The sequence below is a fragment of the Coffea arabica genome, chromosome 1c (assembly GCF_036785885.1).
Source record: "Coffea arabica cultivar ET-39 chromosome 1c, Coffea Arabica ET-39 HiFi, whole genome shotgun sequence".
Lineage (NCBI taxonomy): Eukaryota > Viridiplantae > Streptophyta > Magnoliopsida > Gentianales > Rubiaceae > Coffea > Coffea arabica.
The window spans coordinates 57489454-57552677 of NC_092310.1; the positions used below are offsets into that span (position 1 = coordinate 57489454).

At 38.5% G+C, this 63224-nt stretch overlaps 7 protein-coding genes across 13 annotated transcripts in view; 2 read left to right on the top strand and 5 right to left on the bottom strand.

The window, feature by feature from the left end:
• Nucleotides 1–2088: 2088 nt before the first annotated feature.
• On the top strand, nt 2089–4780 carry LOC113714177 (uncharacterized). The gene is made up of 5 exons (XM_027237974.2): nt 2089–2388; nt 3145–3231; nt 4132–4220; nt 4349–4399; nt 4525–4780. Exons 1-5 carry the CDS (start codon nt 2247–2249, stop codon nt 4552–4554), a joined length of 399 nt encoding a protein of 132 aa, XP_027093775.1. The 5' UTR covers nt 2089–2246; the 3' UTR covers nt 4555–4780.
• A 946-nt stretch (nt 4781–5726) lies between these two features.
• LOC113696134 (transcription factor PIF1-like) lies at nt 5727–12145 on the bottom strand. 3 transcript variants are annotated; one of them, XR_011841360.1, is made up of 9 exons: nt 11315–12129; nt 10315–11152; nt 9073–9171; nt 8923–8988; nt 8749–8814; nt 7001–7393; nt 6649–6721; nt 6246–6383; nt 5727–6014 (listed from the first exon to the last, which is right to left on the bottom strand). XR_011841360.1 is itself a non-coding variant. In XM_072081657.1 (8 exons), the coding sequence occupies exons 1-8, from the start codon at nt 11416–11418 to the stop codon at nt 6379–6381; spliced, it is 1644 nt and encodes a 547-aa protein (XP_071937758.1). In that variant the 5' UTR covers nt 11419–12130; the 3' UTR covers nt 6176–6378. The 3 variants fall into 3 exon arrangements, 2 of the variants coding, with proteins under 2 accessions (XP_071937758.1, XP_071937755.1); XM_072081657.1 differs by lacking the exon at nt 5727–6014 and having other exon boundaries at nt 6176–6383; nt 11315–12130; XM_072081654.1 differs by lacking the exon at nt 5727–6014 and having other exon boundaries at nt 6317–6721; nt 11315–12145.
• A 6187-nt stretch (nt 12146–18332) lies between these two features.
• On the bottom strand, nt 18333–23730 carry LOC113714194 (chaperonin CPN60-2, mitochondrial-like). 3 transcript variants are annotated; one of them, XM_072081661.1, is made up of 18 exons: nt 23562–23730; nt 23429–23453; nt 23168–23299; nt 22650–22809; nt 22382–22557; nt 22178–22273; nt 21430–21534; nt 21233–21319; nt 21066–21155; nt 20901–20981; nt 20701–20769; nt 20391–20468; nt 20192–20287; nt 19933–20032; nt 19754–19857; nt 18988–19093; nt 18812–18890; nt 18333–18712 (listed from the first exon to the last, which is right to left on the bottom strand). In XM_072081661.1, the coding sequence occupies exons 1-18, from the start codon at nt 23597–23599 to the stop codon at nt 18616–18618; spliced, it is 1719 nt and encodes a 572-aa protein (XP_071937762.1). In that variant the 5' UTR covers nt 23600–23730; the 3' UTR covers nt 18333–18615. The 3 variants fall into 3 exon arrangements, with proteins under 3 accessions (XP_071937762.1, XP_071937766.1, XP_071937764.1); XM_072081665.1 differs by lacking the exons at nt 18333–18712; nt 18812–18890; nt 18988–19093 and adding an exon at nt 19143–19256; XM_072081663.1 differs by lacking the exons at nt 18333–18712; nt 18812–18890; nt 18988–19093 and adding an exon at nt 19215–19276.
• A 3859-nt stretch (nt 23731–27589) lies between these two features.
• LOC113714201 (CLIP-associated protein-like) lies at nt 27590–39247 on the bottom strand. 2 transcript variants are annotated; one of them, XM_027237994.2, is made up of 21 exons: nt 38577–39247; nt 37411–37566; nt 37218–37280; nt 36966–37034; nt 36626–36791; nt 36316–36477; nt 35354–35451; nt 34646–34720; nt 34500–34568; nt 34320–34405; nt 34113–34230; nt 33823–33921; nt 33331–33670; nt 31362–33157; nt 31122–31223; nt 30115–30219; nt 29896–29970; nt 29755–29823; nt 29587–29655; nt 28592–28693; nt 27590–27986 (listed from the first exon to the last, which is right to left on the bottom strand). In XM_027237994.2, exons 1-21 carry the CDS (start codon nt 38907–38909, stop codon nt 27825–27827), a joined length of 4314 nt encoding a protein of 1437 aa, XP_027093795.2. In that variant the 5' UTR covers nt 38910–39247; the 3' UTR covers nt 27590–27824. The 2 variants fall into 2 exon arrangements, with proteins under 2 accessions (XP_027093795.2, XP_071937767.1); XM_072081666.1 differs by lacking the exon at nt 29755–29823 and having other exon boundaries at nt 38577–39192.
• A 5990-nt stretch (nt 39248–45237) lies between these two features.
• On the bottom strand, nt 45238–47626 carry LOC113714214 (GDSL esterase/lipase At4g28780). The gene is made up of 5 exons (XM_027238008.2): nt 47250–47626; nt 47011–47138; nt 46387–46629; nt 45840–46092; nt 45238–45660 (listed from the first exon to the last, which is right to left on the bottom strand). Exons 1-5 carry the CDS (start codon nt 47497–47499, stop codon nt 45428–45430), a joined length of 1107 nt encoding a protein of 368 aa, XP_027093809.2. The 5' UTR covers nt 47500–47626; the 3' UTR covers nt 45238–45427.
• A 9024-nt stretch (nt 47627–56650) lies between these two features.
• LOC113714219 (tetraspanin-18-like) lies at nt 56651–60420 on the top strand. Its single transcript, XM_027238013.2, has 6 exons — nt 56651–57074; nt 57401–57500; nt 58156–58236; nt 58318–58422; nt 59225–59425; nt 60104–60420. Exons 1-6 carry the CDS (start codon nt 56761–56763, stop codon nt 60179–60181), a joined length of 879 nt encoding a protein of 292 aa, XP_027093814.2. The 5' UTR covers nt 56651–56760; the 3' UTR covers nt 60182–60420.
• Nucleotides 60421–62952: 2532 nt separating this feature from the next.
• Nucleotides 62953–63224, bottom strand: part of LOC113714230 (uncharacterized) — a 5990-nt gene continuing 5718 nt past the window's right edge. For both annotated transcript variants that reach the window (XM_027238021.2, XM_072081677.1), the window contains exon 6: nt 62953–63224. This exon is cut by the window's right edge and continues 694 nt beyond it. In XM_027238021.2, coding sequence (XP_027093822.2) covers nt 63188–63224 — 37 coding nt within the window. In that variant the 3' untranslated portion in view covers nt 62953–63187.

Genomic DNA, 63224 nt, shown 5'->3' on the forward strand with positions numbered 1-63224 from the left:
TTTTTTTTTTTTTAAAGATGGTTCTTACTATTTGGTGCGTGCACAACAAGTATACACACACACACAGATCCACTACTAAAGGGTGTAAAGCTTTATAAATACTACTCTTGAATTGTAATAAAATTTAACAGGAGAAATTTACTCTTTCACAAAAACATCCAACCCACTTCTTACTTGGTACTCTTAGAATACCAAATTATCAAAGTCATAAGAGCTAAGTCATAGAAACAATTGGAGTTTTTTAAGGGAAATTCTTACAATGATGAGAGAGAGAGAGGCTCGAAAATTGAACCAAAAACTCTTTCCCTAGGTTATCTTTGAGGGGTGTTGGGGGTTGGGTAGATAAGTCTCCTGAGTCGTCGTCAAAAGTTGCCGGCTTTTGACGATTGATCTGGGGCTTTAGGTTTGTTTAACTTAGCTCTTGAGGTTTCTCAAGAAGGTGAAAGAAAAAAAAAGGTTATCTTTGAGGCGGAGTAAAGTGAAGGCTCCCTACCAGCTCTATCAAGTGATCTACCTAGGAAGTATGTTGCTATCACCCCGCTAAACTAGGCCTGCAAGGTGCGTTAGAGGCCATCTTCCAATATTGAAAATGAGAAATTTAATTAAGAGAAAATTAAAAAGGAAAATTTGCCGTAGGATGGAATGCAATAGGGGATGGAGCATATAGGCCTTATGGCCAATATCCTGTGGCATATGTGGAAAGCAAAAAATGAAAGAGTGTTCAAGGAAGAAGAAGAGAAACAATTGTTGCAAGTGATACAAAAGGCAATGCAAGAATGGATGGAACACTTGACAACTGTGGAAGGGAATAGGAGTTTGAGCATTTTAGAGACTGCTGGAGTTTCAGACGAGCCAGGACTAAACATCAATGTAGGAGGAAGTACATCAATGCGGAAGTAGCTATAGCTAACAGGAAAGAAGGGCAGGAGGTAGGGATTGGAGTGATTGCAACTGATATCACTAGCCAAGAGAAAGTTGTATGGGCCATGAGAGAAAGGAGTGCTAGACATTGCCTACTGGATTATGCAGAAGCATTGAAACTAGCAATGGCGAGAGCAAGAGCACGACATTTGTCACATATAAGGGTCGGAATCATGGACCAACAATTGCTAAGACAACTAAACTCAGGAAGAGTCAAAGATATCAGATTGTTTGCTCAGGTGGAGGAGATCAATAGCCTAAGTTCAATGTTTATGCACCGCTCATTTTATCTGCTCCAAGATGAACTGAATAGATAGAAGTAGACAGATTAGTTCACATGCTGTATGCATTCCATTGGATGAGAAACGCTGGTTTCATTAGTGTCTTTGTACAGGATGTATAGCGTAGTTGGGCCTTTGCCCATATTTTTGTAATGTTACTTTGGCTAATCAATATACAATCTCCTAACGTTTTCAATCCAAAAAAAAAAAAAAAAGGAGTGCAGATAAAACACTATCAATTGCCTAAGACTTCCTCCGTCCCATTATTATTATTATGTTTTCACTTTATTGATATTTCAAAATAAGAGCCACCATTTAAAATTTAAGATATGCTTTCCAATCTTGCTATTTGAAAAAAAAATAACTTTTTAAAATTCCAATATACATCTATCCAGAGAATATTTTGAATTCAAAAGATACATATATATAAATTCACTAATATCACTTCATCTTGACATAATAATTACCATGTTTTCATATAAAATTGAATTTCTGAAAAACGACTCTAATATTGGGCCCAAAGGAGTACAAAGTTTTGAGAATTAAATGAGGCTTAGCTTCCCAACGGGTGCAAAAGCACTTGTTTGGTCCGATAGTAGCTCAGTCTCCTCCGAATTCTTCTTGACTCATTTGAGCCCACCCCTTTCTCTTTAGTATAGAATCGGAGTAAGATTAGAATAGAAAAGCTATTGTATAAAGAGAGAGAGAGAGAATGAGGCTTAGCTTCCGTAAAAAAGGTAAATAGTAAAAGAGTGAAAAAAAATTAGAAAGTGTGATGGGCTCAACAATGATCTGGTAAACCGGGCCTTGCAACAGCTGGAAAAAGGTGCCAGTGTTTGGGCTTGGCTAGAAGGCTAAAGCAAAGAAAGCCCGACAGTATTTACAAGCCTTTCTCCCCGAGTCTCCAGTTGTCTTCCCTGCAAAAATCAACCGGGAAAAGCTTACAGAATGTACTTTTTTGTGCCCATCAGAACCGATCGGGAAGCAAAAGCACTCTGATATTCGGAGACCGTTGAGGGGAAGTCTATAGCCACATATAGCCAAATGGGACCAAAAATTTGTCAAGTGTGCGACGATGCACAATCAAAATACAAGTGCCCAAGGTGTCTGGTTCCCTACTGTTCTTTGGTCTGTTTCAAGAAGCACAAAGAAATTCCGTGTTCAAAGCCTGAATCTTCTTCTCAAGGTACGTCCCCTCGTGAGTGCAATTTTAACTCCATGTTTCTCCCGACCTCATTTGTAACTTAATGTTACCGTCATGATTGTACAGCACTAGGTTAACTGCCACGGCTACTAGCATTTGTAAACCCCAAAATCACAACTTTATGCTTCTTGCTAAAAATTACTCTTGGTAGACGTCATCTATGCTGTTTTGTGATTTGGGCTCTTTGTAGTTATCTTGTTATCAAGTATCTGGTTATAGCAGCTGGGAACACTTCTTCTTTTTTAATTTCCCCTTTCCAACCAGGTAGATTTATTCTTCAGACATTCGTTGAATTCTCTAGCATTACATCTACAGCTGCGAGCATGCCAAGAATTTAGGCGCTTTCGGCTGAAGTTTTTTTTTTTTTGAAGCAGTTCTTCCAGAATTGCACAAAGATTTATTTTTTCTTCAAACTATTTGATGCATCTGTAAATCCTTGTCTTGGTTGCTGTCTACAGGATATTAAATACTTTGTATTCAGTGTTAACTCTGTATTTTCTGCTAATGTGTTGCGGCGCTATTTTGATCTGTATTGGTTTTTAGAGAATTAAGACATGCAACTGAAAGTTGGTCTCTTCGGCCATATATTTGTGTACTCTGACGGGAAGGGTACTTCCAATTTTGTTATAACTTGTCTTATCCTAGTCAGTTTGACTCTGTTTCTGGTCGGATGTACACTTTAGTTGCTGAGAACGCTGAGGGATAGTCTGCTAATGTTGTGCATCTCCTTTCTATCAGCTCCCAAACGAGCTGTGCATCTTGGGAAACCCTATTATGTTCATGACCCAAGTGAATCGCTGCAACAGGTTCAACTGGAGTCCATAGGTATAATCTTTTATGTATTTTCAATAATTGCTTTGCTAATATCTGACTTCTAAGGCAACTGCTTGGTGTTAAAGCTAAAATGCCTAGCATTGATATCACAATATTTGGACCATCTCCTCCACTCCACTAGCCTCCAAACCCCCAACAGAGAGAGAGAGAGAGGCGCCCGCCGGAGGGGGGGGGGCTGTTTACTAGAACAGCAAGTAGGTGGAAGGGTTCCTGACTGGAATCTCTTTACTTTTAACTCGTAATAACCTATATATGTATATGTGGTATTACTCATTCGTTCACCTTAATTGCACTTAATCAGTATAAAGTTTACAGATTAACCACCACCTAGAATAACAGTTAATCATGATTTCTCAAATAGCCTGTATGTACGGGCTCCATTTCCTATCTGCAACTTGAGTAGAAGGAAAGAAAGATTGCATCTAGAAAGAAATAATTAGAGATTTGAAATTACTTTAGAAGCCTAAGGGGTAACATATTCAATTGTTTGTTAGTAAGCTTATTGCATTTGTTGATGGAACCACATCCCAAAATCACAATTTAATGGGCTAAAGGCATTATGCAACTTGATGGAATCGCAATCAGTAAGTTGTTTGCTTGTTGAGGTTTTGCACGCTGGTGTCATGTTTGCTTTAAAATACTCAACATTTACATTCATTAACTGATAATTGTGAAGCTGATCAGGAAAAAGACATTCAAAAGAAAAAATATTTTTTTTCTGTAAAATGAACTTCTTACTACTTAATAATGAATCTAATTTTAGGACAGTCAGCTGAACACTTCTCAGGCATGGGTGCGAGTACCTTGTACTGATTCTGTCTTGGAAGATAGGATCTTGCCTTAATAGATTCTTTGTGTTTTTGGTGCAATTTTTTCTGAATTTGAACACAGCTTGTTCGAGTGAAATTCGTGATATATTGAAGGATAAAGAGCTTCAAAAGCTGATACTCAATGTAGACGGTTCTGCAGAGGCTGAAAAAGTAAGTTGTTACTATCTGGAGTAAATTTCTGTCGGAATGAAATATCTTTAAGAGTCTTCTCAAGAATATGCTAATTGTTGGAATGTTGCACGCAAATGACTTTCACTTGTCATGTTTCTTTCTTTAAGGAGCTAGGCAAAGCAATGGAAGTGGATGCATTCCGCATTTTTACTGAGAAGGTATCAATTTTACGTTGACAGGAACTCTCTATTGGTTTGGTTTTGTTAAATAAGTGTGTGTTATAATTGAGATATCCAAGCTGATTGCTGAATTTGGTTGGATCATGTTTTTCTTTTGATTACAGATATTGTCTATAATTGGTCCTAAAGTCTAAGCACTGAGCCACAAGCAACAAAGTGTTTGCTCTTTCAATTGAAACGGTGGTAAACCTGCACTTGCATTCATGGCAGTGCCATAACAATTATTTTCTGATGATACATATAGTCTAGTAAATTTTGTATTGGATGCACTTACTACCTATGTCCCTCGTTTGACAGATTGTTGTACAAAAAACTCGCACGTATCGAAGGCTGATCTGTAAATGCCATTTTTGAACTCAACGACGGCCATTATTTGTATTGCATGCTAAAATCTTGACTTCTGTATTTTAGCCAATTCTGTAGATGTCATCTGTGAACTCATTCAACGGCCATAAATCGTGCTTGCCCATATAGTTTTCGCATTTGTATCCAATTTTACAGGGAGGAGGTGCACTTGTTAATCTGCTTCGGCTTCTGTGTTTCAGAGAATGAGAGATGCTTCCATTTAGTCCTTTTTTTCCTGAATCGGGAAACAGAACCATGCAGTTTTTCTGACCTGCGCCGTGCTGCATGAGAATCAACATCGTAGGTAGTAGTAGTACCTATATCAAATGTTAACAGTTTCTTCGACTAGTAAGCGCCTGAATGGCTTGATTGACGTTCCGGAATGACAGTAGTAGTGTTCATGGTGGTCTGGGGGTACCGACGAGTTACCTTCGATTTTTTCCCGCCCCAGACGTACAAATAATTACCACATAGCTTATGATCCTTGCAAGGGGTTAAATTCCACCTTGGGCGCACAAATAATTAACGCATAAAACCTAAACTTTAGGGAAGATTCTAAACTTTACAAGGTGTAGGCGTAAATTGCAAGGAAGGAATCGGAAGGCAATCAAGAAATTTTATCACGACATGGATGATTTCTCTGCCAATTCAGCCGAGTCTTGGGACTACTTTTCCAATCGTTCGAGCTTTGTCTTTTGTCAACTCCAATACTAGACTTTTCGTTGGTTAATTAAACCTAGTCCCAAATTGAACTCTAAAAGCCGGCGATCATTCGAGCTTTGTCAGTCGCCCCATCCAAGTAGTGAAGGTCACCATAGCAGGTGATTCTCTGTTGCAAGTAGTTTTTTTTTTTTGCATGCAATATCTTTTCTTTCTTTCATTATCACTTTTTATTAAACCACTTCCATTCGTGTTTAATTACGTGTGAAATCTGGCAGCGGTATTAGAACAATTCTTCGCAGAAGCAAAAACATGTTGGTATTTATTAGGAACAAGTGACAGCTCTATATAGCCGTCTACGGGTGCTTTTGATTAAGTCTAAACGAAACTCCACAGAGTATATAACTACTATTTACTCAGCTACACAACTCCGTCATCCACCTGAAAATGAGCTCCGGAAGGGAAATAAATCATCCAGAACAAAACAGCTATGAAGGATAGGCGATGAGCATGGATGTTCAAGGGAACAAGAGCGGGAGGCAACTAGAATTTATTCTCTCTCTTGCCATGGGTGGGAGCCTCAAACAACCTGGCGACCCAAAAAAAATTGAATTAGAAATTCCAGCTGATGCATCAAGATTTGTCACCCACATACAAACCCAATATTCCGCTGTGTGAAATGTGATTATCTATGGGTGTCCCTTTCTTGCTGTGGGATCACTCAATTTGCTAAAACTCAACCTTGAAGCATACCAGAAGCGAACATACATGTTAGCGGTAAGATATATAAAAGCAAAGTTGATTATGTGTTGATAATTACATTTTAGTAAATACTACAGCTCTCAAATCACATGGTGAGGCCGGCTTACAATCGAGCTCAACTGGGTCTCCTTTCCTCCATTAGGCTACAAAAATTTAGTTCTTGGACGGCTTACCCATCAATCCACCCCCGACTAACCTGCAGATCAACAAAATGCTCATCAATGAATCCTATTTTTAGAACCTTCAACATAATTTTGCTTAAGGTTCGAAGACCTTTCCTTTCCTTCCCAACATACTTAAGATAATACAGTACCATTAGCACAGCTAATATTTGGATGGATGTCTCTTTTATTGCGAAACTTGATTGGCATTGAAATACTTAGTGAGAAACCACCCAACAACATTTAAGTAACTGTCCTCATTTAATATGTGTGTGTGTGTCAATCAAAAAATCAGCCTACCAGATTGATGATTATCAAGATTCCCAACTTCTCTGCTACTATTCGGCTTGCTGGGCTGTACTACCACTTGATTCTGGAAAAAAATGAGAAAGGAATGCTTCAATACAACAGAGAGGCAGCACATACAAGCAGACTGCTTCATATAAGATGGGTAAAGAATCCACGATGTATGACAAGGTGGAATAGCATTATGAAACATGCATATTGGTGATAAAGTATTTCAGTAACTAACAATGTTGGTATAAAGACACAAATAAAGAAAGTGAAGTCATGATGGAATTGATATTGGAAGTTTTCATTACAGATGGCTGATTGACATAATACACAGCGCTCTCATATAAATATCACTTGCCTGTGGTAATGGTATTTGTGCTTGGTGGAGACCAATGAACTGCTGATAGGGATCAGCAAAATTTGGAACTCGTGGCTGATTTGGATTAGGCGTCACTAGTGAGTTCAGCATTGGATCCAGCTGATTGGAAGCTTGGATTCTGGAAGAGTCAGGAACTGGAACCGGTTGCATATGAAATGCTGGCATGGGAAATCTTGGCCCCATGTTTGCTGCTACAGCCGGGCTTGGCATTCCCGAACCGGGTATAAAAGATGGATATGGCATCACTGGACGGTTCATACCCAAATCCATGCCCATGCCCATGCCCATGCCCATGCCCATACCCATTGCTGGCATGTACTGCTGTACACTGGGATACATCATCGGGAGCATGCCACATCCCATTGACATAAACTACAGTAACAAGTGAAAATTGCATCAAGGATGACTTGCTTCAGATTATTGGTTTCATAAAAAAGAAATTTCATATGCTAAATTCATATTCAAGCACCAAAGGATGCAAGAAACTAACTGCACTACACTAAGTAGCGCAGCAATAAAAGAGAATGCAATGACATCCAAATTAATTTCCACCTGTACTTTTTGTGGCTCCTATGCCTGGAAAAGCGAATTGCAGTGGCTGTTAATGAATTGCATGGATTTTGCTTCGCCGGTCAGTTTTTAGATTAGCCTGGGTGTTATCTTCCATCAGTTGTGGAGATATGGAAATATGATGCTGTATCAGAGGGGCAGTTTCTACAGTCCTACACTTTGCAAACTGCTATCAAAGGGATAATATATGTGACCCATTCTTGGAAAGGTATTAGGAAGATTCGGACAAACTGGAGACTTAACACCTGTATGCGGCAAAATCTCATGAGATTTATTCTAAGTTTTGGAAGTAAGGGCTTATAGCTTGATACTTAGCTACTTTGTTCAATTTTTTATTATGGGATTCTATTCCCTCTATGCGTTACAGTGCATTTAAAACAAAGTTAAATTATTGCCTAAAAACGAAGATTAAGTCCCATCACTTCTATTTCTCGGCCAATATATTGTCCTATAATTAATGCATGAATTAGTCAATCAATAAAAGAAGCATCACTTCATGTAAGGATGGCATCAGCTGGTGCAATTTCAAATTCATACCATTTTAAATTTTTTCCCACCAAGAAGGATGCTTTCTCACACCAAACATTTGAAGATGAATGTGTGTGAAGACATGTTTATGCCCTTTTGCTATATGTAAACATAGTCTCCAAAAAGCTAAACCAATACAGGAAACATTTTTCAAGAATAACTTCAGTAGATTATGAATCCCAAGGTCAATTTACTACTGGTTAAGAAAGAAGAAAAGAAAAAAAAAAAAAAAACAGTTACGAGCAGTCTATAGTTCAGGACAGAGAAAAACAAATCCAGAAGATGGTGAAGGAAAAAATCTATTCAGTTCTGTGGCAATGTTTAAACAAATTTGTTCCAAAAGCTAAAAATAGCCATCAAAGTATAAATAAAGTACATTGGTGGCAACACCAGACTATAACATTCTGCTATTAGAATCTGGATCTCTAGAAGTCTTAGAATAGATGTACAATAGGAGGGGTAAAAAATAGGATACTAGGACTACCATTTGCTTCAATCAAGGAAAAGGAGATGCCTTTAGACGAGCAACCGAAGCGATCTTTAAGTAAAAGTATCTAATTCAGGATGTTGGAGAGAAATACTTGCTAGTATTGTTCTTAAAGTCATAATGGTAGAAAAAGAGGGTGTACCTGCACTTGCAGTTGTAGCGATTTCAAGTACTCAATCGCCTCATCCAGCATTGAAGCCTTGTCTGACTGCAACTTGCCAGAAAAAGGAAAGAGTTATGTCTGAGTGGAAAATAGCACGAGTGGCGTTTAGTACTGGTACCAATAGTCAAGAGCAAGGTGTAGACTCTAAAAGACCTTGTTGCAACGAGGTATGAGTTCTTGCAAGGCCCTCATCTTTTCATTTATCCTGTCTCGACGCCTCTGCAGAAATTTGTTTGCACAACGTGTTGTTAAAGAGGAAGGAACCACAAAACCCCTACAGCCATTAAGAAAATGAGCACGTACTCTTTCTGAGAGATTGTGAACCTCTGCAGCACGGGATCTCTTTGTAGATGTTGATCCACGGGCTTGCCTTTTTGCATCAGCTGACTCAAACTCGATATCCTGTGTTTTTTGTAGAGACAGATCTATTGTCGTTAAATGTAGGGAAAATTAAAAAAAAAAAAAAAAAAGAAGTTCATTCGACTCGACGTGCCAAATCATCACAATATAATTGACTCGCTTCATAAAGAGTAGTGCTACTGCTACCGTCTTGAGATTTAAACATCTACTGTACATAATAAGGCTTCCAACTTGGCCGACAAAAAATAATTAGCACATCTCCGATCACTCTTACAAATAGTCTAATAATTATGACATGAGCAAGTACAGCATATTTTTACACCCGCAGGAATAAGTAGACAAAATCCCCATTTCCGCCGAAATTGGGGGAAAAAAAAAAAACACGAATCGTGGACAATGACGTAAACATCATCAAGTGAAACACACAGAAATGAAAAGAGACAACAAGACGGCGGCAGTGACGATAGTAGTATATGGTTTTTGAAAAATGAAAATTCAAGAACCGTTTTTTTATCCAGATCCTGAAAATACGAGGGTGACTGGCGAAACCCCCTGGTCCTGGGTGCGGGTGGTGTGGCTTGGCAAATGCACAGAAACAAAGTGCAAAGTCCCGTGATTTCTTCCGCCCTCTGAAAATGAAAAACTCTCAACAGTCTTCCAACCCTCTCTTCCCCTGCTGGCTGCTCCACTATTTCACTAATCCGCCCACCAGTTCCCTCGCCCTATCATCACTCAGCCGTACGCTGATTATACAATTTGTGGCGTTGAGCGTGCACACGTGGCATGTTGGACACCGCGCTTGTTCTCCACGTGCCACGTGCACGGCCAAGCCCATGACGTGGCAACCAGACTTTGGCAAATATTTTTAGATCCCACCCAGCCCCAGAAAAAGAGGGAGAACCATAAAATACATATATATACTCGGCGCTTTTATTTAGATTAGATATTTTAGTACAGGGGTGGGTTGCTGCTCTCGCGCTAGCCGACGTAAAACATATGAAAACAAACCAAAAAACATAAAACACCCTCTCCTCCCGTGTTTTCATATCTGCTACTCGTACTAAAGAATTGGACTTATTCGGTGGTGAAAAGGTGAAAAATAAAATAAAACTAAAATAATAATTTGGCGGTTAATTTGAAAAAAAAAAAAAGAAAGGGGGTCAAAGTGAAAAAAATTATTCTCACCTCACTAGGACAATCCGTCTCCTCCGTTTCTCTTCCTTTACGCTTCCGGTCCTCCACACCGGACGGGCTCGGTTTATGAATTGAAGTCGGCGGCCGGTGATGCGGCTCCGCGGTTGCACTGACGCTACCCCCGGAGGCCCCGGGGGACGACGTGACGGTGAGTTCACAGGCCGTGGTCGCCAAGTCCCTAGCTGCAGCGGAGGTAGCCGCAGCTGCAGTGCAGCTCACGGCTCCGCATCTTACATCCCCTTCAGGAACCCTCGATTCCGGCACCGTTGTTTGCGTCTCATTGGAGTCCACCACCGTCAATTCCCTCGTGTATCCGGACTCGTTCCTGGATTTGGGCAGTCTGGAGAAGTGCATGAAGTTTTGAAGCCTAGGAGCAGCTGCCTCTATTGGGTAGGTGCCTTTCGAAGGAGGAGGTACCGGGGGTCGAGGAGGAATAACGGCTGGCGGCGGGCGGATCTCCACGATAGTTGTGCGGAGTTCTCTGGGAGGAACGGAGGGAGTTGGCGTCATGGTGGTGGTGGTGGAAGCTGAAGGCGGCGGAGGATAGAGGAGATCGGAGTAGAGGTCGCGGTCGAAGGAGGAGTCGTCGAGAGGATAGTGAAGCCAAGAGGCCATCTCGTCTTCTTGCATGAAGAGCTGCTGCGGCGGCGGCGCCGCCGATAGGTTGTCATTTTCTAGTATGGATGGGATCTCTCTAGAAGCACCGGATTGGTGTAGTTGATCAGGCTCTCCGCCCCGGTTGGGAGATTTCTTGAATGATCTTTGATTCTGGCTTTGGAAGACCACCTGCCCGTTCTGCCATAGCAGCTCCATGATCTCTTCTTCACCTCTATTTATAATTGACATGACGTCCATAATTTAAAATAAAACCGGAGAAAAAAAATAAAAAACCAAAACTTCAATTGAAGCTCTTGGTCTTGGAGTAGACACAAGCAAAAGCATAAAAATAAAGAAATTGGAGTTTTGGGAAGAAAACTCAAATCTTAATTACATTGCTGGCTTCTTGGGTCTGGCAGTGGTACTGGCATTAATTGAAGAAGAAGTAGGGATTCCATAATCGTCATCCATTTCAAAATCCGGAACGCAATGATTCATGATTGATTAATCCCTCCCTCCCTGTAGCTCTAGCTCTAGCTAGGCTGCGACCTACTCTAGAATCCCTAGTAGTAGCATATACTACTGCTATTGCTGCATCAGAGGCTACTCTTCACCTGTCTCCACATATATCATCATCATCAAGAAGCCGCTGCACATATATGATATATACTCCCTGTAATTAAGCTGGAGGAGAGTAGAAGCTTGATAAGTCGGTGAGACAACAGTTCGTCTGGTTTGCTTTGCAAGTCTTTTTATTTTAATTTTTCCCCTCTAGGATGTGGTACAAGTTAGAAGAGGGAAAAAGGGGTCGGGGTTTTCCCCGGGGGGGGGGGGGGGGGGTGGGGGTGTGTCTTATAGAAACAGCTAGCAGCAGATAGGATGAGGGATGGGGGAGGTGGGAGGAGAATGATTGATTACAATAATATTTGCTTGTATCAGGACCAGTTAATACTACTACTAATATGATCCAGCTTTAGTGTTATCGATCTAGGAGTATATATTTTGGTTTTGGGTGGGGGTCGAAGATAAGGTGCAGAGAGCACAAGAGGGAGGAGCTTCTCTCTGTCCGTCTCCGTTTCTTTTCTTCTATAGTTCTATTTTTGTGTGTTTGTCCTACTGATTGACTGCTCTCTCTCTCTCTCTCTTTTCTTCCGAATAATGCGAAGATAAAGGACGCGACCTGATTTTGACGGTTTTTGTATCGCATACTGTGTCAAGTGTGTCACTACTCACTACTGGCTCGCATTTCGCCTTTTTCCACCATCACCACCACCACCACCACCACCATTTGGCATTTGATTTCCTCCTTGAGCTCCAAACGAAGTTATAAATTAAAAAAAAAAAAAAAAAAAACCCTCAGCTTGTTAGTGTAGCCCCTGAGATCAAGTCTCAAAACCGAAATTGAGGGTTGAAACTCAAGTGCCGTAAAATATTAAAAAAAAAAAAGATGATACTGTAGCCTGGGACCTCGTCAATGGATGGATTCTAGGATAATAATTGAGCCCATTAATGGATTGTGGAAATCCGGATTATGTACGCTAGCTAGTATCTATTAAGTCGCCATCCCACCTTTTGAAGGGCTTGTGTAGTATATGTACTGCGTACAATTTCAACGAGGGCTTGTGTTGTATATGTACCATACACAATTACAACTACAAGCCCTGCAAAAGGTGGGATCCAAAAAAGTAATATAACAACCGTTTTTTGTAATTTAATGTATGTGAAATACAAAAAAAAAAAAAAAAATTTGATTAAAAATATATTTGCAACGTAAGTAAACATTTTTTCTGTGTTTTGTTTTGACAAATGAAGTTGGACCAGCGACAGAACTTACTTATCCTGACACATTTGGTTCAAGATGCGGGAATCTCATTTTGTTAGCCCCAACAAGAAGCATGAACTACTTAAGATAGTGCGCTTTTGGTACTTCAACCCAAAAAAAGGACTTTTTGCATGGGGGGAGAGATTCTATTGTTTAATGGCTTGACCATTCTCCTTGCGAATGAATGATGCATTGTTTAATGTAGAATCCGACAATTAACGATAAACCGTCTCCGTAACTAAAGTTAGTTGGCGACTGCATCCACAATTTATTATTTGATGATGATGATGATGAAGAGACTCATCTTCCTAAGGAATCATACGCGTGGATAGACGGCCGTGGGATTTTCAGCCCTTTTTTTTTTTAAGATTTGCGAAATGGTTTTCCAACCGCGTGTGTTTGGATATGAGATTGTTTAAAGTATTATTTGGAATAATTACTATAACATTTTTTGTGATATGATGTATGTGAGATAAAAAGATAATTGAAAAGATAAAAAGATGTGTTGAAAATTATATTCATAATGTAAGTAAATAAATTTTGACCATTATTTGGCTATCCAAACACACTCGACGATAATAATATAATGTGTAAGGCGGCCAGCATCTGTCAACTTCATTTGGTAGTGGTATCAAAGGAATTTGTGCTTCCATTTCAGCCCCAAAAAAAATTTGTTTTTTTTTTGAAAAAAGAAAGAAAGAATAAGAGGAGGAGAAGAAGAAGACGCATTGGAGGTAGGGATGTACACGAGCCATTTGCGAGTAGCTCGATCAATAGCTTGACTTGAACTCGATTTGACCGAGTTCGAGTTGAGTCTCGAGCTACTCGATTGTTATTCGAATCGAGTTTCGAACTAATATTTTGAGACTCGTGGCTTATCGAGCTACTCGTCGAACGGGAATGTATTTAAATTATATATATATATATATTATAATTATAAAATGACCGTTATGGATATAATTTATATTGAATTTACAATATACTATTCTTTATAATAAAATTCCATAAGAGCAGAAGTATACATTTTTCGACTCGAGTCAATAAGCTTGATTAGACTCGACTTGATAAGACTTGCCTAAAGGTCGAGTCTCAAGCTTCAAGGGAGTTCCTCGAGTCTTGACAGACTCGAGTATCGATTTTTTGAATTCGATCGAACTCGAGACTAGGTACATATGAGTCGAGTCGAACTCGAGTATAGCGATTCTCGGTTACATCCCTAATTGGAGGGCATCCGTGGATGATGAGGCAGAAGTATAAAAAACGTGGTCCGAACCGAAGCATCTAAGCCAAACAGCGATGGATAAGATATGATTGATCATTGAAGCTTAAGCGTGGTAAGCTGGAATGCGGTCAAGAGTAACCAAGTACAGGTATTTCCTAGTAATACTTTACTGGAATGAGAGTGACGCGTTGGAGGCTTTAAGTAGGTGCCCATTTTTTGAGTTGAGATAATGACAGAGTGATAAATTGTCACGCTCGAGGCTGTTTTCTCTCCAAGGTTCCCAATTAAACTGAGCACCAATCATTTTGTGATGAGGTTTTATGATGAGGTTTTGCGTGGACGTTCCTCCCCATTATATATATATATATATATATATATAGAAGGTATATATATATATAGAAGGCTTTGTGTGGACTTTGCTGTATTTTTCTTCTTTTCGGGCAAGTTGGATGCGAAACTCGTTACAAGTAGGAAGGAGGCCCTTGTTTATTTGATCCACTTGCATGCGTTATCCTGACTTTCGCACGTCCCGGCCGCCCACAAAAGCGCCCCATTTTCAATGACGTCATCTATCCTATGTAAGTTCGGACAAAGTTTTATGTCGGTAAGCAGCCATTACTCCCCAGCAGTAGTTGGTTCAGATTAATTAACAGAAAAGTCAGCTACACGTAGACACAAGAGAATAATGCTGCTGACTGAAATTCACTAAACATATTAAGCGAAATCAAGCGAAACACCACTTTTTATACATCCACCCAGTTGAAAAAAAAAATCAATTATTGAGCAAGATGCTTGGTAGTTTTTTCGATTGGCATAATTTTTTTTAAAAATTTACTGGTCACCCCCCAAATTTTTTTATATACGTGAGCAAATTTTTTTGAAGGACATCCCCTTGTCCACGTGATTGATTTGATATGACGCAACAATAATTTTCAACTAATTGTACAATCTAAAGGACGCTTATAATTGCATAAAATAACCTTGTAAATTAAATTTACATGTCTTGAATTCAAATCTCATTTTTCTCCCTCTATTTCTTAAATTCCACTCTTTTCCTATTTGCAAAAAACCAAAAAAAAAAAAAAAAACTTGATATGTTGAATGGAACTTGTTGTAATTACACAAATCTCAGAGGACTTCCATAGGATTCTACCAAAATTTGAACGAGGTCAATGTACCAATGCACTAATACAATGTACTAATGTCGTGTCATAGCATTTTTTTGATTTAGTTGGATTTGCATATTCACTAGCTCTTAATATATAATCCTTATTAAGCTCCCTCTCTCCCTTAGATTAGGATACAATATATAGTTGCTGACAAAAAAAAAAAAAAAATTGCACTGATAAAAGATCACGGTACCTCCTCTATCCTTGAACTTGCCATATTTGTTTGTTGGATCAGGTAAAAAAAAAAAAAAAAGGGAAATCTGAAATGGGCTAGATTAGAAATATTGAACCCGGTCCACGTGGGGCAAGAATATGACGTCTTCATCAGAACAAAATAGAGGGAAAAGTGGCAGCGGCCGGGGAATGAAATCTGAAAACATAACCCAAATGAACAACTCGAAAAGCTGAAGCTGCAGGTGGAGAAGTACCCGCGGCCAGCCGGTCTTAAAAGCTCCTCCCACTCCTTCATCTGCTTTATGTTTAAATCATCAAAAACAAAATCTTTTTTTTTTTTTCCCGAATTGAAGATACTCCGCACTTCCTCAATCCTCATCCGGAAAAGAAATCGGCATCGTAGCGGAATTTTTCTGTTCCTACGATTACTTGTGGGCTTGTAGCACAATCCTCCTGTATTCCTGTCCCAGTAGTTTGGTTGCTTGTATTTTCTAGACTGCCTCCGTCAACTTATGAAATAGATCCAAGGTGTTTACTGCTCTCGTACTAGACGACAAACAGATTTTTTTTTTTTTTTTTTTTTGTAAATAGGAAAAGGAAAAAATGCCACGTGCCTATAAGATCAAGTTACAGAGAATATTTAACCAAAAAAAAAAATAAAAGAGAGAGAGAATAAAATATGAGAAAACTGAAGTATTGACTCGCTCAGAATAAAAGAGTGAGAGTAGCCACTCGCTCGGAAGCGATTGAGCAGCACCGGGGCGAGTGGGAATGGAATGAATATGCATGCATCGGTACTGAGGCGTGCTATGTTGGCCCGTTAACCGACACTTAGGGCTCCATTCCGGCTTGGGCCCACTTATCCTTAATTCTCAAATCTGCTCCTCAGTTCTCGCCCCCACAATTTTGTGAACTCTACTTCCCCGTCATTCCCTTTCGCTCACTTAACTAACATCCATCCTCCAAGCTTCTGTACTTGACGGGAGTATCTAATCTGAACCGACCCTGGAATTTTTTTTTTATTTTTTATAAATCTAACGGAGGTTTCGTAATGTACTCGTTAAGATATATTTCAGGTATTATATTTTTAAAAAATAAATAAATACAAGAGAAGATTGATAAGATTAAATATGAAAAGTATATAAATGTACGGGAGGATAATAATTGTTAGTATGTAAAGAGATAAGGTAATTATGAAAACCTTGATCGACCTATCTGGCAGTTTGGATTGTCTGACGCGGTAACTTATATGTGAATATTAGATATTTTAACGAATATTCTCATGGTACCCGTTAGAAAAATTCAAAAAGAAAAAACTAAAAAGAATCCTTGAGTTTGAATAGGCAAAACAAGAAACTATTTTTCCCCCCCACTATTATTGCATAATAATTACCTATTAGAAACTTTTTTTGAGTTGAAGTTGGATGACATTTAGGAGATAATAAAAGGTTAAGCACGTAAACCCCTTCCACGAAATAGATGCATGTTTTTCCATTTGTTTTTGGTAGAATGTGAGATGACAACTATTTACCGATTACTTCACAAACTGCGAAGCAATTGATGTACAAAAATGATAGTGAAGTGGAAAAAGATGGAAACCAGAACCATTTATAGAATTATATAGTCAGTACCATGTCACTGACAACAGAAAATAAAACGCACACTGTACTTGTTTATCATAAGAGAAGAATACGAATTTCCTTTCTTACTTTTTCTGCTCTGGGGAAATGCTTAGATCCGTGGGCCCCCGGCCTCTGATATCAATGTCAATTTACCCTTGACCCGCAACAAATTTGAAGGACCATCATCCCCTGAACATTTTTTAATTTTTACATTTCTCATCGAAGTTTGTGCCGCAACGCCCTGCATTACGCTTTGTCCCCCCCGGCCTGCAGTCAACCCAAGTCCATTTCCATTGTCAAAGCTCAAAACCATCCATCTGGCGAATATTCAGATACCAAAAAGACAACTATGTCCTCGTTGTTATGATGTTGTCCAATAACCATTTGTCATTTCCCCTCGCTTATCGCTGGTTTCCTCACTATTGTATTAAATTTCTTTCCTATTGTGAAATAAAAATTTTTCACAATAACGTACTAAAGAATATCTTATGAAACGATTTAATTATCATAAGAAATTCAAAAGTTCGTATTTGTTTAATTTATATTTATATTAAGGATTGGTGCATCATAAACATTTTATTATTAACAATTAATGCGCACTAGTGCGTCATCGAAATTTTTTCAATAATTACTACACGAAAAGAATTTATTAAGGAAAAATAGAAACTATTTTAGATTTTTTTTTTTTTTTTTACTAAACATACACTCTCATTTTGTATAATAATTGTCGATAGTTAAATATTTTATGTAACTATATAACAATAAGTAAATTTGCCCATCAAAACAAAGCATTTACGAGAAAATAACAGAATATGTTAAACCACAAAAAAGAAATTCTTTGATGCATTGTTCTTAAAATTTGTATATCATAGTCGATCGATGGAGTAATAAGAAATCTATGTACAATAGGAAAAAAATATGAAGAAGAAAGAGAGGATTATTTAATAACGTCTAATTATGATCAAAGGGCAATTTGTAGGTTTTATGAATACATGGGGTAATTGACCACTTGATCATAATTACAAGAGCGCAATATGTGATAAAACCTGATAAAAAAGTGAGAATCAATGTTTTTATTTATACATTTTTGTTTTTGTTTTTAGTTTGCCAAAAAACACATAAGAATGCTGCAGAAATGTGGAAAACCCTGAGATAGAACTACTCTTTTTTTTTTTTTTCCCCATGGCTGAAGAAAATAGACCTTTTTTTTTTCCCTTGGGGAGAGAGAGAGAGAAGGGGGTTGGTTCTCCGGCAGGCAAGGCAATACGACAGAAACGGAAGGTTCATATTAGGATGCAAGTGCTGAGTGCTTTGTTTGATGTTTCCTCAATCAGGGTAGTTGCATGTTCCAATCTAAGCAGTAATGACCGATGACGACAGAAAAGAAAAAAAAGCATCGGAAGGGGATGGCAACCTTCATCGTCATCTCTTGGCAAATAACGCAAAGGGGACAAGAAGAAAAAAAGAAACAATCATCCTGATACACCCTGTCAGTAAACAAAACCAAATATGAAGAGAAAAGGCCTAAACAATCATCCTGAACTATGCTCTACCTGTACGTATCTACCACATTATGCAGTCAGTCAGTCAGTGTCAAATTAGCCGTGAACTTCCTACGCTGTTCTCTGATACAAATAACAATAGTGAGAGCAAATAAACAAAGGAACCTCAAGTGTTCCTCTAGATTTAAAAGCCCATGCCTGCTGCCATTGCTGTGGATTCTTTCTCGTCCTTGGGATGTTCCACAACGACAGCCTCCGTCGTGGTTAAAAGAGAAGATACACTGCATGCATCATCGTAGAAGCACTGGGTGGTTAATGTATGACAAGTAACATGGAATATATAGCGGACTCAGAGAAGCTGAATTTTATCAAGCCTTTACCTTGCAGCATCAACTAAAGCTGTTCTAATAACTTTCAGTGGGTCCATTATACCAGCCTTTATCATGTCCACATATTCACCTGGTACAAGCGTCAATAAATAAAGAAAATAAGGAACCAAATTCTCGTCAGTTGTGTTACATGTCACGGGTGAGAAAAGTCAACAACAATATCAAACCATTAGCTGCATCATATCCTAGATCAGGGTTGTCTTGCTCCATTAGTTTACCAACAACAACTGCACCCTCAGCTCCAGCATTGGAAGCAATTGTCTGAACTGGTGCCTGCATGGAAACACCACCTGTCATAGGAAGTTTCCCAAAATATACATATATACATATATATATATATATATATATATATATATATATATATATATATGTTTGCAGTCTTGGCATTCCATGAGACTACAACTGCCAACCTCAGCCTTCAATAGCAAAAACTAATCTGACAACATCAAAAAGCATCTGAGAATTCACAATGTCCATATATCAGACAGATAAATTGACTAATAACTTAAGAATAAACTAAACACAACAACCTGCTAGAGGAACAAACACAGGAAATGCAAAGCATGCATTAAAGTAAAACGGGGGAAACAGCCATAAGCACACAAATATAAAAAAAATCAACATTAACAGATAAGTGGTTTCATCCAAATATACTAAAAATAGCCCAAATACAGAAGGAATTATTGCCAAGGTGGATTTGTACGTGGAGTCCATGATTTTTTGTCCCCAATACCCCTAATTCTCACAGAAGGCCAAAAAGGTAGAAATCATATGACCACATATTTAGAAAATTCTAAGCAAAACGATATTCACTGAATCAAAATCACATCTCTGTATTTTAAGAACAATGAAAAACTTAAAGGTAAAATGACACTGATTGTATAGCTCCAAAATATTTAAGAACAATGAAATTTGTATGCAACAAGTTGGGACCTTGAGTGCATTCTGAATAATCTGAACACCAATCTTTTGATCAAAGTTGGAAGTTTGTAGGTTCTCCAGTTCCTTTGAAGCATAAAGAAGGGCAACTCCACCACCTGTACATGAAATGCTGGTTAATCACTACAAATCACTTTTCAAATGGAAGACTAAACAAGGCTTCAAAGATTTACCTTGTACAATGCCCTCCTCAACAGCTGCCTTCGTAGCGTTTAAAGCATCAGTGACCCTATCCTTCTTCTCACTGACCTCTGCTTCACTTGCCCCTCCAATCTGAAAAGAAGTCCATCACAATTTGCTGCACAGATGAATGCTAATTCTCATTTTGATAATGTCGATAAACCACAATGATTAAATAATTTTGTTAGCCTGTATCAAAGTTGTTTCAGATTGTATTGCATGGGTACATTTTCCTTCAAAGGGAAATGGCACCTTCAAAACAGCGACTCCACCAGAAAGCTTAGCTAGCCTTTCCTGAAGCTTCTCCTTGTCATAATCAGATGTACTTAGTTCAATGGCAGAGCGAATCTGAAAACACCAAACAATGAGTATTACAAGATTATTGACATAACTACACTAATGTGGAACCAGACTATATGGTATATTGGCTGGAAAATGGCTCAGGATGAACCTCCTCGCATCTTTCCTCAATGGTCTTTTTGTCACCAGCTCCGTCAAGGACAACAGTATCGTCCTTTGACACTGAAACCTGTCCATCCAGTACACAAGTTTTAATAGCAAAAGTAAAACAAAATGCTTACAAGTTCAACTCAGTGATTCCAAGAGTTCAAAAATCTTATATTTGGTTTATGTGCAGTCATTAAGGCTGTATATAGCATCTCCCTGCCCAAAGACCACAAGGCAAAGCACTGTGTACTAGGCTCACCTCTTTAACTGCATTAATTAGAAAGAAGAGAAAGTACCAATGCAACGTAACTAACCTTCTTGCATGAGCCAAGCATATCTATTGTCACCTTTTCCAGGTTCAAACCAAGCTCATCAGATATGACCTGCAATTTGTTTAAACAAAATAGACAAAAAACAAAGTAAATACATGGCAATTGTACGCCCCTAGTAAATCAAATCTACAGATTCACACAGACAAGAATAATGATCTCTAGAGCAGCATATTAGTACTTACTTCGCCTCCTGTGAGAATGGCAAGATCCTGTAAATTGGCCTTTCTGTTTTCTCCATAACCAGGAGCTTTAATGGCACAAACCTAGAGGATCCATTCCACTTAGACAAATAAACATTTAACAACAATGTACAAGGAATTACCAATCATAATAATTATACAACAAACCTTAATTCCTGCACGAAGCTTGTTTAGTATCAAAGTGGCTAAAGCGTCACTTTCAACATCCTCCGAAACAATCAGCAAAGGTCTTTGCCGCTGATGAAGAAAATCAAATTTTTAATTAACAGCAGAGAATAACAAGAGTCTTTTAACGGGATCAAATATATTACCACCTTCAAGGCTAACTCCAGCACTTTTACCACAGCATTTATGCTTCCAATTTTCTTTTCATGGATAAGAATCAGAGGATCCTCCAATTCCTGTCAAAAGCAATGAATCAAACTGTTATCTTTAGGAAAGGTCGTTTTCATCTATCTAGTGCACCAATCCTTACTCAACATGCTGGTTTGAAGAAAATGAATCAACTTACGCATTTTTGATTCTTTTGATTGGTGACAAAGTAAGGTGAAATATAGCCCCTATCGAGCTTCATTCCTTCTACAACTTCCAACTCATTATATAGTGTTTTCCCATCCTGCAACCATTTAACAAGGAAATGAATACAAAGGCAAACAATCTTGCTGCTTCTCAAACCACATTACTTGGTCCACTGAAAAAATGGTGTCCTGCTTACTATTTCTAGGATATGCCAAAATCACATCCACTTCCCAAATGAAAATTATGCATTTAAGAATATAATTTCGTTCTCAGGAATTTACAGACAACCATAGGTATCAGTGCCACAAGCACCTAACTCAGGCTACAGACCTAACTTAGCCTACTTAAAATCCTGCCAAGCAAAAATAGGGCATTCATATTGAAAAGAATGGAGTAGAAGAACCATACAATTAATCGCAGTGGAAAAGGTTGGATGAGTAAAAGAAACAAATGTTTAGCTAGACAAGGCGAGAGTAATTCATTCTTAGCTTCAAAGCAAACACAAGGCACAATCAGCTCAGCAAGAGTTATTCCAGCCCGACTAGACATTTCTTAGTAATGCTAAGCCACCATATTACTACAGCAAGATGGCCACACTTTAGAACTTCAACATTTATGTTCACAATTAATAATGATAAAATTAATGAAGATAACAATTGCACAAGGAGGAAGTAATCTCATGAGGTTCCAGCATCAATAGGAGTCAAGTCCAAAAAAGAAGCAAAGATGAGGCTACTTACAGCAATAGTAATAACACCTTCTTTGCCCACTCTTTCCATTGCCTTTGCTATAAGCTCACCAATCTCCCTTTCTCCATTTGCTGAAATAGTTCCAACCTTTTCAAATGCAACAGTGGTGAAATAGTAAATCATTCAGTAAGAAACTAGAATGCAACATTTTGTGTGAATCACAAACGTGTAAATTAGGATGTGCACAAAGAAAACCTGGGCTATTTCCTCAGATGTACTGATCATCCTAGCCCTGCTTTTCAAGTTAGTCACCACAGAATCAATTGCCATTGAGATCCCACGTCGTAAGTCCATAGCATTCATTCCAGCAGCAACTGACTTGCACCCTTCAGAATATATTGCACGTGCGAGGATTGTTGCACATGTGGTACCTGAAAAAATACCAAAGATGCTAGAACTGTCAAAAGAGTCATACACAACAATCAAGTCCAACACGCTTCAAAACAGAGCAATAAAGAAGTACCATCTCCAGCAACATCATTTGTAGCATTTGCAACCTGCTTTACAAGGCTAGCACCAATATTCTTTACTCTGTCTTTAAATTCAATACTCTTTGCAACAGTGACGCCATCCTTTGTCACTTTAGGGGTGCCGAAACTCTGTTCTAGAACAACATTGCGACCCTCGAAAGTATAAAAGCAAAATAGGTCAACCATTAAATGAAGCAAAAAGCATTTGCTTAATCACTTTTGACTGCATATTTTATGGACAAAGCAATAGGTACAAAACAACTAACTGCTGAAACGTCAAAGAAAAGAGAGAAAGACAGAGCAATAGTTAACCAGATTTACCCTTGAATGGCCATCATTGATCTTCTTAAAGAACGTTTCTTCGGAAGAGACTTTTTTTTTTTTTTGGGAAGGTGGGGAGGGATACCTTGGCTTAAGAAGGTGACTTCGAAAAGGCAACTCAACGTTGTCTAAGAATGAAAATTGCAGTCCAAGACAATTAAAAAAAAACAAAGATAACAAAGTTGCTTACTTTAGGACCCATTGTGACTTTAACAGCATCAGCGAGCTCGTCAACACCCTGTAGCATCAGGGACCGTGCTTCCACTCCAAATAGAATGTCTTTCGCAGCATAATTCCTAATCCAAGCCAATCGACTTCCAACCTATAACCAACCCAGAGAATAATAACACCCCAAATAAGAAAATTTAACAAGTCCTCGTATCCATCCACAGGTAAAGGTGAATTCTTGAGGGATTAAAAAGGGTTCGGATCAACAATGGAGAACGCATACCTGTTGAGTAGCATTCCTAGCAACACTACAAATTCGAAAAAAGAAAATGCCTCAGACAAAAAATCAGGAAACAGCAAAAAAAAGTGAGCAAAATTTAATGGTACTACAGGTAATAATAAAACAATTTGTTTACCAGGCTTTTGAAACCAGATTAGCAGCCAACCGATACATTGCAACGAGCCCCCAGAAGCAATCTCACTACTAAATGCTTGCTTTCTTTTTTTCTTATTTTTTATTTTGTTCCTCTCTTTTGGGTGGAGGGAAGAGGGAGAAAAGCGAGGACAAAAGGAAAATAGGCCGTCCTGGAGGGTTTAGGGTTTAAGAATTTTAATTGAACTAATAACAATAATATAATGGGTTATTATCACTTTACCCCCTTAAACTATATCACTACGATCAGTTTACCCCCTAACGTTATCTTTTAGTCACTTTATCCCCATAAATAATTCAGCTCAACATGTTAAGAAATTATAAACAAAAATACCCTTTTATTTTATAACATTATTACATTGTTATTATCACTTTATTCGTTTAGAATATAATGATACAATCACTTTAGCTCTTAACATTATTTTCTAGACATTTTACCTCATCGTTAATCTAACATGTTTTACTCCCAAAAGTAATTCAACTCAACATGTTAAGAAATTTTAGACAAAAAATACCCTTTTATTTTATAGCATTACTACATTATTATTATCACTTTAGTTCCTAATATTATTTTCTAGACATTTTACCTCATTGTTAATCTAACTAGTATGGTAAAATTTTTTTAAATATATTTACCCTTTATATATATAATTAAAAATAAAAAAGTTAGAATGGTTATTCTTTCTTTTTTTCACTTTAAGAGATCGAAAAATATAAAAATAAAAGGATTTTCTCAAATTTCTTTTTTTTTAAATTTATTAATACTAGGAAAAAAAAAGGAGATAGGAAATAATGAGACAAAAAATTAGATTTTGCAAAAAAAGAAAATAAAGAAAAGTCTAGCATTATCATATTACTTTAAAGTTGTCGATATTAGGATTGGAATTTGGTGGTAAACAAAAAAGTGAAATAATTTTAAAATAATAAAATCATTTACTGTAATTCTTTCTTATTTGTAATTTTTAAAAAAAGAATTGAGCTTTCTCTCTCCCTCTCACTTTCCATCTTTCTATTTTTTTTACAATATGAATAAGATTGCCAAAAAGAAAGAAATTAATATTTTAACTTTTTTTTTCTTGGTATTAAAAAGGAGACGAGTCACTTTAAATTTTTTGTTATTTTTATTATGCAAAAGGAAGGTATTTTCTTCTAAAACTTTTTAACTTGCTAAATTAGTTTAATGGTAGAATAAATTACTTAAAAAATAACTGTAAGGGGTAAATTGATAATGAAACTATATTTTATAGGGATAAAGTGATAATAATTTTAAGAGTTAAACATGTTTATTCACTTTAATTAACAAAATCCGTTAAGTTTAACCGTTAGTCTTGCGGGTAAAGTGAGTAAAAGATAACGTTAATTGAGAAATTGATAGTAACACCAAACGTTAAAAGGATAAAGTGATAATAATCCTAATATGATGGAATAATTTTCCGTACCTTCCTGTGTGATCGAGAGGTTCATCATAATTGCAGCTGGTTCTTCTCAGGTTTCAAAAATTACACGTACACCCCTTAGGTCCAATTTTTGAGTAACGAAATAAACCCATAATGCTCAGGTAAGCAAATTATCTATCCAAATTTCCAAAGTTACCCTTCAGCTATTAAAAATAGAGAATGTTGCTTCTTTATCATTTAGTTTTTCTTGTTACAAGATCCATTAACCAACCATCATTTTTTTTAATCACGCAATGGAAGGTGAAACTTAAGAAGTAAAGAGGGAGTATGGAATTTAAATCTATGATCTCCAATTGGACCAACAACCTTACTTCTGAAGTGTCCACTCAAAAGTCTTAGTAATTGATACTAGAACAACTACTTGTCTCACCAACAACTTTGGTTCACCCTAAAAAAATTGCTAAACCAATAGTAAAACTACTATAAACAAAACATAAAGATTATATTGGAAAAAACACAAGAATCAAATGTATTAGTAATTCATGAGGGGGGAGGGAATGTCAAGTTAGGTGGTAAAATGGAATTGTAAATAAGAGATCTTTGATTCAAGTTTTCTTGTCGTAAAAATGGTAATTCATAAGACCCATAGGTTTCAAGTATGGTTTCAACTTTTCCAATTATGATTTACATATGCTCTTATGCTTGATTGTTTGTGTTTTTCCATGTGATTTTGTTGGTGAGGATAGAGAAAGAAAGGGTGGGTTAGGATAAAGGAAGTGGAAAAGAATCTAAAATAGGATGGGAGTTGGAGATCGATATGATTTAAAAGCAACATTCTTTTATTATTTTATTTTTTTCCCATTTCAATTTTTTTGTACATTTTACGTTAAAAGTATTCTTCAGGGATATTATGGTAACTTTATGCTATCAAGGAAGGAGAGTTATTTTCCAGATTTAAGGGGAGCTCTCTGAGATTATGTTTAACCTCAGGGGAGGCATGTAAAATTATTCCTAATAATTCGAAGAAGAAATAAGGAACACCGTGCGTTGCTTGCCTCTTTTTTTTTTTTTTTTTTTTTTTTTTGGCTTGGTTTCCAAGGCGTTTGCCGCCCATTTGTAGCCGGGTCACCCGCTCCACAACGGTACCTCTTACTCTGCGTAGAGGCAAATAAGCCCCAAAGGACGCTGCCAGATGGTTCGAATTCCCTCTCTCAACTTTTTTTTTTTTTTGTCGACACAGGGGTGTCCGCGTCAATTCTTACGGGGCCCGACTAATCCCCTGCGATTTGAGCCCGGCGCTCCAACCCGACCCAAGCAGGTATTCAGATTAATTCTTACGGGATCTGGACACGAGCCCGACTAATCCCTCTCTCTACTTCCCTCGCCCATTAATTTCTATTGGATACCGATTCAAGACTATTCTCATTAGGAAACGGTCACTATTAGACGTATGTACTAAAGTTACAACTTAATGATAATCGTTTATTTGACAACAATTCTTCAAGTCATAATGCTTCGAAGATCAATGTGATCGTTCTCATAAATCATAAATGTACGTCACATCTCTTCACATTATGAATCCCTCATATACTTCACTGAGAAAAGAACAATTAGGGCTCATTTGGTTTATGAAGATCATGAACACAAAGGGAAAAAAAAGGCAATTAGGAGCGTGGTTCAAAGTCATGGTCGCGATTGCCGTTTGGACAGTTCCACATCGATCTTGACATATCGATTACGGTCTCAGTGAGACGCAAATTTTAAAATATTTAATATTTTTAAAATTGTGAATAATATAAAAAAATATAATAAACAAAAATAAAAAAATAACAAAAATAATAAAAATTCAAATTGACTCAAGCTGACTCGAAACGACTCGACTATTATTCGACTGTTTCTATCCTTCTCGAAGACATCTCGGTAACTCGATCAAGTTCTTGGTGATCTATTATCTCAAAATTATCTCATCCCGAAATTGTGTCAGAGAATTCCATTTCGGTGACATCTCGACTGAGTCTTTGAACCATCGCGAGAAGAACTCATCTGACGAGAGTATTATTAACCCTCCTCCTTTCCATGCTCCTTCATTTTCAGACGTTAATGATTCGCCCAATCAGTGGCAAACCATGACAACAGGATGAAATAATCTTCTTTAGCGAGAGTTTGGATATTTACCTCAAAACAAGTTGATTAGATGATAATACGACTAGAACTTTGTACACCTTTTTAACCAATTTTAGTGACTTAGGTTGAGAAGGGTAATCTCTGTTACAACAAGCTCTAGCAGTCATAGCCGTGAGCGTCGGACGGACAACATTCTACCATAGTTCACAATAATTCACAATTGGTAAATCATAGATGGCTTCCCGCGGGAAATATAATACATGGACAGCTGGTGCTCTGAAGCTATCTGCACTACCACTCCAGGTCACTCGAGAAAACGGTTCAGAAAGCATGGAAGAATACATACGACTAACAGACAACCATAGTAACACAAGTAGAAAGATGGAATATGTATCATCTGTGACAACACGCAGATTCCAGGTTTTATTCGTCAATAACAGTCCTCCATAGTATAGACTCTTAAAGGCTAAACTTTGGTAAAAGCACATGGTAAATCCAAGATCCCAAAAAATTGTGAATTTAATTACTGGCGTCTGTACATTCTAAAAAGGTTGTTTCCCAAACCAGGCACTCTCCTCAACTCAATCAAATAAGTCAAAAATTGAAAATAAACCTTATACATAAAAAATACAGAATAGGCCCACCCTGCAAGAGAATTATATCACACAATTTACAAAATGAACAACCAAAATTAAATTTCCGCACCAACCAAGAGCACGTTGCAGTTAATCATGCCCAGCATCAATAGGAGCACCTGTCCTGGCTTGTGATATTCTGTTTGCATAGATAGTTACCAATCGCAGTTGAGTACTGTTCAGCCCCTCCAAATGTGGAAGAAACGCTTTCCCCAGCATGATATAGATGTCAACAAGACAGAACACAACAGTCTGCCACCAAGGATGAAATACAAATGTTAAAAGGAAGCTATTAGGAAAGAATCTACATACATTTTCAACAAAAAAGACGGCGTGAACAAGCTTTCTACTCCAGCAACCCAAGGCAAATCGACAATCTACACAACTACACAATGAACAGAGACAATCCGCCACAAACAAAATATCCCAGGAGAAATAAAGCCAACAGTAGAAATGCCCCCATAATGCACAAGAGAGTTTTTGACCTCAGCCAAGATTCATTAAGAATGAGTACTCATTTTACCCCAAAGTTTTCCATCTTTTTCAAAAAGTAACACCCATCAGTCATCCCACATGTCGCATCTCGAAAGCCAACCATCTAGCCCTACTTCAATCATTACCCAGCATCAAAGATCCTCGCTTAGAAATAAACCAATATTCTTCTCTTGTAGGGATTTTCAGATTAAAGGGTTGGTTGATGATGAATGATGCCTGAATTAAGTTTCCTTACTTACAAAACTACTTGCTAGATCAGCTGACGGAAAATACTCACTAGCTCAGCTGACGGAGTTCAAGAGGTCGCTAGACGATTTTCCAAATCCAAAAATGAAAAGCTTGCTAAACAGAACACTAGTTACCTTACGAACATCAGCGCTCTGGTTGCCAAAAGCATCAAAAAGTGCAGGCAGAAATGAAGATAACTGTCTCATCAAATCTTCTTGTGACAGCCTCCCGACAAGCTGCAAAACAGACAGAGCCAGATCAAATAAACCACACAAGCAAACAATTTCAACTTTTCTCTCATTAAGACATTTTGTATTTGATATAGCCATTTCTGCAAGCATGTTATCATTAAGAAGCAACTGTCTCTTGTATAGATTGTGTATTAATCTACTATAACAACATTTATTCAACATTTCTTCTGATACAAGGACAAATTTGACTGGATTCAAAGGAAGGCTTCCTAGATATAGAACACCCAAGTTGAGAACTATGACTAAATTTCAAATGCCATTGGTGTACATCCAACTAAACTGATTAACAAAGACACAGCAAATGAGTCTCGACTTCCAAAACAAACTTTGCTGATAACCACCAAGAATATGAACACTGCAGCTATCTTACAGGATCAGCCATGCCAGAACAAACACAAATTTCCTCCATTTGTGACACAGACTCTCCAAGTAACTCTCCTAGGTTTCAACTCCCCTAAAAGCCACCCCATAAAGGCCAAAACTTAGGTAGACCCAGTCTTCAAGGACCCAATAGCTCAGATTGTGCCGCACCACTTCACCAAGTGGTGTGGCACAATCCGGGTCATTGGGTCTTCGAAGACCACCAAGTGGTGTGGCACAATCTGGGTCATTGGGTGTTTGAAGACCTGGTCTACCCAAGTGTGAGCTCCCTATAAAACTATCATGAACATGTACCGACACAAGTTTTGGTAGTTCACAATTCACATGACAGAAGCCAGCTTGTTGAACATATTTTGCAACAAAATGTCAGTGGTTAAGCTTATTGAAGGATACTCATATGTCTGTGGAAATTGAAACCGCACAGTTCACACACATTTAGGCAACAAAGATGGGAAGAGATCCAAAAGAAGATGATAAACCATAAATAAAATTAATACCTTCGTCAAACAGTTTATGCAAGTGACGAGAGTTTTTTCATCTTCAGTAACCAGCAAAGGGACAATAACCTGCAAAAGAAAAGGTAAACCATGGAGCAAGCTCAAAGAACTAAACCAATCCAGTACAACCTGGAGGTGTTAAAAGCAAAGAACAATGTTATGACTTACGCTTAAACATCTAAATGGATCATACTGTGACAAGACAATAGTTAAACAATGCTCTGCTTCATTTGAAACCTGAAGCAAGAAGTTGCTATAAGACATGAACTATAGGTTACACAGAAAGAAATTGGCCAGAAAACACATTACTTTTGGAACAATATCTTTTGTAACGTGAAGCAGCTTTTCAATCACAATCTCAATGGAATCCTCCATGGCATGTTTCTAGAAACAACAAAGAAGTGTTAAGAAATGCAAATATAAGAATTCCATACTGAAAATGAACTTAAGCAAGGGAAACTTATGGTTTAAAAAAAAAAAAAGCTTAGACATGTCCACAAAGAACCTCAGGAAGGATTGGAATTGAACCTGATTCTTTAGCATTTCAACTACAAGGGAAAGAGCAAGTTCCCGGATTGACGAATCAGAATCGTCCAACACTTCCAATACAACTGTCAGAATCTGATTGAAATACTGCAGCATAACAAAGATCAATAAATAGTCAACAAGAAGATATCCCCCAAGAAGAAAGAAAGCGCTTCAAAGCAACAGGCTACCATCCATAAATCACATCCCTAGTGACAACCCATCCCCCCAAAGAAAAGAAATATTCTATCCTTAGTCTTTGACCCCGTTTAACTGGTTTGACTTTTGCAGCAAATTGAGGTAGAGCAAAACAAAATGATGTAAGATAACGCAAAAGAGAAAAGGTTGGTTTTCCTCGTGCATTTGGTTAAGTAGAAAATGTTTTGAGTGAGAATGCAAATTAATGCATGATGTCAAACATTCCAGCAACTAAAGTTCACCTAATCAAACATTCTAGCAACTAAAGTTCACCTACACATTCTGCAGAAAGATTAGATTGTTTCCACCAACTTCCCGATAAACCAAACAAAGAAACTTACTACTTAAAGTTTCTTTTCCTTCTCCATTCATTCAACCGGCACCTTCAGGTAGCATAAAGCTAAATCATCATCAACGCCAACATCCTGGTCTAAAACAAGCATTCCATATTTACTACATATAGATCTACATATAGATTCTCCACACCAATGTTTTAACTTCAATTACATTATCCAATAAGCCCAAAAACCATCACAATTTCTTCATTACTCTACATTCATGTTAAATTTAGTCACACTCTTCCTATATTTACTGCTCTGCATCAAATATCCTTCTCTTCATGCACTTGAACCATCATCGCTCACATTATCTTCCTTACCAGCAACTACAATTTCAGTGGAATTTGTGCAAGGCATTTCACACTAAATTGTTTCTATTGAAACTTAAATCCATCTTGCCTAAATGCAAATGATAATCTACTGTCAAGAAAAACAAGGAACTACGACATGTAAACTTGTGAGGGAATCATTTACCTTGCTCCAAATAGATTCATCATTCACTACAGAAACTTCAACTAACTGCTGAAGGGCATCACGCTTGTTTTTTGTAGGACTTCCATCATTCCCATTGCAAATCTACAGAAAAACAGATAACATGGTAAAGATGCAACATATGAGTTGAACTTCCAGTTTCAAATCTCCACAGAGAAATAAAAATGCTCAAAGACTAATTAGTACAGCTGCAAAAGTTCTTATAGTCCAAAATAAACTTACAAGATGAAGAATTTGAGGAATGCTTGGCCCTGTTTCTAAAGCAGAGTTTGGTTTTAAAGCTGCAACTCTTGGAGAATCATGTACCACTTGAAGTGATGTTTCAATATCAGCTGCCAATGCCACATTCACCCTTTGATGGTTTGATCCAATTAACCCATTCAGGTCCGCACGTGGCGTTGAAGTAGCCTCTACATTAGCAGTGCTGTCAGCACGTCCAATCTGATCCCTACTAGTCCATGATCCAATACTCTCACTGGTGGCATTGGCTATGTATTTCACATCCTTGGAATTAGAGGCCATGACATCATTGTTGGAACCAGTCTCTAGACCATTATACAAATATCCCTGAATTTCATCAGATGCTTGACTCACAGAGCCTGTGATATGAGCTAACTCTTTAGCAGAGCTCCACTTTCTACCCCCATCACTGTCGATTGAGCCTGAAGAATATCTTCCCAACAAAGGATTCTTCTTTGAGGCTCCAACATATCCCTCTTCAGAAGAAGTTCCAATGACATCAGAAGGATCATATAAAGACTTTGAGCGTTTCTTGTTCTGCAAAAAATTCATCAAGTCTACTTCTATACGTGGGGTGTACTGTTTAAGGGCTCTCCTCAAGGAATTTTGCTCTTCAACTGATAAGCTGAGAATAAAATTTAAAACTGCTACTGAATCAAAGTGGGTGTACACTGATATGATACATGTAATTGCTGCTTCCTTTAGTTTTGTATTTTTATCATGCACCAATGGCGTCAATTTTGCAAGCCATAGTTTTAGGATTCCACTATTACCAGAACCTTCAGTGTTAGATGCATGCTTGTTGAATGAACCAATTGCAAATTCAATAACAGCCAGTTTAGCTTTTGGAGAACGCTGTTCATCCAATGATCGAAGCAATGCTGGTAAAAGAGAATCTATACCATATGTCTTGCCAACGGTTTCCAATGTACTTGAGCAAGGTTGTCTTACCAATTCTTTTGGATCAATCAACCTAGAAAAAACATGGGGTAGTATTCTCTCAACATAACTCTCAAAGGGCTTTCTACAAGCTGGGATCAGATCTGCAAGCGTTGAGAGAGCAGCCTGTGCCACTTTATGATGAGGATCATCCAAATGCTGGAAAAACAATTTCATCACTTTCTCAAAACTCTGCACAATTTCTTGAATTCCACGTGGACCTTGCTGCAAGAGAGACCTCAGATAATTAAACGCAGCAACTCTTGCACTCCAATCAGAACTGGAACTGAGCCCCTCACTCAGTGCGTCATGGAGTGATGTAGGACCCTCAACAAAGTTAGACATGTCACCCAGTGAAAGCTGGCTGTCATCAAAGCTCCTTCTCCTGCCTGCTGACATTCGTCCAGCTGCATTCTTCCTCAAAAGCGGCTTTTGGAAATTGGGAACATAACTATTATGGGACTCCCTCAAATTGCCATCTCTATATGGTGTATCTGCATAATGTCTTTCAACATGAGAGTTCATAGTTCGCCTGGCTTCTCTAAAATCAAAATTCTCTTCCAGTAAACCTGTTTCATGCAGTTTTTCAACTTTCTTGGCTGAATACGATGAAATTGCTGACAATGACTCACTTCCTGCACCACCTCGGTATGATAGTCTACCTGAATCTCTGGAAGCCTGAATCTGAGAGATTATATCTGACATAACCAGGCCCCCATTGTGACTATTACTTTTTGACATTCCAGATGTTGTGTCCACTGCCAAAGCATTTGCGAGACTATTTGAAGCTGGCACAGCAAGAGGAAATGGCGGATCACGAGACGATGGTGGGTCAACTCCTGCACTAGGGGCAATAAGAGGCCAACCAGAAAATGTTAAACAGTAACTAGGGCCAAGCTTCAAATAGAAGATTCTTCAGAAACTAAAATGATGATCAATCACAGCAAAGAACTTTTTACACTAAAAGCAACAAAATCTGTCACAACAAGAGAAGGAACAGAGAATTAAGTACCTAGATCCAAACTGGATGATCGGCTTTTTTCCGATAAATTTAGACCCCTGAGCATGCTTTCGATAGCAGTAACTTTCTCTTTGCTTGCATTTAGCACACTTTCAAGGCTACGTTCTGTGCTTTTAGACGAAGACTTAGACTGTGATAGAAAAAGTGCAGACGAGATAGATGTCCCCGAGGACAAGCTCGTGCTTCTATCCATCGCAACTATGGCAGAAGTTCCATAACCAGGTAGGTTGGAAGCAGATGTATGAGAGGTAAAGGACATATGCAAACTCCTTTCGCGAACAGAAGGAGAAGCATGACGCCTGTGGATGCCACCATCCTCATCGTTTATAATCTGTATGACAGCAAAGCTTCAGTAAAAAATCTTCAAAAGAAAAATTATAGTTTGGCATGCTCCAAAGTTACATACATACATAGATACACACACACACACATATATATTATGGTTTTAAGAAAAATGACAGTCTAGGAAATAGAAACACATACCCTTTGTATAGCAGGATCAAAGGACATGAACAAGCGACGGGAACGCTCTGGCCAAGTTTTTGCAAACATTCTAAAACATGTTCTTGCAGTTGATCTTACCTGTCAACTTACAGTATGTCAATACATGATAATGCTGCTAAACTTAAAAGAAAACAAAAGCTGAGCCACAAGCAACACTTTGCTGGTTCTATTATACGCTGATGACAAACAAATAACGATGGAAAAAAATTCAAGAACAAGGCCGGTTGTAGGAAGAATACATAAAGAATAAGCTGGACAAAGATCAATACCTCACTCATTGCATCTGCAACACAACATTTAATAAGCTCCTCATACACTTCAGCTGAGCGTTGTATTTCAGGGGCATCAGCCCAGTATTCCAATATCAAAAGTGCATATTCACAACACCTGACATTGTGAGAAAAGGAAAGGTCCTATAAGCTCAAACAAGAACCCACAAATTCAACCCCTACCTTGGAGGAAAAACAGAATCTCACCTTGCACGAAGAACAGCACTGCGGTCATTTTTGGCAGAATCAGCTATTCGAAGAAGTGAACGAGAAACTTTGCAATTTCGCAACATCTAAATTTTGAGAAAAGAAGGATATGAATTAAAGAAATAAATTCAAGTACATGAGAAAAAGGACTAGCTTAAAGACTAGCATATAGAACATTACCGTTTTTATGCAGTTATCTGCAGACTCTGCAATGACTAGTACAGTTATTACAACAAGCTTGAAAAGCATCTGAAGTCAAAAAGCAATGACCAATGAATTAGATAGTGAAAAAACAACAATGATCAACAGCATAGAACTGTACTTACTGGAATGAACATCTCAGCACAAGCGTCAAAATCTCCCAAAAGCTCTTTCGATAAGAAACTTAATAGATGGCATGCCTAAAAAAGTGAGGAAAAAATATGATATAAGCTACGGCTCATCAATTAGACATATTAGGAAAATAAGTTGAAGGTAATACATACAAAATTACTGTGACAATCATTTTCCAAAGGAAAATCATCCCAATTCTCAACCCATGGACTGTATGAAAGAAATGCAGACCATGGAAAATAATTTATGATCCATTTACACAATTTAAAGAGATACGCCCGATTATCAAGCAGTTTCCACAATCCAAAAGTAAAGCCCTAACAGTTTTATGACATTGCCAGAAAAGATACATACAACTATATACCTGGTATAAAATTTAAGTAGGTGATCCTCTTCAACATTTTAAATATTTCTCTATCTTTCTTAACCATTAAACTATCATGACCCATAAACATGACATTATTGGACAAATTTCTGGACAATTTTGTCTCAACAAGTGATTCATCTTCCATATCAGAAGATAGAAAAGGGTTATGTGACCAGACTATCAACTGGAAAGACCTCTCCTAAAACATAGAAACTACAGATTGTCAGCTCCTTCCAGGTAAACAATGCTACAAACTTCCTTTTGGCCGTAAAGTATATCAGGAAATAATGCAAAAAGAAGTCATGGATGGAACAACTAATAATTTTTACGATACCTGCTTCACTATGCTAGATCTCCGATCAGATAATTGTGTGCTAAGAGGCCCAACAAGTTGCTTTAGAAGCACTCGAAAGCATGGATAATCAGTTGCACCTGATAGAAATCAAATGAGATTGTAATACAAAGTCCTAATCCTCCCAATGAAAATTACATCAGATCAATGCTAAATTTTCACAAGAATATACAGTTTGGGATATGCTAACTTTTAAAAACACTACATGTCATGCAATGCTTTGGAAGAAAAAATAGATTTGTGCCAGCTTATAGAAATACCATCAAAGGAGTAACTCCCACAAAAGTCATTATCTTAAAGATGGAATAAAGAATACCCCAAAAACAAAAGAAGCCTGTAACTATAACTACATGATTGTCAAACTTAAGCAACAAGCCCATCAAATTAAGGGTTCAACAGAAGATCAATACAACACTACCTCTTGACCTAAGTATAAGATAGCCACAACTTGCAAAGAAAATTTGTCTGTAATAACATTCTCACTGAAAGCCTAATAGCAATATATTATCAGTACGTAAATGTTAAGCAACATTTTTTCCTCAGCTCCAAATGCAAGACCCAAGTCAGAAACTTCTTAGTAACCCACTTTCATTGAAATACCAACACTAGATATGTAAACCAGCAACCGAAAAGGAAGGAGAGAGAGAGAGAGAGAGGTCAGAGTGTAGCCAGTTCTCTTCTAAAAAACTACAACAAACATATCGAGACTTCTGGTCCAAGACAGGTGCCTCTCATACATTAATAAATAGAATGCCCCAGCTTCTTTGGATTGGTGAAATCCTTTTCCATTGTGAATACACAGATACACAGAGCAAGATATAAGAACAAATTTCTCTACCAAAATTCAAAATTCACAAGGGTTTACTTTTCATATTAGTTCTGCTGCTTTCCTATTAAAGAGTTGCAGAGAAAGGAGTAAAGGATGTCTTGTTCAGCAAACAAACCTCCAATTACAAGACCTTCAACTCTTTGCATGGCTGCAATTCGGATAGACCAATCTTTATCTGGTATAAGGGTAGAAGCAATCTTCTCAAATTCCCGAACCAACTCCTTCTCTGAGTAAACTTTGATGGGCTCTACAGGTTTTTCTGTGACATCACCATCACCTGCATAAGCAAAGGGCAAAGAAACAGATAATATGACATTCTACAAGGAATAAGGCGAACAATAAAAATGAAACAATTTGACACCACACAACTCAATATATGTCATCCAATAAAAGTAAGCCTTTCATTAACATCATTATGCACTAACCTCCAAAGAGAGATACCTCACGTGTAGAACTCTTGGCCTTAGGACTGCTCTTTTTAGTACTGAGGTTGGCAGACTTGATCTCGCTAGCAGCATAATTACTCACAAGTCCATCAACTGACCTTGCTTTTGGCTCAATTCTCTCTAATCTGGCATTGATATCTTTTACCTACAGTCAGTTGTAATTAAAGAAGAGACACTTAGAAAACAAAAACAAGGACAACGTATTTAAGTCCTTCCATGTCATAATAGAAAATCCAAACCCACAAGGCAAAAACTGATGACAAACCACTAAAGCTCCTATTTGAAATACTAACAAGATACAGATCGAGCTACATAATACCATTGTTGCAGGAAGATTTTGACGCTGAAGCTCATCACGAAATTGAGGACCAATCTGATTATACATCTCCTGAAGAAGGAAATGAAGTGAAATTAATGCATCATGATCAGTCTATTGCTTGTTAAGACATGAGCAAATGGTGCCTTCTTCCAGCACAAGAGACAGGAGTACTACCTCAGCAAGCTCAAATAATGGGGGGTTTAAAATCACTCCAAGATGTTAAAAAAAATTTTAAACATGCAATTCAGCTACCTCAATACATAATATAGCCGCTTCACGCACAGCAGGATTTGGGTCATTCAACATGTGCAAAATCTGAAAAAACATAGCAGAAACTTTATTTTAATTTTCCGTACTTGAAAAACTTCACCGCATATATTAGTTCTAAAATATACAACCAAATAACACGTTGTAGTAAAGGTTATCAAGAATAATAATTCCATACAGGAGGGAGAATAGCACGTTGAAGCGGAAGCTCAGTGGATGCGAAAAGACCAATTGCTGAGGTGACTGTACGTGCAAATTCTTCTCGTACTCTCCAGCTCTTATGTGTCCAAGCATAAGACCCCGCTCTTTCAACAATAATTGTTGGTGAAGAAACCTATTACAGGATAGCAATTATTCTTCAAAAGAATTTAAATCATAACAGGAATCTCCAGCATCTGAAGAATGGTTCAAAGAACTGTAAACCAAAAGGGACTATTATCTAAGTAAACACAACAGTAAACACTTGATATAGCAACAGCATCTGATGATAGACAGTATTGCAGTCTAAGTCATATTTTACAGGAATCTCCAGCAGTCCATAGCCTCACCATTCACCCTAACATTCGATCTTTTCATATTAATGCACATCAAAACTGTCATTTCCTCAGTTAATGAAGCAAAGACAATAGGGAAGTTGACAAGCATCCTTCAGTCCTGTAAATTTCTCCCGAAAATTTAAAAGTAGCAACATGTATATTCTAACTGAAGCCACTATAAATGTACTTTTAAATATCAGTATCCAAATCTTTTATGGTCATAAAGATTCCATAGCAAACAAATTCAACTAAAATGCTAATTAAATAAAACATTAGTTTAATTCACAAAAACTATAGTAAATTCAACAGTTATTAAGAAAAACACTAGTTCACATTTTGGTTCAAATAAACCCAATATAGAGAACACAAGTTACTCTATTTCCAATTCCTAGTACCTAATCCAGTACCCATTCTAAAACACCATAAACTAATTCGGTGAGGTTGAAGTAGATTTAGCCATCAGAACCAGATAAAAAATACCAGGATTACCAACAGCTCCCCGCCTTCCGGAGCAAAAGAAAACAACCAAAGGAAAAAAAAAAAAGGTTCTCTTTCCACAACACGCATCATCAACTTAGTTAGACAAGATTTAAGAATAGAGCTATCCGCATTGTCAATTTACTCAACTTTTTAATTAAATTATTCAATATATTCAGATACATCAGCCAACCACCAATTCCAACTAAGCTAATCCAGCAAAGCAGATACCCGCAAATTCACCAGCATCCAATGCTGAATTCAACGCCAAGCAAATTGCACGAAAACTCATTGAATTGATAAAATAGTAAATGAATTTAAACACCAATACCTCCATTAGAGTAAGTAAAAGCCGGCGAGCGGCGTCCCTAACCGGCTGTTTCGCATCTCCGAGTCTCTCAACAGCGGCAGGAACTAAGGCATTGAAATGAAGCTTCAAATGCTCACCGGAAAGTACCGCCGCAGAGGCGAGGGCTTGAAGAGCGCCCTGCGAAACCCTAAAATTATTATCTTTCAAGAGATCTAAGCAGGTATCAACAAGCGACGTAACTTCCGAGGAGGATAAGCTCTTCCTGGAAGCTTCTAAAAGTTGGTGAAGCCTCTCCACAGCCGCCATTCTCTCCTTGGTGTCCTTGGCACGCGCCAATTCCAATGCCTCCTCCATCTTTTTGGAATTAAACTAGGAGTTATAAGTTGGGGCTCCGATCTGGTGCGACGAATATCAGATCTGAGTGGGAATGGAGACTATGGGGAAAGGGGGAACTCGGCGGAGCAGTGATACAATGGAGAAGGAAAGTGAAGAAGACTGTGTGAGTGAGTGACTGAGTGCGTGTGTGTGTGAGAGAGAGAGTAGCAGTATGTGCTCTGTGTGTAAGAATTTGGGTGAGGAAAGGGATGTGCTAGATTGACGGAGGAGCGGATGCAGGATTAGAGTGGGAGGCTGATCTGTCAATGTTGTTGGAGCAGTTGGGGAAAATCTTTTACTCTCTAACCACGGACCCTGGGCCTGGGGGGATAACTCAGGAAAACACCTAACGTTTTTTAGGAAGTTCAGTGACAGTAGCAGTTCTATTTTACCGGTACGCTCTCTCAAAGCGGAATTTGTTAGAGTAACATGTGGGTTATGTGGATGGGGTTCTGTTTGAGGCCTTCTGCGGTTCAGAAACGACTACGTAAATTTCTTTTTGTTTCACAAGAAACAAAAAATTCCTCATCGGAGCCGTATTTGTTTGCTTTCATTTTCTCTCGTGTCCTGAAGCGAATGTTTTGGAGCAAAAGTTGCATGCTTGTCGGATTTCATTTATTCATTTGTTATTGGATGTTACGTTTACAAAGATTTCATTTCAGTCGCGAGTGAAGGTGATATATAATTCAAATATATTAAATTTAATATTTAATCATTCAAATAACTTAATAGATTCAATTTTTAGATTTTATATTTCAGTTTTCATTAGAGCTGATAACCAATTTCAAGTCCTAATGAGTTATACTTATACATGGCCTTATTAATTTACTTGCTCGTATCATAAATATATATTTATTTATTTATTTATTTCATAAACATTATATTCAAAAAAAAATGTTACAGTATTTAAAAAAAAAAAGTATCTCAAATAATTTCCTATCAAAACATTGCTTGTCACAATCAAAAGACGAATCTAAATAAAGGTATTTATATAAAAAAAATTGAAAAATCAGTCGATCTAATTTAGATTGTGAGGATGCTCACCTCGGACACGCGGGTGTCCGAGGTGAACACAAGTCTCGTCCCTCACCGGAGCTCATCCCTGTCTTGAGCACAACCCCAGAGCTCGGCTTCATCCCTAGTCCACCGTGTAGGTGACCTCGGCACATCCACCTCGGCTGCACGATGATGATGTCAACCCACCTGACATCATCCAGGACCAGCACTTTATCTGAAAAGCACTGGAGGCACTTAATGGCACCTGCACCATATCCTCCGTCATCACTCCCAGGCGGCTACAGTGTCAGAGTCAGACCTCCTGACAGGAGACAGAGCCGTAATGCCAGAGAGTGGGTCCCGCTAGCATGAGCCTTCCGTCTTGACCACTTCTCTTGTATAAATACCTCACTCACACTCCCAACAAGTAAGCATACACTGTTCATTAACTCATTCTCATTATTCTCGTTCTCATACTAACTTGATCGTCGGAGTGATACCAGGGGAGAAGCCCCGCCACTCACTTCGGACAAGGAGGTTCACTTCGGACACAGGAGTTCACCTCACTTCATCTCAGAGAGGACTGATCCAGGTCGGTCTAGTTACCAACCAAAAATCGCCTCCTCAATTGGCGCCGTCTGTGGGAACGAGACTACTATTGCTAAAATGAGATCCACGCGCTCCAGAAGTGGTCGAGTTCCCTCAACTGGGGCTGGGCAGACCTCGGGAGCCCAGCAAGATCGCATCTCTGAAGAGCAAGGGTCCCCAAGGACCCAGCCTAACAACGAGGAGGCCATCGCCAAGATGGCCGAGTTCGTATCACACAACCCAACCATTTTTGAGGAGCTAGGAAGGTACCTCAAAAGACAGGGGAAAGAAAAGGCCGAGTCTTCCAAGAGGAGGCCGACGAAGTCCCCTGAGGCACCTTCAGGTGAAGACTCCGATGAGGGGCGTCTCTCTCGGAGTACCTCCAGGCGTGCCTCCTCCAAGACGACTTCTAAGCTAGCCTCCATCTCCCGGGCGTTTTCCCGGGGACTGCTAGGGAAGCGAGCTGAGGGCCTACCTCGGCGCCCCGGGGGCCTGGCTTCGGACTACATGAGGGCTCCGCCCTTTACGGATGACATCAATGGGGAAAGGGTGCCCCCGAATTTCAAGCTCCCAAACTTGCCCACCTATGACGGCCGAGGTGACCCCGAGGATCACCTCCGCGCCTTCATCTCCGCATTCCGACTCTACTGTGTCCCCGACGCCGTGATTTGTCGGGCTTTCCCCATTTTCCTACATGGGACTGCCCGGAAGTGGTTCTGGAGTTTGGAACCGGGGAGCATTTTCTCCCTGGATGAGCTGATAGACCGGTTCATCCACCGCTTCGTGTCGTCTCGACCAATCACGAAGACTTCAGCTTATCTCTTGAACCTTCAACAGGGTCAGGGCGAGTCTCTTCGCTCGTATGCTCAGAGGTTCAACGAGGAGAATGTGCAAATACCTGATCAGAATGAGCAGGTAACTCTCGCGGCCTTTACCAACGGGTTGGTGGCCGGACTCTTCAACACCGAAATTCATCGGGATTACCCCCGTACACTTCACGAACTCTGGGAAAGAGTGGATCAGGGAATCCGAAGTGAAGATGTGAATCGCATGAAGCGAGAATCCCAAGCATCTCGTACGGGGCCAGATCCCCGGAGGAGAGACATCGGCCGAGGTGAACCCGGCCCAAGTGGCACTTCAACCCAACTCCGGGACCGCCGGAGTATTTTCGATCGAATAGTGAAAGGAAGATCGTCCACCTCGGACGCTGAGCTGACACCGCTCAATTCCAACCTGGAGACTTGGTTCTGAGGAAAAATTCAGTCAGCCGAGCTGAGCCGCAGGGGAAAATATGCCCGAAATGGGAAGGCCCTTACCGAGTTGTGGAATCTGACCCTAAAGGGTATTGTAAGCTGAGTTACCGAGATGGCTCATTAGTGCCGAGATCTTGGCACGGGTAGTGAGGATGGTCATTTTGCCCCGGACAGTCCTAGGCCTTACTCAGTGGCACCTCCCGCAGGGCCACCTCGGCCTTACTCAGGGCACCTCCCGAAGGGCCACCTCGGCCTTCCTCAGCGGCACCTCCCGCAGGGCCACTTAGACCTTACTCAGTGGCAGGCCTTCCTCAGTGGCACCTCCCGAAGAGCCACCTCGGCCTTCCTCAGCGGCACCTCCCGAAGGGTCACCTCGGCCTTACTCAGCGGCACCTCCCGAAGGGCCACTTAGGCCTTACTCAGGGCACCTCCCGAAGGGCCACCTCGACCTTCCTCAGCGGCACCTCCCGCAGGGCCACTTAGGCCTTACTCAGTGGCAGGCCTTCCTCAGTGGCACCTCCCGAAGAGCCACCTCGGCCTTCCTCAGCGGCACCTCCCGAAGGACCACCTCGGCCTTACTCAGTGGCACCTCCCGAAGGGCCACCTCGGCCCATTATAAATCAAGGTGGTATCTGCCCGTTTTACCACCTCGGCCTTACTCAGTGGCACCTCCCGAAGAGCCACCTCGGCCCATTATAAATCAAGGTGGTATCTGCCCGTTTTACTACCTCGGCTAACGACCTGAGAACAATAGGGTTATTACGCTATCAAAAAATAAGGGTGACAAACAAGGGATGAAGTCAAAGCAAAGCAAGAAATTAAAGAGTTGAGATGAGAAGAAATAGACTTTCATTCAACAGAAGTGTTACAAAAAATACAAGGCCGAGGTCAGAGTGCTACTAAACACTCTTCACCTCGGCCACCCCTTTAGAGCCTACGAGCCTACATCCCGGTATCGGCTCCAATCCCGGTCTTGGCTCCCTCCTGGGCATCTTTCTCTTCGGTCTCCTTTCCGCCGGGGTGAACTTCATCTCCAGGCTCTTTGCCGACGTCCCCTTCGGCTTCGCCCCCTCCGGTTTCGTCTCCCTCGGCATCCTCTCTTCCAGTTTCTTCCTCTTCAACCTCCTCGAACACTTCGTCGAGTTCGGACAGTCATTTGTTGAACTCGGCCAGGACCTCGGCCAGGTTCCTTCCAGCTTGGAGGCCCTCAGCCATCCGGTCGCACAACTCCTTGGAGTCCTCGTTGTAACTGACACTCTCTGCACGAAACGTCCCACTACTTCACGACGTGACGGTTACGTGCCGACTCACTCTCCAGGTCCCTTCAACTGACATGCCCACGTGTCACGTCCCCGCACCTTCCGGAGCAGGCTTGGGACACCGACTCTTCACGACTTCGGCAGAAGGAAGTCTCGGTACCTCCCTGGCCCGAAGCTCCCGAGGCTTGGGGGGCTTATTGAGGATGCTCACCTCGGACACGCGGGTGTCCGAGGTGAACACAAGTCTCGTCCCTCACCGGAGCTCATCCCTGTCTTGAGCACAACCCCAGAGCTCGGCTTCATCCCTAGTCCACCGTGTAGGTGACCTCGGCACATCCACCTCGGCTGCACGCTGATGATGTCAACCCACATGACATCATCCAGGACCAGCACTTTATCTGAAAAGCACTGGAGGCACTTAATGGCACCTGCACCATATCCTCCGTCATCACTCCCAGGCGGCTACAGTGTCAGAGTCAGACCTCCTGACAGGAGACAGAGCCGTAATGCCAGAGAGTGGGTCCCGCTAGCATGAGCCTTCCGTCTTGACCACCTCTCTTCTATAAATACCTCACTCACACTCCCAACAAGTAAGCATACACTGTTCATTAACTCATTTTCATTATTTTCGTTCTCATACTAACTTGATCGTCGGAGTGATACCAGGGGAGAAGCCCCGCCACTCACTTCGGACAAGGAGGTTCACTTCGGACACAGGAGTTCACCTCACTTCATCTCAGAGAGGACTGATCCAGGTCGGTCTAGTTACCAACCAAAAATCGCCTCTTCAGATTGGATTTCAAATTTCACTGCAATGGAATTCGAAAAAATCAAAATATGATATTCTGTGAAACAATTTGGCAGTGGATATTAAAAGTATATTACTGAATTACTGATTATCGGACGAGTTATCGAAACTTTTATAATATAATAATGTTATATATGTGTGTTTGTTTGTACGTATGTATATTAGTTATATATATATATATTACTAAATATAAGAGTAAATCTTAATCCTATTACTGGATACTAACTAGCTAATTTAAATATAAGTATACCTGGAAGTCAAATTTTGATGGAAGTTGACACATAGAAATTTAGCTTGACAATTAGATTTTGAATAAATGTTTTATTTCAATGTTGTTTAAGAATTGAGATTATGAGCCAGGACTTCGGATTATAAACCTTATTATTATTTTGGGATCCATTGATGAAACTAAAGGCCGGGCGGTAATCAAATATTGCTCTTAAAAATTCGATTCTCAGCCTATCGAAATTCAGGGGCCGATGCGCGGTTGTGCGCGGAGGATGAGAGCGAGCGCTCCTTGTCTTCATCAGATTGTGGAATCATGTACCGTTTCGGTTGGGCTCACCTCACCGGACCAAAATGATGGATGCAACGTTTTTCCACGACAACGAGTTCTACCTAACTAGGAATCAAAATTATCAGTTGTTCTCCTGTCTTTCTGCTGAGCGCCATCATATTTTGTTTGTTAAATCAAAGTTCCATTTCCAGCGGTGCCTTGAGTTTCTGAAGACGTAACGAGGTATGATTACATTATAGTTATTATGATTGACATTTGATAAAAACCCATTAAGAAGAAGAAGAAGACTAATCCCCAGTTGGCGACGAAGCCACGCCACCAAACCCCAGTGAGTTAGGACGACTCACTACAAAATAATAATCGCAATAAAGTAATCAGCTTTAGCTTCAGCTGATCCAGTTGGGTCCCAGAGGGGACCAAAATAATAATAGAGCTTTACAGGTTGGCAATTAAGTCGGTGAGCAAATGGGAGGTTAAACTGGAGCATCACGGGAGCCTTATCTAATCTAAGCTATCAAAATGGCTAACATCCATCTATCAATCTTGGACCAGAGAAGCATCAACACATTGGGCTTTAAAGCCTTCGACGCTCTACTTGGGCCTATTATTATGGACTGGTCATGGCAGGAGGAGACATGACATGACATGACGGATTAGCAGTAAGTGTTATTCTCTTAGCAAAATTAAGGATCAACCTTTCTTTTTCTTCTTACCGAGAAAATTTTTATTATTGCCAGGCCTTAGAGAGCTTGGCCATCGAGATAGATGGTCCAGTATTGAAGACCAAAAAACAAGAAGGGATTGGCGGCATTGAAAACTGATGCAGAACGCAGCATTAGAATGAAGCGGTTCAAATCTTTGTGATAGAAATTATAGAATCATAGAATGAGAAAGGAAATGCTGCAATATTACCTCACTAGAAGAAAATGCAATAAATTATGGTAACGCAAAAGCAAGCAGCAGACGAGCACTTTAAAAAAAAAAACAAAAAACAAAAAAGTAGTAGAGGTAATTAGTACATCTGGGACTAGTAAAACACGCGACTCGATCAAAGACGAGACTAGATTGTAGAATTACTAAATCTTTGAATCCAGGGCCATGATAGTGCTGAGGTTCATGGGAGTCATGTATTTGTCGGATCCAGTGATGATGGTTTGGACAATAATCTTATTTGCCCGCTCCGTTGGGTGAAAAGGATCCCAAAACGCATACACATTTCTGTCCGGGCATAGATTTGATGCGGCAGTGCAGAGTCCAACTCCATTGAATGCTCCTTGTCCACAACATGCTACCTTAGACGTGACAAAACCTGTTACAGTTTTCCAACCAGAAAATTTTATTGTCAGCATGCAGTATTAGAAATTTATATAGATATATATTGTAAAGACCCTTTTGATCGCTGCCCTGACTTCATTCAAAGGCTTCTTGTAAGAGGCAGGAGGCATGCAAGGAATTGGTTTATCATATTAGTGCTAGTTTAGAACAAACCAAAAGCCCGGGGACTGGTGATGAAGTCATACTGCATTTGCATTGCATTGACGGCGACAAACACGTTTGATCCCAGATCTTGGTTGAGACCTTGAATCATTTGAATGAGGAGCGGGTTGAAGATGGCAGCTGCTTGTTGAGGCTCCTCTGCACATTCCCCATTTCTACTCCTTGTAGCCAGTTCCCCTGGAACGCAACCTATGGGTCCAGTTCCTGTCACCAGCACCCTTCTTGCTCCTAATTCGTACAGTCTCTGCACAATTTTTTTTTTTTTGAGGGAGCAATGAAAAAGCCAAGTAATTAATTTGATGATGACCAAATATTAACTAGAATTATATACTGTTATGAGTTACACAGGTTGACACGTAATACCAAATGCACCAGAAGTCAGCGCGCGATGCATTATCCATTTACCATTTTGTCATGTCCGATTATTGAAAACAAGCCTTGGCTAAAAATCTGTGTTGTCTGATTAGTTTTGCTAAGTTCCGTCTGGCGGTGGAAGAATGCAGACAGCGCCAGGGAAAAAAAAAAGATTATAAATTACCAGTAGAATTTTGCGGTATTCGGAGATGAGGAAAACGGAATAATCTTGGATGTTGTATTGAAGTCTTCTGGCAGACAATGGCGTCAGAAAATAGTTATTAACGTAGTCGTTCCCACCAAGTGTGATGAGAACCAGCGCTTGGTTCACCCGCTGCTCTGCCTGGTCCGCCCCAATTAGTGCACCAAGTCGCTGCTGGTACCGAGCGAACAACTCCAATTGCTGGGCAATTCTTATTATGTTTGCCTAATGCCCAAATCCACAAAAACCAATTAAACCCCAAAAATTACATATGGCTGTGGAAGAAAAGCCTGTGTCTTTCGCGAAAGCAAATAAATATGGGGCTGTGTGTATATGCTACTAACTGGACACGTAAAGCAAGAAGGATTATGACTTCAGTGGTACTGGTACGTAATTGCATTAAAAATCCAACCAACTCAGATATCCCAAAGGTGAAAAGTACACAACCAAAGCTACCTGGGAAAGTGGGGAACAAAACAAAGGATATCGTATACTAGTACAGTTGAAGTTGGTTGGTTTTTTTTTTTTTTTTCCCTTTCCCCCATTTTTACAGCTGATCAACAGCTCGGTGAAAATGGCAGTGCATGATCGAAGATCAGAACTTACAAATTGAATCCCTGTATCGTTAAGGATTCCGATTCCAGCAGAAGCGAAATTTGCACCTACTAACAGCTTCTCTCCGTTGAGCTCAGGACTCAAGTACGGCAAGGTTGACTCAGCCCCAAGCGCTTGGCCTATGTTCATGAATTGATGCAAAATATCATCGGGTCCAGCAAACGAACAGTCACGGAAAATGCAAATAAAATGAGGGAATATTGATTGCATGGTACATATAACGAACTTACTAATAAGATCAGGGATGTTGTAGCCATTGGAAAATCGGCCAGTGGGGCGATGAGTTGGGTAGTCAATGCCATAGGGTGGAGAATCCGCCCGCGCCGTGGTGAGTAAATAGTTGTTGTTACCATTGTCCACCAGTGAATCACCAAACACAAAGAAAGCACGAGCAGCCTCAGCCTGAGGCAGTAACAAGACCACTGCTACAACAATGGCCGCAGAGCTAGCAACAATATTAGCAGAAACTTGGCTGAGCATTTCTGCAAAATATATAATTTGTATATGATACTAGAATGCGGGCCTGGGTATTCTTCAAAACCAAAACTCTCTCTCAAATCTTTGGAGCCTTAAAGACTCTTTAACAAGTTCATGGAAAGATGAGAAGAAAGTAGCTTGCTAGGGATGGTTTTATACACTGGTTTTGCATTTGCAAACCAAATCAGATTAGTTTGTTGAAACCCCAATAAATGGCCGGTCTCTTCTAGTGGCATGTGAACGAGTAAAACTGGGGCCGACTAAACAAAGGGCACGGTCCAGCCTAAAATACCAGGACTTGTATAAAGATAAGGTGCTGAAGCAAACAAGTTGCTATTTGCTACTACGTAGCTTTTCTAGTTGCTAGTAAATATTACTCGTCATTGCTTCTTTCGTTAAATTCGACAAGATGCATTTCACATATATACTAGCTACTGTAAATTCCTCGGCCTGCAATATTCCGCCAACCTCCTCTTTAGTTGGTAATTCTCATGCATAAATTCAGGGGATGTGGTATCTTGTTCCTTTTCTGGTGTATATATATATATGTATATATATATTACCTTCCTGGATATAAATATAATTTGGAAGGTGACAGCAGCAGCAATCAAAGCAGCCGTTATGTCTTATACGTTCCAAACCAAAGCTGCTCAAACACAATCGATATCTTTACCAGCCGTGGGGGCCGGGTAGCTAGCAATGCTTTGCTTTAACATGTGGCTCTGTGCAATATATATATATATATATATATGAGCTAAATTTGCTGGAGATGGTGTTTTTGCACACACACACACACACACACGGTCTTCTTCAACTTCACTGAAATGAGAAATCACCGAGTTCCATTAATTCTTGAGTCTGCAGAACGTAACGGACGTTGAATACAGTCGAACACGGAAGCAAGAAGAAAGACGCGGATACATACGACTCTTTCTTTTAGGACTTGGAAGTACGTACATAATAAACGCAAACCATGATCTCCTGTTTGCTGTGCTGAAGAATTTACCGATTTGTTTTTTCTTTTTTAGTGGTCTCTCTAACTTATTATAGAATTTAGACATACATATTAATGAATGTTCATTGAGTATCTATTTTTTTTTTTTAAAAAAAAATTTCTTTTATAATATTAATCACATTACTACAAATTTAGTCCACTTTGCAGCTGCAACTAAATTGGTTATGCCCCAATCCATCAATGCAAAGGATAAGTGGAGTACGCATAGGCATAGCTCACTCTTGGTAGTTCGTAGTATAATGAAATACGGTTGAGAAGTGAGAGGGACGGGCAATTTAGGCTGTCAGCAAAGCGTCAACTGACCCATGTGTTTAGAATACTCACTTGCAACGATGTCGGGATCAAATGAACTCAGAATCCTCAATCAACTTCAATGATCGCATGCCAAGAGCTGTATAAGTAACAACCGACGTGCATTAATATGACCCTGCATGCAATCTATGCTACTCCCATGATGCTCATATGCTGTCAATCAACAAGAATGAATGATCAAGAATGCGTTAACGTAAGCCCAAAACTTATGGACAACAAAAAAATAGAGAGAAAGGGAAAGAAAAAAGTGGGTTAATGTGATTGTTTTCTTCTTTTTGGTACATTGAGAACATCACAAAACAGTTTGTTTGCACTGTATGCTTTTAGAGCACCGTTGCAATATGATGTATGCGAGATAAAAGAATAATTGAAAAATGTATCGAGAGTTTTTTTGTTTTATGAAAATTCACAATCGAAACAAAGGGCCTAGCATTCTTTTCCCTTTTTTTTAAAAAAAAAAAAAAAAAAAAGAGGTTAAGAGCAATTAAATGTTTGACTAAAAAATTGATGATGAAGAATTAGGATTCGCCTTCATTTGGAATGAGGGATTTGACAATAATGGGTTTTAAATCTTTTGATATCTTTCTAAGTTGTTTGGATTAATTGAGAATTCTTTGGATTTATAATTCATCAAAATAAATATTTTAATATTTACATGTATTCAAATAATTGATGACTTACAAATTCAAATACTTTCCAAATAATCCAAACAATCTAGAATAGAATAATACTATGCTCACTATTCAAACTCTCCTACTTATGCTTAAAAAAAAAAGAAAAAAAATACTAATTGGAGATTTTTATCAACTACAATCTCACTATTCAAAAAGACCATACTGTCTCACTTTTGCTATTTCTCCTTCATGAGGTTTTTTTTTTGTTTCCCTTAAGCTCTGTTCCAGTTCCGCTATCTAGCCTCATTCATTTGCAAAAATGGATCAATGGAGGGCAAGCGGACGTTCAAAGTCTCTTTCAGTCTTGCTGGTATCCATGAAACTAGTAAATTTCAAATGAAGAGCGAATAATAAGACTAATTCAACCTTCATAAAAAAGACACTTCCAAATTAACCACCGTCCAAAACTTCAAAAAAAGAAAGAGTCTTTTCTCGTCCTTTTAATCCTTCCACCCCTCTTTGCACCGTTCCCTCCCCTCCTAATTATCAGGATTTGAAGCTCTGAGAGCCCTTTTCTATCTACTAGCTAGGTCAATTCTAATGATTTAAAAAGTCTTCTTTTTCCCTTGTATAACTATGAATTCATGTGGAAATTCTCATCGTATTGCATTCACATCCCTCGAAAAAAAAGAAAAACACTCATTACAATTATCTGGCCATGAAGAGGGAGAGTCCAAATCAATAGATTTGCACCATTCACCACTAATAATCGTCTAAAGTCTAAACAACAACGTATTAATGCATGAACGACACTACGTCATTATTCTATTGCTTGGGTCCGGATTTGCCATAATTCACACGAGTTTCTAGCCAATTATCAAAAAACAGAGACACCATTTTGTCCCTAGTAGTTACGTCAGTCATTATCCGAAATAGCTAAATTTAATCACGAACTGAAAGTCACAATGAGCTCAAAACTGTAGCATGTTTATGATGCACATGTCGACTTGAGGATTATTAATTGTCTGGAAAAGCGTAATTAATACAAGGTATGTAATCAAATCGAGTCGAGCTCGAGTATGCGACCTATAAATAACTTGGCTCGAGCTCGATCGAGTCGAAAAACCCCAAACTCTAGTTTGATTCGAGAAAATATTTAAAAACTCGAGACTCGACTCGATAAGGCTCGATCTTTAGTTAAACTTTATCGAGTCGAATAATCAAGATTTTCGACTCGATACCTTACTTGTAAATTCAGTATAAATTATACCCATAACGATCATTTTATAATTATAATACATATATATTATTTAAACTATATATAGTATTATTTAAATTATACTCATCGAGCCACGAGCTGCAACATTCTGACTCGAACTCGACTCGAATGTGTAATCGAGTAATCGATTTAATCGAGTTCAAGTCAAGCCATTGACCAATCTCGCGAGTAATTCGGCTCACGTACATGCTTAATTAATACATTCCATGTCTATGTTCCGACTGAACGTCAAGATATTTCCTTCATCTCTAGAATTGTTGCTTTTCTGAGCCGATCTTGAGTAAAATGAATGGATAAACGTACAACAGTAACCAAAGATGACAGTGATGAGAACTATTCAGGATACACACCAAACCAAAAAAAAGAACAGCAACTCGAAGCAATCAATGAATGACAATAAATGCTTTGAAAAAAGTCAAATCCTGCTCACCAAACACATGAAACATCAAACAAGCAAGAAAGCGGCAGATTTCTTGCGGTGGAAGTTGGTTCCTTCTTGTGGTTTTTGTTTTGCACTTATTGGTTCCTTCTTTCATTTTTCTTTTTTAACTTTTGCCCTTTTCAGATATTTTGTCTCTACTTCGAATTGAGTCACTCCGATCCTATCCGATGGGAATCGAAACTAGCTGTTCCTAAGTTCTCCCTCCCAATTGTGAATCTGCCACACGAGTTACAAGAACAAGAACAACGAAGGCTATATATATTTAATTGTCCATGCATGTACAACTCAAGAGTTACATTGTAGGTGGTTAACAAGCCATCATGGGAAATTTTTTTTACAGTACAACACTGTTACAATTGGTTTTATATTTTAAAAAAAATAAAAATGAGACGGACCTAGCAAATCTACCGAAAGGATCAAAAGAAGTTAAATAACCTTGGATTATATTTCAAAAAATTCTAAAGAATGGACTAGGGAGGGACTTAGTATTGTGGAATTAGTGATCAACAATTCAACATCTTCCGTAAAATAGCACAGCGTGTTACACAAATTTGCGTGCATATTGACCATGAATAAAAGAAAAAGCATTAGAGTCGGTGCAGTCCTAACAATTCACAAACCAATGAATGAATATGTCCATTAATCTGACGAATCGTCTGAATGAGCGATAAATGCAAGGGTGTAGTTTTTCTACGTGTGCATGCAGTACTGACTACTAGATGCAGCAGCACCTTTCACTGTTCCTAATGTTTGACATCTGGTCTCACCGATAATTAATGGGTTTCAGATGCACGCCAGTACTAAAACTAGTTGTAGTTTGATCCTCTCCTTGGCTTCTCCCCGATATCCTTCTCCTTCCTTCTGCTTCTTCTCCTTCTCTGCACCACGCCACTGCCACAACAATCGCGTATACATGCATGGTAGGCTAGCTAACTGCATTTACTGGTACAGAGTATTTAGATTTGTCAACTTCTCAACCCCCTACAAAAAAAATTATGCTGTAGTACGACAGCAGTATGCATGATGCCCTCCCTGATGTTATTATTTGTAACTGTCTCGCGCATAGGATTCATCCCAAGTCATATCATATACGGTCTCAGAACTATAAAACCTGAACATTTCCTCTTTCTGTCTCATCGTTTAAGCGCAGGACCGCAGGTTGAATCATGAATGATGATGGTAAATAAAATGTGGTTAATCAACATTTCACAGGAAGTAATATGAGCTTCATGAATAACTGACTACTTGATGGCAAAATTATGCATATGTCCGTGTGTGGACAATGGATTAGATGCCTTAAAGAGTAACATCACTCCTTTTCTCGTCACCGCAATATCACTTCTAACATATAGATTAATGATTTGGCAATTAGTTTCCTTTTCTAATCCTTGCAGAGTGCTAGTGATTCAATAGTACTTTATTCAACAAAAGTAATTTTATTGAAATTCAAAATGCCGGCCGTTTATTGTTTCCAAACTCATTGATATCTTTACTTCCCTCTATTTTGTTATACAAATTGGCAAGGCCTCCATCTTTTCCCTTCCCCATCCCACCCCAAAATACGCTTTTCTTATAATAACAAAAAATGTGTAACTGGAGCAAAAGGCCGTGCGTGCACTAGCACACTCATGCTGCTGCTCTAGTTACACATATTTCTATCAAAATAACAACGTCTGTAGGTGAACGAAGGGGGACGGAGGCCTTGCCACTTTGTGGAGCAAGAGAAGAGGGCAGTCAAGTTATTTGCAGGGCACTAATCATCACGGAATTAGTATATTTCAAATCATAACTGAGGCTTAATACGAAGTATTTATGGTAAGTTTGGAAACAATAAATGGGTATTTTAAATTTCAATAAAATAATTTTTTGTTCAATAAAAATATTGCCACGTTATTGCTTTGTAAGTACTAGAAAGGAAATTAATTGCCAAATCATCTATCCATATATAAAGTGATTGCGGTGACGCATATCATTATTAGTTACTATCTTTTTTTTTTTTAAAGAAAAATTTTGAATTCAAAATTTGTTACTTACAATCTATCCTGCCTTATCATCCAGTCCAGTTCTCTCTCGCAACGTTATTCGATACTTACAAATCCTTTGGAGCCACAATCAAGTTCCTTTAACGCTTGTGGGAGAACATAAACTGAAAATTTTTCTCGTGGCTTAGGGTTGACCTTCAGTCGTCCATTGGTGATCCTATCAGATGGAAGAAGAGGAAGAAGAAGGGGAGGAAACAAAAAAAAATAAAAAAAAAAAAAAGAGTCAAAAGAACACGTGGGTTATTGTATTGGAGAACAACTGTGGGCTGATGGGTGACCAAGGGAAAGCATACCCCACAATTAGGCTAGGAAATGGTAAATCCCATTTAATAAACCTTCTTTTTCGGCGACTTAATGCCCATTCCTCCTCAAACCAAACTTGCCGCAGCTTAGGGCCCCGTTGATGCTACACAGCATTGTACAGTTTATGCATAATGTTCTACTGCAAACTGTTACTCTCTTTTATTTTTTTTAATTTTTCTATTGCAAATTGTTACTTGAATTGTATAAAAAGATCTCTCCTCTTTTCTCCTTACCTTTTTCTTTTATTCTTTCTTTTATGCTGAAAATCTTAATCTTATTGTGGCTGTTATGGTATGGTTGTAGATAATTCATGGTAGTTGATAATTTAACAGTCTTAAATCAATCTATAGATGCAAATGAGACAAATTTTGATTAATGAAGCTTTTAACTTTAATGAGAAAAAAAAAAAAAAAGTGCTGGTACTTGTACCTTTACTTGAATACTACTAGAAAGTAACACTTAAAAAAAAAAAAAAAAAAAAAAAAACTGGAAAGTAACTGGATGCTAGAAATGGAAATCTGGCATTGGGCCTTGGTTACGTGAGCCGCATCAAGGCCCAATAATCTAACTAGGCGTATATAAATGAAAGCGGGCTGCAGAGTCCGCACAAAACATATGATGACACATGGGATGGGCAGAGGTGCAAACTGTAAATAAGGTCAATTGAGCCGAACGGAGTACCTTCCTTTTTATAATATACTTTAATGAATTTGTAATTATACACGTTAATGGAAGTTTTAAGCTTAATTGAGCCGAATGGAGAACCTTTCCTTTTCTAATGGTGTATATAAATTTGTAAGTATACACATTAATTGAAGTATTATTCGAATTTTGATTGAAGTGAATTCAAAGCGTAACTTTATATAATTATAGATTTTCAAAACTAAATACTTATCAACAAGCCTGATTCAAAATGTTTAAGTTATACAACTTTTAATTATACTTCACATTAATTCAAGTACTTTTGACTTTTGAGCAAAACAAATTAATTACACATTAATTCAAGTACTATTTGAATTTTGAGCCAACAAAACTTTTTGATTGAAGTTCAAATCGATTCAAATAACTAAATGTCTTTAAAAAAAATTCAAAGTCAATTAAAGTAACTTAATATAATTATGCATTTTCAAATCTGATTACTTATCAACGAGCCTGATTCAAAAGATTTAAGTTATGCAATTTGACACTCTTTGCACTTTCTCTTTGTATATCTTGGGAGTTAATTGCTTTGAATTTTGTGTAGTTAAACAGGGAAGGAAATTAGATGTGAGTTGTATAATATATATTTTTTTCACTTAGGAATATTCCAATCATTTGCTTAAATTAATCTTCTAAGGTTGTATAGAGTCTTGTTCTAAAGATATACAATGGAGTAGCACACGGACAAGGAGGTCGATCACGGGAGATACGAGTAACTATCAGATTACAGAACTAGTCGGACTACTTGCGGGGACGAGGTGTATAATATTAGAGTGTAGTATTAGATGATAAATACTACTAGTTCGTATCATATATATATATATATATATATATATATATATATATATATATAATAAAGTCGTATTCTCATCCTTATCCTTTTATTTTATCTCTTTCCTACGTGACTTAACGACAGGACAAGTGGGTGCAACGCGCTTCATGAGTTAACCTCCTAATAACCTACGCTATTTTATCCCTCTTTTTTCTCTTGCCTTTACAATTCTAGATAATCCTTCCATAATTATCTCTTTAATTCTTTCACATTTTTTTCCCTTAACCCTAATCGTCAAGCTTAAATTTCTTGGGGATTAGTATAAATAATTTTGAATTATATTTTTAACTCTCTCTCATCTTCAACTCAAAAGTTCGAAATATCAATTCAAATATTAGATTATCTTTATCAGATTATCACTATCGCAAATACTCTATATTTTACTCATATATATGGTTCTCGATCTATTATTTATCACTTTATCAAGCAGTGAGAATGTTTACACTTTTTGACCAATTTTTTTGAAAAGTTTTTTTTTTTTTTTTTTACTTCAATGCAAGGACCAGATTTGGAACTTCGTTTTTATTCCCTTCAATGCAATGACTGCATTCGAACTTTGTTTATGCTTGCTGTATATGGTCTGTAATTTCCTACACCTTTTTCATAACTAAGTCATTAAATTTGAATTTTCTACGTAAGTCTTCAAAAGTTACAGTTTGGTTTTTATTTCTGGCAAGGTTTTTGTAATTAATTTGTTATTTCAATTTATGGATTCACTATTCAATTCAAGTAGAACACATATTGCTTTTTGGTTAGTGATTTTAAAAGTAGCCTTTTAAACTATGTATTTTCACACGATTTTTTAATTGCCTTTGACAATTTATTAATTGTCTTTAACAATGTACTAATTTTTTTTTTATTTTCTAGGTTTCTGGGGTTAAAAAAATTTTGTGCTATTTTCAATGTTTTTTTTTAGACTTTGGTAGAAAGTTTCTAAAGAATAAGAACGCGTCACTGATTACAAAAATGGCAAGGCATCAAGTTCATTGTCATACAGCAGTTAACGTCATGCAATATACATCAGACTATTTAGATTTTTTATGTTTTTGACTTAAGAGCAAAATACATCTTATGTTTTCGTTTTGCTTCTATTAGCCGTGAACAGATTTAGAAGATTGCTATGTTCCTATGACTTAATTGATTCTGAATTCTGATCTTTTATTAATACTTCATTCGGTTTCTTTTCTTTTCACATTATATTAAGTACCCAAATTGATGTTTTGGTAACGAGCTGGCCATTCTTTTGTTTACGGAAGATCAGCTAAGATTTGATCTTGTCTATTTTCAAGTTTTTGAATGTTATCATATTGTTAAATTTTTTTTGTATTTTTGAATTATTAATCACTGAATTAGATATTTAAATTTACATTATAAGACTATTTTTGAATAACAATGTGTACATAGTAATGTATTTAAGAAAGATTATAATAGATTATACAATAAGTTTGTATTTTATGCAAATATTTTTATGAACTATACTAAATAATTTATTATTTTTAAGCAATTCCCATTCAATGAATGGGTACAGAACTAGTTAATTAACTAAAGTCCTCTTATTATAGCAAATTTTCGCAGAAAATTATCCTGATGAACGCAATCTGCAAATAAGTTAAAAGTTTAAAATTGTAGCATTAGGGTTTAGGCCAATTTAAATCGGCAAGAAATGTGAAGTCGGATAGCGACCAAAACAAAACGTCGACCATACCAAATTCCAAGCACAGGAAAAATGGCAAGGGGGGAGCGAACATGTTGTCAGTCATTCCTGGCCTTCCTCCTCAAATTCTTGAATTATTTGCAGACATTCCTGGGAGTCTCCATAATTATATACGCATCCCTCATGCTTAATCATTGGTACCATCATCACACTTCTGTCCCCTCAACCCCTCCTCCTCCTCCTCATTCTTCTTATCCAGGTTTATCTCCATCCCACTTCTCCTACAATCTCCACAATCTCGATCTTCATTTTCCTGCCGACGTCGCTTTGGATGCGGGTCTCCTCAATGGGCTTCAATTCAATTCTAACTCCCTTCCCAAACCCTGGTACTCTACTTCACTTTTTCTTTCTTTCTTTGTTTTTTTTTGGGAAATATTTTGTTGTCCCACATTTTGTTTTTGTTTCTAATTGTAAAAACTGAGATTTGTTTTTAGGAAATTCAGTAATGGATTGTTACTTGACAGTTTCGACTTTTAACATGATGGTTATTTTTTTTTGGTTTTTTTTTGGGGGGGGGGGAGGGTTGGTGGTGTGTGTGTGTGTTTGCAAATGTTGGGAATATAGAGAGTGATTGCTTGAGCTGTTATGAATTTACAAATGTGGTCATGTGATTTATGTACTTGAGCTCATCTTTTATCTGGTTTTTGGGCAGGTTCATATATGCATTTCTGGGAGTGGGTATTCTGATGTGTTGTATTACTTGCATCGGTCACATTGCAGCTGAAGCTATTAATGGTTGTTGCCTTTGCTTTGTATCCTTTCTCTCTCTCTCTCTCCCCCTTTTAATCTGCTCAGCATACTTTCGTGCCTCTTATCTGAGGTATTGAATTGAAATTTACTTGGAGATATCATTTTGGCTTTATGATTGTATTCAGGATGGCTTTTGTGTGCTCTAGCACCAAGAGAATTTTGATAATTTTCATCTAAAAATGATGGAATTTAACTAATATTTTTGTTTCTCTTGATTGGTGTGTTAGATTTAATTCCATTGAGTAAGTTTAATGGAAGGCAAAAGTTATTGCAAGTATGACCCTATTATGTATTCGGTAGTGGATTTGCTGACATATCAGATAACTGTTAGGTGGGTGGACTAATGGCCTAACAGTCAAAATTAATTGTAATTAAAAGAGAATCTTTTGTTTCCCTACCTTTATTGTGAAATTAAAGATGAAGATTTTGAATTCGGAAGGATTTAGAAGGTGATACATCCACAGATTCTAAGTTCTTGCTTGATGCAGATGTCATTTGCCTTTGGTTCTCCAAGCAAATCAAATAAAAGAAATTGGCTTTTTTTCTTTTTTCCATCTTTTTTGTTTGTTCTGTTCTATGTTATTTCAGTTTATTAGCTGACATTTTGTATCTATTTATTTTTGCTTGATGCCCCCCTTAACCAGCCAAAATTAATAGTATGCTATATTAAGCACATTCTTCATCCTCTTGGAAGTCAGTTTGGTGACATTCATTGCAATTGATCACCAATGGGAGACGGTAAATTTTGTTGTAGCTAAAGTATTCTGTTTTCTTGATTTGGCCTTACATAAGTTTCTCACCTATAAGTTGGTTTTTCAGGATCTTCCAGTTGATTCAACTGGAGAACTTGATCATTTGCGCACCTTTCTTGAAGAAAATAGAGATGTTTTCGAGTGGGTTGGCATTGCGGTTGTCATAATTCAGGCATATATCATTCCACATTTGCTGTTGACTTCTTATCTTTCTCTCAGAAAGTAGTATTACCTAACACAACATGGAAAATTTTCTTTCCTGTCATATTTGTGCCATTGTCATGGCCACAACTTAGTTGTCGTGCATTTTTGACAAGTTAATTTCCACATATTATATAAACTTCTACCTTTTTCATTAGTTTTGATTTTCTTGCGAATAAGGTTTTCATGGGCAACCCATCTATCTACTTGATAATCTGATTTACCATCTTCTGAGTATTACTTGGTTGCCTTGTTCTTCACAAAATACATATATATGACCTTGACCCAGTATAATTCAACTTTCATTGACTGATGAAGATTGTTTAATTGAAGATCTTCAACACTAATGTTCAGAAATGTTGACAAAAATGATCTTTAAATGTGATATATATGGTTTAATCACAGCCATAGGTAGACAGATGCAAAGATGAATGAGAAAGGATAAATTGTTGACGATGTTTACATCTTTATGACTTTGACCAAGTATAATTCAACTTTATCGACTAATGAAGATCGTTTACATTGAAGATCTTCAAAACTTATAGTTCGAAAATATTGACAAAAATGGTGATTAAGTACAAAATATATAGTTTAATTATAGCCCATTTCTTTGATGCATAGATAGACAGATGCGAGGAATATAATGGTCGATGATAAAAAGATAAATTGTGGACAGTAAATAAAGCATCTAACTTAAATACTTTGTTTCTCCACCTTTCTTATTGTTTCTTATCGCATGTTTAATGATGTATCATTTTTATTGGTTTTTGTAGGTGATGTCCTTACTGCTGTCGCTAATCCTCAGAGCCTTGGTAAATCAGAAAGAAGACCTCGACAATGAGAGAGTTTATGACATTAGAGAAAGACCTTGGGAGCCACTACTGCATCCACATCTCAGCCAAGCATCTGGTTCGATCAGGAGTGATGTTAGAGGGAGCCACTCCGACATTTGGAGCTCACGCATGAGAGAAAAGGTTGGTATTCTTATAATGCAGTAGAAGTTACAGTACACTTTCTATATTAATGGTGCATTCTTGCTCAGTTGAGGTAAGACAGGTATGTTCATCTAAACACCATGAAGCTTGAGCTTGAACCTCTCGTCAGAACTGAGCTTGAATTTGAGAAATTGCAAAACAAAACTACTTGACCTTAGCTTTTCTTGACTTGATTCTTAATTCATATTGATTCAAGCTAGCAGACAATCCTCATTTGAAACCCTACTGAGATTACTCAATACATGAAAAGCCAAGTACAAAATAATTTGGAACAAAATAGACAATATGCCAACATATCTATCTAATTCAGTGCCAGATAAGCTGAAATTAACCCGAAAAATTGGGATATGTCTTATCTTTTACAAATGAAGATACCCACATTGGCCAATGCAACTTTTAAGTTCTCGGTGAGTTCAAGGGAAAGAAGATCAGTGAGGGGGACAGCAAAAGCAAGTTCTAGGGGATGTAGGTGTCACAGTTTGGAAAGGGCAAGGCAGGAAAGATAGGGAGCTACTCTTGTTCTTTATGCAATATGGTTACATGTTCTCGAGTAGTAATAAGTCTATCTCTGTTTTACTTTCCTGTGGAACATGTCTTTTTGGTAATTAACTCATAGTTCTGATATGCGTCTATATTTTCTTTTTGATTGTCCCGCAGTATGGGTTGAATGGTGGTGATAATAAGCAGAATATAGTGGATCAAAATTCTTCTGTAGAGCAGAATCCTAGGCACTGAAGATCGGAATGGCAATCAATCCCATGACTTGCGGGAGAAAGTAGCCATTGCCTCGTGTATATATTCCGATGATTGGCTTCGTAATTCTTTATTCTTTCCATTCTCAGTTGCAATGTACAGAATTTCTCAAAAGCTTTCTTGTTCCACACTACTTGAGGTATAGGGTAAGATGTGAATGACTTTGTAATAAAGGAATGAAATGTTTGGCTTGTTGTTGAGTGATAAAACTCTTTCTGGCTCGTGTGATCAAATGTTAATTTGGATAGTTGTTCGCAAATTGAAAATCTGAGCTTACTGGCTGGTGGCCATCGGAGGGCAATTAAAGCCCTCTTGTTTGCTGGGAGGCTGGATTTCAATGTACTATGTTGCAGTGTGTTTGTTGAAAGCTTGCCAATACCAAAAAGTTTAAAACGAAATTTTTTTTTTTCCCCGACTAGCATCCACTGGCTAACACCTACATACTTCCACCTGTAGTGCACCCGATTGCATTTATTTTTCAATTGCATTGAGAACTACGCTTTTGCAAGAGAATACTTGGGGCTCCACTTAATGGGCATTATTGATTAGACGAGTCCTTTTATTGAGGCTGGAATGACTCTATAGTGTATACATTTCCTAGCGCAGCGCGGTTATGATTTGATTTGTGTGGTTACACTTGCAGGTGTAGTACAGTAACCGATTGTTGACTTTGTCATCTTAAGATACGAAAAGGGTTACTACTTTTTATCCTTTTTGGGTAGGTCCAGGGTTACCACCATCCACAAAAAGAAAAGTAGTCACTTTGTGGGCGTGGGAGTTGAGAGAACTTGCAGAGCAAGGGCTGCAAACGAGCCGAGCCGAGTCGAGTTTTGAGCTAATCGAGCCGAGTCTCGGCTAAATTTTATCAAGCTCGAGCTCGAGCTCGACGAGCTGGCAATTTTCGAGCTCGAGCTCGACTCGAATCAAGTCGAGCCGAGCTCGAGCTCGAGCTCGAAAAAAATTAAAAAAAATTATTTTATTTTTTAAAAAAAATAAATAAAATAATATTTTTTTCTGAATAAATAATAAAATATTAAGGATATATCCGTAATTTCACTATAAAAATAAAAAATAAAAAAATATATATATAATATACGTAATTTTATTATTAAATAAAAATAAAAAAAATATATATATATATATACTCAATCTCGCGAGCTAACGAGTTTAATATTCTGAGCTCGAATTCGAGCTCGAGCTCGACTCGAGCTGCTCGCGAGCGGCTCGATTCGTTTGCAGCCCTAAGCATGGCTGACACAGATCCGGCCAATTTTGCGCAAATCATACTAAATTGCCAACATCCAAGTCCAACTGGAAATCAGTTCTACGATGGGCGCTCTGTTGGTCCCATGAAGGTGGTGGTATTTGTGGTTTACTCGTCACTGGTCCTAACAGGAAGAATTCATGTCTGAAGATTGCATCAGCATCACCACAAGAACAAGACGAGGGATGGAAACAGATGCAAATAGTTTTATTCGAAATCGCCATGTGACTGTCTAGCTCGTCTTTAGTGTTTGGGTATGAATGACCTGAACTTCTTTTTTTCAAGTGGTTGATTTTATCTCCCATCTGTTATGAGATAGATTACTCGCGTCTTTCTCATTTAGCTGTTGCAGGCTAAACCGAAAGTGAAAAGAGAGTGCTCTTTTACAACAGCAATTTTCTAAATATTTCTAGCTCACATGCCGATTCAGGCACACTATACTTTGCGAATCTCTCTAAAGTTGTGGTCAGTGCCCTGACATTCACTCAACAAAATTTAAGACCGTTAAATAGCTCCCCTTACAAAGTGGTGTCCTTTTTTTTTTTTCCGGACGGAAGGGGGTATCCGGATCACCGGATAAATCAAACCTGATTAATCCTCCGACCTGAAAGGAGAATCCCTTTCGGGATATTAACCCTAATATTCGATGATCTTCGATGAGAGAGATGGACAATGATCGTTGAGCAACTCTCGTGACTAAACAAGTGCCCGGTGGGACTCCTTACAAAGTGGTATCCTATCAATCCCATTTCTCGAGAATTCCTCTTTATCGGTCCCGCAACACAATAGCACATGGGCATCAAAGATACTGAGATGACAAAAAGGCATTTCTTTTTTCTTTTGTTTAAGCTCCATAGTTCATAAAAATAAGCAACCGGTCTTTTAATATCCAAATGTTCAGTCCCCTCCCCCTAGTTCTGCCCGTCCTAAGATAGTTAAAAAAAAAAAAAGAGTTCAGGAGGATATTCAATCTCTGCGATCCTCAAGCTTTCGAAGTTGCTGACGAGTCTAGTCTTAAATTCTGTCCATAAACATGGACGTTAATCGAGTTACTGTAGATGTCGCTCACAGCGACTGCGGCCGACTCCCAATAATGCGATCCGAAATGCCCAAACGGGTAGAATTTCAAAAAGAAGGGGCACTAATTACCGGCCAATGACAACTACCAAAACTCATCAATATAGCTGACAGGGCTCCTCCTATTCCTATAAAGAAAGAAAGGTGTTGCACACGCAGGCATTGCATGATGTCAAAGGAGAGATGCCCATCCGTGGGTCAGCTGCCAATTCCTGGAACCCACAAATTACGCAGTATCAGGACGCCATTGCGGTGGTCGAAGACACTAGCAGCAGGCCGCGGATACTACTACTATTATTACTGTTAGTAAGCATATTCCGTTGCGGCGCTTGCGCACAAATGACCTTTGGTGTCCTGTTTTGGGTATGAAAAGACAGTGGGAGGACAGAGTAGTGACTACCGAGCAGGAGGAGGAGGAAATAGAATTATCCTACAGACAAATCAACCTCCGGACAGGTTACAGTCTCCTACAGATAAATTTCCGTCACTGCAGGTAACAGATGCACGTTACGATATTGGAAGCGAAGCCGAAGTAAAGAATTGGGGGTGGGCTGGACGGATGTGGGCCATCTCCCTGGAAAAATGATACTACAAAATACACATATGATAGTTCACAAATTAATAGGGAAAAAAAAAAAACAACCTCGTCACACGCTGCCAGTGAATTCAACCACAGCCTCCTGC

Excerpts from the sequence above, each read along its gene's own strand:
- LOC113714177 (XM_027237974.2), top strand. The coding sequence starts at position 2,247 with ATGGGACCAAAAATTTGTCAAGTGTGCGACGATGCACAATCAAAATAC. Across the intron at positions 3,232-4,131 it reads GGTTCAACTGGAGTCCATAG|CTTGTTCGAGTGAAATTCGT; the intron begins GTATAATCTTTT and ends ATTTGAACACAG. Across the intron at positions 4,221-4,348 it reads GTTCTGCAGAGGCTGAAAAA|GAGCTAGGCAAAGCAATGGA; the intron begins GTAAGTTGTTAC and ends TCTTTCTTTAAG.
- LOC113696134 (XM_072081654.1), bottom strand. The coding sequence starts at position 11,418 with ATGAATCATTGCGTTCCGGATTTTGAAATGGATGACGATTATGGAATC. Across the intron at positions 9,172-10,314 it reads AGACGGATTGTCCTAGTGAG|GATATCGAGTTTGAGTCAGC; the intron begins GTGAGAATAATT and ends CAAAAAACACAG. Across the intron at positions 8,815-8,922 it reads TCATACCTCGTTGCAACAAG|TCAGACAAGGCTTCAATGCT; the intron begins GTCTTTTAGAGT and ends GGCAAGTTGCAG.
- LOC113714194 (XM_072081661.1), bottom strand. The coding sequence starts at position 23,599 with ATGTATCGGTTGGCTGCTAATCTGGTTTCAAAAGCCTG. Across the intron at positions 21,320-21,429 it reads ATCAAAAGAATCAAAAATGC|GAATTGGAGGATCCTCTGAT; the intron begins GTAAGTTGATTC and ends TGCTTTTGACAG. Across the intron at positions 20,288-20,390 it reads TTGAGGAAAGATGCGAGGAG|ATTCGCTCTGCCATTGAACT; the intron begins GTTCATCCTGAG and ends TGGTGTTTTCAG.
- LOC113714201 (XM_027237994.2), bottom strand. The coding sequence starts at position 38,909 with ATGGAGGAGGCATTGGAATTGGCGCGTGCCAAGGACACCAAGGAGAGA. Across the intron at positions 37,281-37,410 it reads AACGTGCTATTCTCCCTCCT|ATTTTGCACATGTTGAATGA; the intron begins GTATGGAATTAT and ends ATGTTTTTTCAG. Across the intron at positions 30,220-31,121 it reads ATGAATCTATTTGGAGCAAG|TATTTCAATCAGATTCTGAC; the intron begins GTAAATGATTCC and ends GTTATGCTGCAG.
- LOC113714214 (XM_027238008.2), bottom strand. The coding sequence starts at position 47,499 with ATGCTCAGCCAAGTTTCTGCTAATATTGTTGCTAGCTCTGCGGCCATT. Across the intron at positions 46,093-46,386 it reads AATACCGCAAAATTCTACTG|AGACTGTACGAATTAGGAGC; the intron begins GTAATTTATAAT and ends AAAATTGTGCAG. Across the intron at positions 45,661-45,839 it reads CACCAGTCCCCGGGCTTTTG|GTTTTGTCACGTCTAAGGTA; the intron begins GTTTGTTCTAAA and ends AAACTGTAACAG.
- LOC113714219 (XM_027238013.2), top strand. The coding sequence starts at position 56,761 with ATGGCAAGGGGGGAGCGAACATGTTGTCAGTCATTCCTGGCCTTCCTC. Across the intron at positions 57,075-57,400 it reads AACTCCCTTCCCAAACCCTG|GTTCATATATGCATTTCTGG; the intron begins GTACTCTACTTC and ends GTTTTTGGGCAG. Across the intron at positions 58,423-59,224 it reads TTGCGGTTGTCATAATTCAG|GTGATGTCCTTACTGCTGTC; the intron begins GCATATATCATT and ends TGGTTTTTGTAG.